Source organism: Zingiber officinale, chromosome 5A (genome assembly GCF_018446385.1).
Source record: "Zingiber officinale cultivar Zhangliang chromosome 5A, Zo_v1.1, whole genome shotgun sequence".
Lineage (NCBI taxonomy): Eukaryota > Viridiplantae > Streptophyta > Magnoliopsida > Zingiberales > Zingiberaceae > Zingiber > Zingiber officinale.
In genome coordinates this window covers 81,784,522-81,856,610 of record NC_055994.1, presented here as the reverse complement: position 1 = coordinate 81,856,610, position 72,089 = coordinate 81,784,522, and the positions used below count along the sequence as shown (strand labels likewise).

The 72,089-nt window shown below is 40.1% G+C and overlaps 2 protein-coding genes and 1 non-coding gene across 4 annotated transcripts in view; all 3 read left to right on the top strand.

The window, feature by feature from the left end:
- The first annotated feature begins 34,348 nt into the window (after window positions 1–34,348).
- LOC121983454 lies at window positions 34,349–34,454 on the top strand. The gene has a single exon (XR_006112506.1). It is a non-coding gene; the product is annotated as a small nucleolar RNA R71 (small nucleolar RNA).
- A 17,030-nt stretch (window positions 34,455–51,484) lies between these two features.
- Window positions 51,485–51,967, top strand: LOC121979700. The gene has a single exon (XM_042531688.1). It carries the CDS (start codon window positions 51,485–51,487, stop codon window positions 51,965–51,967), a length of 483 nt encoding a protein of 160 aa, XP_042387622.1.
- Window positions 51,968–71,019: 19,052 nt separating this feature from the next.
- The window catches only part of LOC121980740 (basic transcription factor 3-like), a 3,922-nt gene continuing 2,852 nt past the window's right edge, over window positions 71,020–72,089 (top strand). Inside the window, exon 1 of one of the 2 annotated variants that reach the window (XM_042532929.1) lies at window positions 71,020–71,172. The gene's annotated coding sequence lies outside the window, so the exon portion shown is untranslated. Of the gene's footprint in view, window positions 71,173–71,272; window positions 71,292–72,089 lie in introns of those variants that run through there. The other variant, XM_042532930.1, reaches the window with a different exon arrangement.

The following is a 72,089-nucleotide window of genomic DNA, read 5'->3' as shown; positions in this document are numbered from 1 at the left end:
GAAGAGAGGGAAAGGATACAAGAGATACAAGCTTACAAGCTTACAATGAGTATAAACCCTAACCCTAGCTTCTCTTCTTGGCTTTGATCCGCCTCTTGACTTGGAAAACTTCCAAGATCCTTCAAGAACTGGCGATCTGAGCTTTGTGAGTGCTGTGGAGGAGCTGGCGAGAAATCTGGAGTGAATCGGAGAAGAGATACCGCAGCCATCGCACGCCTGCAGCTATAAACGACGCCAACGGTCGGATCCCGATCGATTCGAATATTCCCAATCGATCGGGGAGGCTTTGGATCGATCCACGGATCGATCCAGAGCCTATCGCGCGGCCGATCGATCCACGGATCGATCCAACGCTTATCGCGCGAACAGCGTCCCAATCGACCGATCGATTGGGACCTCTGGATCGATCCACGGATCGATCCAGAGGCTCTCTGTTCGTTGGGACAGGTCCGGATCGATCCACCGATCGATCCAGAGCCTGGATCGATCCACTGATCGATCCAGCACTTGATTTTTGTCCAAAACCAAGTCCCAAACCTCCCAAACCAACATCCGGTCAACCTTGACCTGTTGGTATGTCATGCCTAGCATCTAGTCACTCCCTTGACCTGCTAGGACTCCCTTACCAAGTGTCCGGTCAATCCCTTTGACCCACTTGGACTTTTCTCTGTGCCAAGTATCCGGTCAATCCCTTTAACCTACTTGGACTTTTCTTTCATGCCAAGTATCCAGTCAATCCTTTGACCTACTTGGACTTCCCAACACCAGATGTCCAATCTTCCTTGATCCATCTGGATTTTCCCTTGCCTGGCTTCACTCACCAGGACTTTCACCTAGCTTCACTCACTAGGATTTTCCATCTGCCTAGCTTCACTCACTAGGACTTTCACCTGGCTTCACTCACCAGGATTTCCATCTGCCTAGCTTCACTCACTAGGACTTTCACCTGGCTTCACTCACCAGGATTTCCATCTGCCTAGCTTCACTCACTAGGACTTCCTTCTGCCTGGCTTCACTCACCAGGACTTTTCTTCTGCCTGGCTTCACTCACCAGGACTTTCATACTGCCTAGCTTTACTCACTAGGTCTTTCATTTTGCCTAACATCCCAGTTAGGACTTCCCAGTCAAGTATCCAGTCAACCTTGACCTACTTGACTCTTCTTCAATCAATATCTTATTGTCAAACATCTAAACCCAAACCAAGACTCAGCTTGGTTACCCAGGTCAACCTTGACCTGAGGGATATTGCACCAACAATCTCCCCCTTTTTGATGTTTGACAATACCACAATAACACTTACAATCTCATATGTAAGTTAGGCTAATCCCATAGCCTCCTTCTTCATGCCACTAGGTAATGAAAGCATAAATTAAGCTCTTCATTCTCCCCCTAAGAGGGCAAACTCCCTCTAGGTAATGAAAGCCTAACTTACTCCCTTTCATGAGTCCTTTCATTCTCCCCCTATGACCTTCCCATAGGTAATGAAGGCCTAAGCTTAACCATACATTCTCCCCCTATTGGCACACATCAACCCATCGTTGGACACACATCAACCTATGCTCCAATTCTGGGCACACTTCAACAAATCCATTTGTTGAAGACTCTCCCCCTGAAGAGTTGCTCATCGTGATCACAACTTCACTCATTGTGATCACCCGATAATGAGATCCCATACCCGTCATTATCACCTTAACTTCTCCCTCAATGTTGACAAATACCCAACCTTGAGCATTTTCAACCACTTGAGTGTCCACTTGAAATAATGAGGATATCCACTCCCCATTTCTCCCAATTTCAAGTTTAAATGCTCAACCTTAAGCAAGTCCACAACAGAAGGTTAACCACCTTCCAAGGTTCATGAAAAATAATTTTCATGTCTTTAAAGAGTCCCTCCCCCTAAAGACATGGTGGTAACTTCTGTCATTGCACCAACAATGACTTGGAATCCCTAAAACATTAGGAAACCCAAATTTAGAAGTTTTGAGGTTCAAATATTCAAAATTTGAAACAACCTCAACCTAAACTTCTACTTAGTCTTCGTTAACCAATCCATCCTTGTTTTCAACATGAAAACACCCTTTGTATGTATACAAATGTATTTAAGGGGTTTGGAATGGTTACCTATGTTAGAGTGTATACTAAAAGCCTAGCTTTTGGTATAAATATTTATCTAGAAATAAGAATCACATTGGTCAAAAGTCTACATTTATGATAAATGTAGTTGCTCAATTAATTTATATTGTAGATAACATGGTGTGTGGTGTCACACACAGAAGATCATGTTATTGGTTCCTTATAAATTATAAACAGTAGCTCACGACCAAGATGGAAAGGAACAAACCATTGGAAGGTCGTAGTGTAATTAGGTATTAGTATATCTTAACTATATAATTACACTAGTACACTTAGAGTGTATTGAGTAGGACCATTTGAGGTTGTTCCTTTTATACTGACTTTATAAAGGAACAAAGATCTAAGTTATTATGGAAGTGTGTGCTCTTAATCCTAATATAATAACAAGCACATATATTTGATATTTATTTCTTTAATTTATCAATGGGTGAGATTTAGTTCGATGAATCAATAAGCCCGATAAATTGGGAAATGATATCACTTATAGTGTGTGTTGTTGATTATAGAAGGAAACTGTGTCCTAGTAATCTAGGTTGAGAATGTCCCCAAGAGGAGCTCATAAGGATTGTCATGTTAAACCCTGCAGGTGGACTTAGTCCGACATGACGATGAAGTTGAGTGGTACTACTCTTGGAGCTAGATATTAATTAAGTGAGTTGTCAGTAACTTACTTAATTAGTGGACATTTGTTATCTTAAACACAGGGAGACTAACACACTCATAATAAGAAGGAGCCCAAAATGTAATTTGGGATTGGTGCGGTAGTTCAATAATAGTTCTCTAGTGGAATGAATTATTATTGATAAAATTAAGTTGTGTGTTCAGGGCGAACACGGGATGCTTAATTTTATCGGGAGACCAAAACCAATTCCTCCTCTCGGTCCCTATCGTAGCCTCTAGTATATAGAGATTTATACCCACCGCATACCCACCTTCTTACCCATCCAATGGGGCCGGCCAAGCTAGCTTGGAACCCAAGCTAGGGCCGGCCAAGACCAAGTGGATGAGTCAAGTTGGTGGCGGCCAAAGCTTGGGTCCCAAGCTTAGGTGGCCGACCACTAGAATATTAAAAAGGATTTGTATTAAAATTATTTCTTATGTGGATATCATGGTTTTAAAAGAGAGTTTAAAAATTAAAAATTTCCTTTTATAGCTTTCTACAAAAGATTAAGAGAAGAGATTAATCTCTTTCCTTATTTGTAGTTTAAAAGGATGGTTTTAATTTTGGTAAAACTTTCCTTATTTGTAAATCATCTATATGTTTAAAAGAGAGTTTAAAATTTGAAATCTTTCCTTATTTGTTGATTAAAGGAGGATTTTAATTTTAAGAAAACTTTCCTTTTAAACATGTTCATGATTTAAAAGAAAGTTTAAAAATTAAATATTCTCTTTTATAAGTTTCTACAAGAGATTAAGAAAAGATTTGATATCTTTCCTTATTTGTAGATTAAAAGAGATTTTAATTTTTAGAGATAACTTTCTTTCCACATGTTTAAAAGAAAGATTTTAATTTATTAAATTTCCTTTTTATAAACCAATCATGAAGGGATAAAAATTATTGAGAAATTTTTATAAAATTCCGGAAGCAAATAAGGAAGTTTTAATTGGTGTTTAAAATTTTATTTGCTTGGAGTTTTTTCTTGTGGCCGGCCATTATAAAATTGAGAAAGGAAATTATTTTTAATTAAATAAATTTTCCTTTTCAATGGCAAAAGAATTAAGGAAGTTTTTATTAAAATTTCCTTATTTGCCAAGATCAAGGATTATAAAAGAGGGGGTAGAGGAGGCTTCATGGCTAACGAATCTATTCTATTTTCTCTCCCTCTTTTCTTCTTTTTGTGGCCGGCCCTAGCCTTTCTCCTTTCTTCTCTTTTGGTGGCTGAACCATACATCTCTTGGAGCTCTTGTTGGTGGCCGGACCTAGGAAGGAGAAGAAGAAGAGGAGGAAGCCTCATCTTGAAGATCCCTTGGAGTATTGGTGGTGATCAAGTTCTTCTTCCTTGGAGGTGGTTCTTCTTGTGGCCGAACCTTGCTTGGAGAAGAAGAAGGTGCGTGGTGGTTCTCGTCTCGGAAGATCGTCGCCCACACGACGTCCGGGATAAGAAGAGGAATACGGTAGAAGATCAAGAGGTTTTTCTAAAGGTATAACTAGTAATTTTCTTTCCGCATCATACTAGTTATTTTTGGAAATAATACTAAATACAAGAGGCTTACGTTCTAGTGTTTCGAATATGGTTTTTGAAGTTGTGTTCTTTTGTTTCTTTCTTTTCCTTGTGATTTGATTGTTCTCTTTGGTTAACCTAAAGTTATTTTAGGAAATTAAATATTAGCTTTCTATTAAAGGTTTTGTCTAGTCGGTGGTGGTTGCTCCCATATCCAAGAAGGCCATGTGCCTCGCCACGTCAGTACTGGGAACCTTTTATGGAAATTAATATTTAATGGAATTAATAACTTAAGGAGACTTGGGTCAAACGTGTTAAGTTCCGCAGGAGATCCAAGTCAAAACCTAAAAGAACAAATAGATTAAGTTTTGGATCAAACGTGTAAAGTTCCGCAGGCGATCCAAAATTTAATTTAAAAGAACACATGGTAGCTAGGAAAAGGTTCAGATCTTTGTACAAAAATTTTGTACAGTGGAACCTATAGGTTTTCCGAGTAGCAACCAACAACCTAGACTCAAAGAGGTTCAAAGATGCTGAAATCAAGCCTTCCCAGCCAAAATCAGCAACTTGGATCGATTGGAGTTGGGTTCCAATCGATTGAACCTTTTTGAATCGATCCACTGATCGATTCAGACTACCTGGATCGATCGGCTGATCGATCCAGCGAGCTTCTGCTCGCGGGAGACTTGCCTTCTGAATCGATCCACGGATCGATTCAGGAACTCCAATCGATCCATGGATCGATCGGAGCTCTGATAGTTGCTGAAATTCCATTTCAGTCAACTTCAGAAACCCCTAGAAAATTCTACAAAAATCCAAAAATTATGAAATTTCGTGTAGACATTATTTAGGGCGTTTACTATCACGGAAAAATAGTTTTCTATGAAAATACTTCATATTTTCAAAGATTGACACAAACTTGAAAACTTGCAAAAATTTTAGTGTTTCTCTTCAAGTTTGTGTCTAACTATTCAATGGTGATTACTATCAAAAGATAGCCTTCACCAAGGTTTTCCAAAAACATTTTAAAAACATTTTCAAAACCAATATCCCATCACATTCCTTGGGCTTAATGCACATGACTTGTACATTAGCTTTCCCAATGATGGGAAAACACATAACTATGTGTTTTGATGAACCTAAAACTCAAAAGAATGCACTAAATCAACATCTTGAGTTTTGTTCATCTTCCTAACATCTCACTTGTATCTATTGTGGACAAAACACATACAAGTCATCTTAGAGGTCTTTGTGAGATGTAAAATTTGGTTTTGCCCTATTCTAGGGATCATGCATATCTATCTAGGCATTTTAGAGATATTAGACATCCACCCAGGATATCACTTGTCAATAAGTGTCGTTAAATGTCATTCGTCCTTAATTACAAGGAATTAAACTTAATGCATGATTATGTTATGGCATACATCAAAAGAAAATAATTTTCAAAAGAAAATATCCTATTACTACATGATGTATGAATGTCATGACATGGTATTTTTGGATTTTTCATAATAAAACATGAATGCAAAACTAGACATGATGTCATGGCATATTATGGGCAAACAATCATGGCAAGATTTAGCATAAATAAAATATACCTAGATTAACTATCTAAGTATCCTTAAAGTCTTAGCTAAACTTACAACTTAAACCTAGATTGCCCTAAAGTGCTACAAGAGAATGCCAAAGCCTAAATTTGGCATTTCTAATTTCCTTGATTTAATGTATGCCAATTGAAAATAAACATGTCTTCAAATGTTGGCATATTCCATTTTTCCTCAAGAGTAGCACTTTTAAATTTAAGGCCCGGATTGCCTTAAATTGCCTAAGAACATACCAAAATCCCAACTTGATAGTTCTTATGAATTTCCCAATATGTGCCATTTAAGATTAAAATCAATTCTTCCACCATTAGGCACATTTTACTCTTTCAAGGAGTAATCAATAGGTCCATTTCATTTTCAAAGGTTAACTAAAACCTTGAAAATGCTCCTTGAGTGTCAATTTCCTCAAAGTTGGGTTAACTACCCTTCTAATCGGAGTTGACACTCTCTAACCCATCTATGGGGTAGAGAAGATGCTCCTAGGAACCCAACACCTATTGTTGCTCCTTGGATGCTCTAGGTACTCACTAGGGATAACTTCCCTAGATACCTTCCTAGTGACCTTGTTGGGCTTCTTAGAAGCCTTGGTCACATTTTCTAGGTCAACTCTAGGGATAGCTTCCCTTGTAACCTTCTTTGTGACTTTCTTAGACTTCTTAGAAGTCTTAGTCACATTTATTGCAAAGATACTCTTAGGGATGACTTCCCTAGTATTCTTGGCTTGACCACTAGACCTAGGGTTTGTTCCATAACTATATGGAACTCTATGGTAAGAGGGCACATCCTTCTTAGCCTTTGGTTTGTATCCCAAACCTCTATGGCCATTAGATGACCTTTGTGCTCCTAGACCTAGGCTATGCTCATTTTGCCCTTTTAGGATATTTTCCATCCTTTTTAGGGTCCTTTCCATTTTATCAAGCCTTGACCTCAAGACTTGATTTTCTATCACTAAGTCCTTAGTTTTAGATTTTTCATTTGATTCATGAGCATATTTGTTCTTGGGCTTGTATCTAAAATCTTTAGAGTTATTGCCCAAGTGTCTATCTACCTTCCTAACCTTAGGTTGGGTAGTTTTGGCATGTAGGGCCACATGTTTTTCCTTAAAGCCCTCATGCTTTCTATTCTTATGGTAAATTGCATTAAAATGATAAAAGTTAGAACTATCATGCTTTTTACCATAATGTAAAGGGGTAGGCTCAATAAATGTTACCTTCTTCTTTACCTTGGAGGCTCCCCCTTGCCTAGTGCCTCCTTGAGCCTTGACCACCTTCTTCCCCTTGGGGCATTGACTTCGGTAATGCCCCTTTTGATTGCAAGAGAAGCATATAATATGCTCCTTGCTCTTCTTTGTGTTGGGGATGATCTCCTTGGGCTTCGCCTTGCCCTTTTGTGCCACTTGGCCCTTCTTCTTGGCCAATTTAGGGCACTTGCTCTTGTAGTGCCCATGTTCCCTACACTCAAAGCATATAATATGATTTTTATTTTTAATTGAAATATTTATACCTTTGCTTGTAGGGGTGGCATCTTTCCCTTTGGATCCGGAGGTAGAAGCTTCCTCTTGATCCGATCTTGATTCTCCTCCATTTGATTTTTCTTGACTCGTGGAGGTAGAAGCTTCTTCCATCTCTTCATCTCTTGACCCGGATGTAGAAGCTTCTCCTTCTTCTTGATCCAGTGTCACCAAGGATTGCTCCCCCTCAATCCTAGAGGTGGAGGCTTCATCATCTTGAATATGAAACAAGGAGTATGCTCCCTCCTTGTTCCCTTCGTTGCATTCCCTTGAAGATGAAGCTTCTTCTTGAACTTCTTCTTCGGAGGTTGAGCATCTCTCAACCTCGGAGTCCTCCTCTTGGTCTTGATCCAATGAGTCACCCTCTTTGGATTCTCCTTGATCTGGTACAGTGGAGGGGATCTCTTCATGAAGCTTGGCCAATTTGCTCCAAAGCTCCTTGGCATCTTCGAATTCTCCAACTCGAGCCAAGATGTGGCTAGGCAATAAGTTGACCAGAAGCTTGGTCACTTTGTCATTTGCCTCGCCCCTTTGAATTTGCTCTGAGCTCCATCTGCTTTTCTTTAGAAGCTTGCCCTTGGAGTTCGTTGGAGCTTTGAAGCCTTCCATTAGAGCAAACCATTGCTCTATCTCCATCATAAGAAAGTTTTCGATTCTTGATCTCCAAGAATCGAAGCTTGCCGATGTGTATGGTGGAGCCACCCTTGTGTCAAATCCAAGTCCATCTTGGAATTGCATCTTGAAGTTGAGCTTGATAAAGTCTTGAACTTGAAGAATTTGCTTCAACTTCTTCACCCTCTAGCTTTTCTTGTTATGCTTGACCCTTCCGGCGATGATTCCGGTGAAGAGCGGCCTTGCTCTGATACCACTTGTTAGGACCAAAAGTAGCTAGAGGGGGGGGTGAATAGCTCGTCGCGTTCGCTCGTTGCTCGGCGTTGCTTGTTCCTTCAAAGATGTGCAGCGGAAAATACAGAAACAAACACACAACGCTAACACGGTTGGTTTTACTTGGTATCCACCTCACAAGAGGTGACTAATCCAAGGATCCACACCAACACACACACCCTCCACTAAATAAAACTCTCCTTTATGGTAACTACCAAGGGCGGAGAAGCCCTACAAGACTCAATACAAGAAGAGAGGGAAAGGATACAAGAGATACAAGCTTACAAGCTTACAATGAGTATAAACCCTAACCCTAGCTTCTCTTCTTGGCTTTGATCCGCCTCTTGACTTGGAAAACTTCCAAGATCCTTCAAGAACTGGCGATCTGAGCTTTGTGAGTGCTGTGGAGGAGCTGGCGAGAAATCTGGAGTGAATCGGAGAAGAGATTGCCGCAGCCATCACACGCCTGCAGCTATAAACGACGCCAACGGTCGGATCCCGATCGATTCGAATATTTCCAATCGATCGGGGAGGCTTTGGATCTATCCACGGATCGATCCAGAGCGCCTCTGTGCTCTGGAAAAGCGCCTGGATCGATCCACGGATCGATCCAGCGCTTATCGCGCGAAGCAGCCGCGTCCCAATCGATCCACTGATCGATTGGGACCTCTGGATCGATCCACGGATCGATCCAGAGGCTCTCTGTTCGCTGGGACAGGTCTGGATCGATCCACTGATCGATCCAGAGCCTGGATCGATCCACTGATCGATCCAGCACTTGATTTTTGTCCAAAACCAAGTCCCAAACCTCCCAAACCAACATCCGGTCAACCTTGACCTGTTGGTATGTCATGCCTAGCATCTAGTCACTCCCTTGACCTGCTAGGACTCCCTTACCAAGTGTCCGGTCAATCCCTTTGACCCACTTGGACTTTTCTCTGTGCCAAGTATCCGGTCAATCCCTTTGACCTACTTGGACTTTTCTTTCATGCCAAGTATCCAGTCAATTCTTTGACCTACTTGGACTTCCCAACACCAGATGTCCAATCTTCCTTGATCCATCTGGATTTTCCCTTGCCTGGCTTCACTCACCAGGACTTTCACCTAGCTTCACTCACTAGGGTTTTCCATCTGCCTAGCTTCACTCACTAGGACTTTCACCTGGCTTCACTCACCAGGATTTCCATCTGCCTAGCTTCACTCACTAGGACTTTCACCTGGCTTCACTCACCAGGATTTCCATCTGCCTAGCTTCACTCACTAGGACTTCCTTCTGCCTGGCTTCACTCACCAGGACTTTTCTTCTGCCTGGCTTCACTCACCAGGACTTTCATACCGCCTAGCTTCACTCACTAGGTCTTTCATTTTGCCTAACATCCCAGTTAGGACTTCCCAGTCAAGTATCCAGTCAACCTTGACCTACTTGACTCTTCTTCAATCAATATCTTATTGTCAAACATCTAAACCCAAACCAAGACTCAGCTTGGTTACCCAGGTCAACCTTGACCTGAGGGATATTGCACCAACACTCTTTAGTGGTATGAGTTATTATTGATGAACTCGAGTTGGGTGTTTGGGGTGAACACGGGAAGCTCAAGTTCATCGGGAGACCAAAATCAATTCCTCCTCTCGGTCCCTGTCGTAGCCTCTTATTTATAAAGTCTTATACCTACCCATACCCACTTTCTTATCCACCTTAAGGTGGTCGGCCAAGCCTAGCTTGGAACCCAAGCTAGGGCCGGCCAAACCAAGGTGAGTTGCTGGCCGGCCCTAGCTTAAACCCAAGCTTAGGTGGCCGACCACAATAAAATAAAAAGGATTTTATTTTTTAAAATCTTTTCTTATGTGGAAGCCATGATTTTAAAAGAGAGTTTAAAATTTAAATATTTCCTTTTATAGCTTTCTGCAAAAGATTAAGAGAAAGATTTGATATCTTTCCTTATTTGTAGTTAAAAGGAAGATTTTAATTTTAGAGAAAATTTTCCTTTTTGTAAATCATCTACATGTTTTAATAGAGAGATTTTAATTTATAAAAGTTTCCTTTTATAACCAACCATGAAGGGAATTTTTAAAAGAAAAATTTTTATTTTAAAATTTCCGGAAACAAATTAAGAAGTTTTAATTTTGTGTTTAAAACTTTCTTTGCTTGGAAGAGTTGTAGGGGCCGACCACATTAATAAATAAAAGAAATTTTTAATTAAATTTTCCTTTTCAATGGCAAGGAAATTAAGGAAGTTTTAATTAAAACTTTCCTTATTTGCCAAGACCAAGGAATATAAAAGAGAGGGTAGAGGTGCCTCACCTCATAACAATCTATCTTCTATTCCTCTCTTCCTTGTGGTGGTCGGCCCTCTCTTCTTCCTCTTCCCCTATTCTTCTTCTTAAGTGGCCGATGACATCATCTTCTTGGAGAGATCTTGGTGGCCGGATTTTGCTTGGAGAAGAAGAAGAGATAGGAGGCATTGTTTCCTTGCATCCCTTGGAGCTTGGTTGGTGGTCGAAGTTCTTCATCTCAAGGAATTTGTTGATTGGCCGAAACTTGCTTGAAGAAGAAGGAAGCTTGGGTGGATTCTCATCTCGGTAGATCGTCGCCCACACGACGTCTGAGATAAGAAGAGGAATACGACAGAAGATCGTGAGGTCTATAAGCTATAAAAGGTATAACTAGTTATTAGTTTCGGTATCATAACTAGTTCATCCTTTTGTTTAGATCTTGAAATACCAAACACAAGAGGCTAGTGATTCTAGGTTTTTGGATTTATAATTCGATTTGTGTTTCTTTTGTTTTTAAATCTTGTGATTCGATTTTTCTTATTGGTTAAACCTAGGGTTACTATAAGGAGATTAAATATTGAATTTCGTTGAAAGGTTTTGTCTAGGAAGTGGTGGATGATCCCATACCCAAGAAGCCCTAGTGCCTCACCGTGTTTAACCTGGAAGCCGATCTCTGAAATAAATATTTAATCAAATTTGTAACATAGGTGGATTTGGATCAATAATGTTAAGCATCGTTTGCGATCCAAGTCTAAACCTCTAAGAACAAATAAGTTGAATTTGGAATCAATAATGTTAAGTTCTGTTCGCGATTCCAAATTTAATTGATAAAGAACCCAATAGGTTGTTAGGAATGGTTCAGGACTTGCACAAAATTTTTATATAGGGGAACCGGTATGATATTCCCAGTAGCAACCAACAGTTGAGCCCTCTCCAGCTAGGCCTTTAGACGGGCGACCGACGGTCCTTAGGAGGAGGAGGCTTCTCCGAAAATTTTGAGCCTCTTTAGCTCATCCTCCACTTGGGCTAGCCACTGGCACATGACGATATTCTCCACGCAGAACTGCAAGCAGAGATTAGTGCCGAGCAGAGGTAACTTATGAACTTATATTTGCGAATACTAACCCCAGTGGACATTTCCAGATGGTTGTCAGCCAACACGCCCGAAGGTTTCATGGCCGTTCGCGCCCTCGTCTCCTCCCAGATGCGGGTGAGCCAACCCCGGATGTAGACTTGATGCTGAGGAGAGCTGGGCTGGTCGCCTGGTGCAAGAAGATCCTCGGTCGCAGGCGAAGGGTGGCAGTGATGGATCGTTTCCCACCTGACATTGATTGAGTGGAGGCAGACGGGTTGGAGGCTTGAGTAGGGCGGACTGGAAGAATGAATGATCGGGTTATCCTCCGCCTAGCCGGAGGAAGGGAGGTGATTGGCTGAACGGGGAGCGGCTCCTGTAGCTCAACCACGGACGGAGTCCGATCGGAGGAGGTAGCCTCCACCGTTGCTGGAGCTGGGGATGGGACGCCTCCCCCCGCAGAGGCTTGGATGGCCGAAGTGGCGGATCGGGAAGGCGCCTCCGTTCGGCGCCTCTTGCGGGAGAGTGGTACTTCGTCGCCCGAGGACCCTGAACCCTCAGCAGGGATAACGGGCGGCGCCTCTCGGACCGTTCCTAGGTCGGTTGCCCCTCCCACGCTGGGCGTCCGTTCGGCGGTCTCGTCGCCCGCAGTTGTATTTTCCCTAGTTGTGCCCTCTTGCGAGCCGACCGGGGTCAATCCGAGCAGCTCCATCTCCTTGGCAGCAGCTGCTTCGATCTTGGCCTGCTTAGTGATAACCATGATTTTGGCTATATTATCTTGATTCATAATGCATATTTTTAATGGTCTTTTTATAGCTTAATCTCACATTTACATCATATTTCATAATTACATTTGAATTTGGACTTAATTGCAAATTGGCTTATAATTATGGTATTTGATGCTAATATTTGATTCTTATTTTGTAGGCATCAAAAGGGTCATGGACCCAATCAAATCAGACCACATTTGGGCTCAAATCAAGGGCTAAACGAGGCAATCAAACCTTAGAGCATTATGGACCGTTCGTTGAAGATCATAGAGATCTGAGCCATCCGTTGAGAATCTGGTCCATCCGAGCTATGAGGAAGCACATCACAGCCATAGATGAAGATCCAAGCGTTTTGATCCAGATCTGAGTTGATCCAGTCGTTGATCAAGTCCAAATTAGTCTCAGTCGTCCGATCAGATTGAAGATGATTTAAAATGCAGAAGCTACAGTGTTTTCCAGTGGGCTCGACTTCGCGACATTTCCACTGTTCCTGCGTCTTCTTCCTCAGCGACGCCGAGTTCCCATTCCAGATTTCCATATCCGAGAGCAGGTTTTCTTCTCCGACGGCGATTCTGAGCTGCCGGCGTTCATCTTCCGGCGATCAGAGAAGTGTTAGAGGGAGGTTTCTCGGCACGCCTTGACTCTGCTTCACCGTGCGTTCTTGATCTGGGGAGGTTTCTAATCAGTGAACTTCGTATCCAACTGAGCTCAGAGGGAGGTTTCTTTGAGTCTCAGATCCTTTTCCGCATCCCATTCCGCAGCTACATTGGATCGATGCGGCCGTTCGATCTAGTTGGGCAATTCATAGATTCAAGCTCTGTTTTCTCGGCTGATAGGATTATCAGTTAGATGGGAGCTTGAGGGTAGGTTTCCAAGAGCCATGAGCATCATCTAGTGATAGTTGGAAGCTTGGTAGTTTGTTGGATGTTTGAGGGGAGGTTTCCGAGAACAAATCTGTTTAACAACAGATTGACGAAGTTTGGTTTCGGTTTTGGAGTTGTGGAATGCTTTAGGTTTAGGTTTACTTTGAATTGTTCATCACTTGGCTCAGATCTATTGATCTGATTACCTTTCTTTGCAATTTCTGCTTTGTTTCAGTTTTCTTATGCGATTTCAATTCTGAATTACCTCTGCAATTTCTATTCTGTTTAAGTTCTATAATCCAGATTGTGTTGCATTTACTTGCAGTTCTGATTTGGTTTGTTTCCATTTCTGTTGTCTCATTTGCAGTTCGGATTTGGATGAATTTCTGCAATCCAATCCATGTTACAGCTACCTAACTAGTTTGCAATAACTTGGGCTTTGATTGTTATCTTTGTTCAAGTTAATTTGTTTGGTGTTTGAATTTGATTGTTGAAACAGATTCAGATCATGAATGGGATGCTAGTTTGATCTCTATAAGTGTGTTCAAACTTTAGGAGTTACTTGGTATTGAGTTTGAGAATTGAAGATGAGCTAATTGGATTATTTGTTTTAATGGATGTAATGAAATCTAAATATGATTGAAGTTAGTTTGATAAAATGAAGTGGAAGATGTTTGGATGAGAATCACATTTCTTTGAGCCAATTTTAATCTGTTTTAGTGCATATCTAAGAATTGGATAAATTTAATGTGCAATGTGAACCAAATGGAAAAGTTTCATTGATCTTGTTAAGGTAAGAATTTAATTTGAATCAATTCTAGAGTTTTAACACATTAACTAGTTAGCCTTGGAAAAATATGACTTGGGACTCCTTACTACGACACTTGTCTTAATTTTAATGAGTTTCAATTTTAATTAATTTAGAGAGCCTCGTGACATGAAAAAAAGGCCGACACCAAATTTTGGCGCCGTTGTCGAGGAACAACTAGCAATGTGTGTTTATTTTTAGATTGATCATTGAGTGATTTTATTTTGTTGGCATCTTGATTGATTTGATTGCTTATTTTTTTTTGTATTTTCATGTTGGATTGTTCTTGAATTTTTAAGTGCTTTTACTATTCATATTTCCATGTGTTTGAAACTTTATGCTCTTGAATCTTCTAATCTTGATTTCTAGTGTTGTAGTGAAGAACAGGAGATTTCTTTAGCATGGATCCATATTTTCAAAATTTTGGAGGTGGAATAGAGAGTTATCAGTGTTTTCAGCCTGAGTATCAGTTTTACCCAAACATGGATCAATAATATAGGTATGAATCATTTTCAAATGGTTTTAATGCTAATTGGGTGGATAATTCATGTTTCAGGTATGAAAGTGTACAAGGATAATTTATTGAGCCATATCCAGCTTACTAGAGTTCATATGGATTTCAAGAGATTTCAACAAATTTTATGCCACAACCTTTTCAACAAAACGACCCTCAGATGGATGAGTCAGCATGGAAACTCAGAGAGATTATGCAACAAATGAGTGAGTATCAAGAGCAACAATTTTCAAGGATACAAAACATACAGAGTCAGATAGATCAAATTGCATCATCCATCAATCAGCTGAAAGCACAAAACTCCAGTGAAGAGATAGGAAGTAGTGATTCTGTCTGGCCTGACCCTACTCCTATTACTTCACATGATTTTTCTAATATCTTTTGTGATGATTATGTAATTATGCAAATTTCTGATCCTACTGATATTGTTGATGAAGATGTTGTTAGTGATTCAGGTTATGAACATGTTTTTGAAGATGATTTAAGTGTAGGGGAATGCTTACTGGAAGCATTACCTCAAGAATCACCAAGAGTTGAAGATGTAAGTGTAGGGACTGTGCTATGGAGCCAAGCACCCAAGAATCACTACATGAGGATGAACATTCACAAGAACAAGAGTTTGAGCCATATTATGATGAAAAGAAGGTAACAATCACCACTCCAGGTACCTTTCAACATAAAAAGGTGAGTTGGAGTACACATACGACCGTTGAATTTGAACCGCCAAATGTCACATCAGCAGCTGTCACCTCGGACGTGTGGTGGCTACGCCGACGACACATGGCATCCTCCCACAGAGCAGCATTTAATGGGCGCGTGCTCGGCCTTAATAAAGGTGATTTGTGCGTATCACGAGGAGATTCTGACGGCGTCAACATTGATTGCCCGACTCGCGCCCCTTCGAAAGTGGTGAGGAAAAATATCCAAGTACAAAGGCACAAGGCATCGACCGGGAGAGAAAGATCAGTCCTACAGAGACCGAGCGGGATCCAACTCATCTATTAGCCGACCGACCAACCGTTCACCAGGCTACTTGTCCAGTCAGTCGGACTTGCAACCTCCTTCAACTAGACTTGAGGGGGAGGCACATGATCTGGTGGTAAAATGGGGCCCGCCCGGTAGGAAGTCAAAGTGGTCAACATTCAGGGTATGCGTCTGATTGGGCGAGCTACCTTCCCGATCAATAGGAAGAGTAGCCAGCCTGACACCTCGACAGCTCGGCTTGATACCGAGCTTCCGACACTCATGAGGCAAAGTAGGAAGATACGAAGGCCGAGCGACCATCCCACTCGGCTAACCAAGGACACGGCATCGACCCGGCAGTTAAGGCTCCCTTGCCCGATAGGGTGGAATCGGACATCAAATCACCGACCGAGTGGATATCCAGATCGGCCCGACCTTGGTGTCATCCGGAAGGTGCTAGCCGAGCGGTTCCTTCGCTCGATGCGATAGGGGACAAAAGAAGCAGCTGACGATATCTTCTTAGGGACCAGTGTCGCTGACAAGAGGCATAGTCAGACAGAGAATTGTAGGGTGGAAACTTCCACTGTCACGTCAGGGATATGCTCGCGTCGTTAAAGCAAAGTGTCAAACACGCTTTTCTGACACGTCCATTCCGGGTATGCTTTGAGGAGTGTGCATGCCTTGGGGAGCGTGCACGCGCCTCTAGGGAGCCCTATATAAGGACCCCCGGATTTCGATGGAGATACGCTCACTACTTCACTGTAGCTACAGTTCTCGTTTCCTCTTTGCCCTACTTTTTTTCGCCGGAGATCTTACTTGAGCGTCGGAGGTCCATCGCCAGGGAACCCCTCCCCGGCTCGGCATTGTGCTTGTAGGTCCACGTCGGCGGGAGATCCACGCCTGCAGAGTCTTCAACCAGTCAACAAGAGCGCCACATCCCCAGCGTCCATCGACTCAGATTTCGGACAAGAATAGGCACCATGGAGGGGGCGAGGGTTCGCCTGTGGCAATCGCGACTTCGTTAGCCATCGTCCGACTTCCTCTTGCCTCACTAGCCACTGCGTGGCTTCCCCCTGCTTCACCGGTTGGATTATCGAAATGTTCGACCGATAGTAAACCATGACTTTCCAGCTCGATGACACCTTTAGCCTTGATTTCTGCGTCAGTGAGTCTGCTTTTGCTGCTCAAACTTGCCCTCAACATGATTTGGACTGCAAAAAATGAAGAGAAATCAGTTAGATTCAAAGACGATGAGAAGAAAAAAGATATACCTAGGAGAATGGGCAGCTGCGTTCGGATCAAGCTCAGTCCAAACACATATAAGACACTCTCCAATAGTAGCTGGTGTATGTGATACTTCTAACCGGCCAAACTGGAGGCTGCTTGGAGGTAGTATGATCAACTTCGATATCTTCTGAATGAAGGTGGCTTCATCAATTCTATCTGCCATCCGATTGGAAAGTTGGGCCGGACAGGAAAGTGAACAAAAAAATAATGCTCCCTCCAGTGCTTATTGAAGGACGACATTTTATCAAAATAGACAACGACCACTCGAGTTTGAAACAAAAAGGTACCCGACTCGGATAACTTGGGGTAATAAAAATAGTGGAACACACGAGGTACTAAGAGAATTTCATACAAAAAGAATAGCACGACCACCTCACACAGTGACCTAAAGGAGTTGAGCACTAGTTGGTTTAGAGAGATGTGAAAATATCTACAGAAGAAGGGATGAACGAAAAATCGAAGGCCAACGTAAAACTGGTCCTTAAAGAAGGTGAGAAAATCATAATGTGGTAGATGGGGACAGTCGTAAGTAGAAGAGATGGCAAGTTGGTAATCAGTGGGGAAATGATAGGTAAGCTTCATTTAGTCGATTTCATCGTCGTTGAATTTGGAGGCCATGGAGGTATACCAGAGCCCGGGGACGGATAGGGGAGGACGAGGAGACTCAGCTATGAAGAACAGAGGGGGAAGAAGATCAAAAGATTTGAAGAAAGAAAGGGAGAGAAGCTTATTGGAAAAGAAATCGCCGGTGGAGAAGGAGGAGATGACGGTGAGCGTGAGGAAGACAATGAAGGGAATAGAAAAAATTAGGGGCTTAAGAACATGGAGAGCGGTCATTCTTAACCGTTTGATCAAAGGCTTTGGAAAAGAGGAGTTTATCACGACTGTTGATTTCAAAAATGTAGCAGTCACATCATTTCCAAACCGTCGTCAATCACATCACGTCTGTGGCGGTATGCGGACACGCCACATGACATTCTTCTATAAGAAGCATTAATGATAAAGCTGGGAGCATGATTGTGGGGCATGGCTGAGCATGCTTAGCATTAATAAAAGAATATTTGAGCAGTTTTTGAGAAGTTAAGATGACATCAACGACAATTAAAAACCACTACTATTGGGAGTGGAGTTCAGCAAGGAATCAGAAAATTAGCTAAGGTGGCATTTGGTTTAAGGGTTTAGGAATGAAGGAATGAATTTATTCCCAAACTTTATGTTTGGTTGATGGAAATGAAATTAGAATTTTAGAATGAAACTAAAAAACTTGGGTATTAATGAAATTCACCTTCCCCTTGGGTTTTGATGGGAATGAGAATGAAGATTAAGTTTGGGACAAAATACCCTTAATATATTTGTTTAATTTTTTTTATATCACTTTCTCTCTCATCATACTTTCACTCTCCTTATTCTATTATTATACTTTCTCTCTCCTCACTTTTTCCCATCATACACTTTCTCTTCTCATATTTTCTCTCTCTTCATTCTCTCCCATCATATTTTCTCTCTCATTACACTTTCTCTCCTATTGTTAGGATGTATACTAAAAGTCTAGCTTTTGGTATAAACATTTATCTAGAAATAAGAATCACATTGGTCAAATGTCAACATTTATGATAAATGTAGTTGTTCAATTAATTTATATTGTAGATAACATGGTGTGTAGTGTCACACACAGAGGATCATGTTATCAATACCTTATAAATTATAAACAGTAGCTCACAACCAAAATGGAAATGAACAAACCATTGGAAGGTCGTAGTGTAATTAGAAATTAGTTTATCTTAACTATATAATTACACTAGTACACTTAGAGTGTATTGAGTAGGACCATTAGAGGTCGTTTCTTTTATACTAACTTTATAAAGGAATAAAAACCTCAGTTATTATGGAAGTGCGTGCTCTTAATCCTAATATAATAACAAGCACATATATTTGATATTTATTTCTTTAATTTATCAATGGGTGAGATTTAGTTCGATAAATCAATAAGCCCGATAAGTTAGGAAATGATATCACTTATAGTGTGTGTTGTCGATTATAGAAGGAAACTGTGCCCTAGTCATCTAGGTTGAGAATGTCCCTAAGAGGAGCTCATAAGGATTGTCATGTTAAACCTTGCAGGTGGACTTAGTCCGACATGACGATAAGGTTGAGTGGTACTACTCTTGGACTAAGATATTAATTAAATGAGTTGTTAGTAACTCACTTAATTAGTGGACATTCGACATCTTAAACACAGGGAGACTAACACACTCATAATAAGAAGGAGCCCAAAATGTAATTTGGGATTGGTGTAGTAGTTCAATAATAGTTCTCTAGTGGAATGAATTATTATTGATAAAATTAAGTTGTGTGTTCGGGGTGAACACGGGATGCTTAATTTTATCGGGAGACCAAAACCAATTCCTCCTCTCGGTCCCTATCGTAGCCTCTTAATTATAGAGTACTATACCCACCTATATCCACCTTCTTATCCATCCCATAGGGGCCGGCCAAGCTAGCTTGGAGACTAAGCTAAGGCAGGCCAAAGTTTGGTTCATGGGTGCTTCAAGGTGGCCGGCCCTAGCTTGGGTTCAAGCTTGGTGTGGCCGACCCAAATTAAAATAAAAGGATTTTTATTTTTAAAATTTTTTTATGTGGATAACATGATTTAAAAGAGAGTTTAAAAATTTAAATCTTTCCTTTTATAAGATTCTACAAAAAATTAAGAGAAGAGCTAAATCTCTTTCCTTATTTGTAGATTAAAAAGGTTGATTTTAATTTTGGTAAAAACTTTCCTTTTAACCATGTTCATGATTTAAAAGTTTAAAAAAATTAATAATTCTCTTTTATTAGTTTCTACAAAAGATTAAGAAAAGATTTGATATCTTTCCTTATTTGTAGATTGAAAGGAGATTTTAATTTTTAGAGATAACTTTCCGGAAATTATCCACATGTTTAAAGAAAGATTTAATTTATAAAATTTCCTTTTAACCAATCATGAAGGGATAAAAATTATTGGAGAAATTTTTTATAAAATTTCCGGAAGCAAATAAGGAAGTTTTAATTTGTGTTTAAAATTTTTATTTGCTTGGAGATTTGGTTTGGCCGGCCATTATAATAATGAGAAGAAAATTTATTTTTAATTAAATAAATTTTTCCTTTTCATGGCAAAAGAATTAAGGAAGTTTTTATTAAAATTTCCTTATTTGCCAAGACCAAGGATTATAAAAGAGGAGGTGGAGGAGCCTTCATGGGTGAACAACCTCTATTATTCTCTCCCTCTTTTCCTTGGTGTTGTGGCTGGCATCCTCTCTCCCTCTCTTCCTCTTTGTGGTGGCCGAAACTCTACCTTGCTTGGAGCTTTTGTGGTGGCCAGATACTACTTGGAGAAGAAGAAGAAGAAGGAGAGAAAGCTTGCATCCCTTGGAGCTAAGTTGGTGGAAAAAGTTCTTCATCCTTGGATTTTGGTGCTTGGCCGAAACTTGAAGGAAGAAGAAGCAGGTGCTAGGTGGTCCTCATCTTGGAAGATCATTGCCCACACAACGTCCGAGGTTAGAAGAGGAATATGGTAGAAGATCAAGAGGTCTTTCTAAAAGGTATAACTAGTATTTTTCCTTTCCGCATCATACTAGTTATTTTTGGAAATAATACCTAATACAAGAGGCATACGATTCTAGTATTTCGAATTTGTTTTCGATGTTGTGTTCTTTTATTTTTTCTTTTCCTTGTCATTTGATTGTTCTTTTCGGTTGACCTATAGTTATTTAAGAAAATTAAATATTAACTTTCCTTAAAAGGCTTTGTCTAGTCGGTGGTGGTTGTTCCCATATCCAAGAAGGTCATGTGCCTCGCTACGTTAGTACTGGGAGCCAATTTTGGAAACTAATATTTAATGAAATTAATAACCTAGGTGATTTGGATCGAACGTGTTAAGTTCCGCAGGAGATCCGAGTCTAAACCTAAAAGAACAAATAAATTAAACTTAGGATCAAACGTGTTAAGTTCCGTAGGCGATCCGAGTTTAATTTAAAAGAACACATGGTAGCTAGGAAAAGGTTCAGACCTTTGTACAAAATTTTTGTACAGTGGAACTATTAGGTTTTTCGAGTAGCAACCAACAATTGGTATCAGAGCTAGGGTTTTGCCTCTGTGTATTTGGTATTAGTTTAATTATGCACATGTCATACATAATTTAGGCAGGTTAATAGTAGGATGTGCTAACTTTGTGGATGTAGGATCCAACTATTATGGCTTATAGTTATTATGTGTGTGATTGGACCCTTGGACATGTCAAGGACATTTATTGTGTGTGCATGATTGTATTATAAAATACAGCAGGAGCTGTATTTAGTTTTATTAGGATTTTATTTTTGATCTAGTTACATGTACATTCCTTTTATGGAATATAGGATCGATGGATGTAAATTTTATTTTATGTTCGATCTAGTTTACATGTACATTCCTTCAAGGAATATAGGATCGAAAATGTAAAATTCTATTTATGTCGCGGATCGAATCTTGCAAGGCGTGGAACCTTTTGAGGACCAGAGGCGCAGTGAAACAAGGAGCAAGATGGATGCGACAACTAGACCCGGTGGCGGTGGCCAAAGATGGCAGCAGCTAGGGTTGGCGACACACGGAGGACAGCAATAGATAAAAGCCATAATAGTTGAAAATTAGTTTTTCTGTTTATTGCTTTTTATGCTGTGACTGTGTGTGCTTGTTAGTATGCATGTTAAGTAGACTAGCATAGTCAAAATTCCTCACTTTAAATAACTGAGTAGGAGAGGGATTTATTTTTAAATAAATTCCACGGTCTCCATTACTGGTTTATAAGTGATGCAACAAGCTTGCGCGTTGGCTCTGAGTGCCTTCCTCCATATCGGATGAGCTTATTTGCGGATCACTAGATTAAACTTCCATTTTGGATGACTATAGGAAGCTAATTAAGAGTGTGTGATCTTCCCCATCGGAAGGAGCACAATCTTATTAATGGAATTAGTGTCAAGTAATGATATACACTTAGGCACGTCTAATAGTATCCTCCCCATCAGAGTCACTGCTATTATTTGTGCGACTGAAGAAAATCAACTATTAATTTGTCAAATAAATAGGTTGACAAGATAATACAATTAAAAACCCCTCTTACAAATGTTTGATTTTGTATACGTCCACACTATCGTGGCATACAAAATTCACGGTGTTTGAAGTAATTTTATTTGTCATAAAGATTTATTGACAAGATAATTAATGGGTAAACCCCTCCTCTTACAAATGTTTAATTTTGTATACGTCCACACTATCGTGGCATGCAAAATTCACGGTGTTTGAGGTATTGGTGAATTTAAATAATATTGTTTGAGGAATCAATGTTATTTTAAATTCATAAGTTTGACCAAATATTTGATCAATGACAGATCAACTATTAATTTTATTCATCATAAAGTAAAGTTGACCAGATAATAAAATTAATGGATAAAATCTCTTCTTTGATTTTGTATACGTCCACACTATCGTGGCATACAAAATTCATGGGGATTTTAAGGAATTGATCTTGATCAAATATTTTTGTGATTCTTAGGATTTAAAATGTTTGTCAATTCCCTAGATGTTATACTATAGAAAAGACTTAGTAGTCCCAATTGTAATAAATGGAAATAGGACTTGGACATTAAGGTAGTCTGTCTTCTTAGAACTAAGAACAATATAGGTGTATTTAATTCATTAGTTGAAACATGTTTAGTGGTGTTATCTACCAGAACCTGGAGTGTAGATACAGATGCCATTAATCATGTCCGTAATTGATTGCAGGGATCCAGGAAACCCGACAACTAAATGAAAACAAAAACAGCATCCACATTGGCACTGCTATAAAAATGGCAGCTGTTGCAGTGGGAGATGTTTATCTTTTGATAAGAATAAAATATAGATTTTAAGTAATTGTCTTTACATACCAAGTTTAGAAAGAACTAGTTTTCAGTTTCTAAACTATTCAAAGAACTTAATATTCTACCTCTTTTAATAACAAAGTTGTTATTAAGAAAAAGAGGGAAGTTATCTATTCTGGTACGTTGGTTGGCAATTTATAAATCCAATAACTCCCACGATGCAACAAATGGAAATTAGTAACACATCTTCTAACTTTAAGAGAAAGCAACCTTCAGAAATGAACCAATTATATCTTTGACATCTAAGGCTAGGTTATATTAACTTGAGTAGGATTCATTGGTAGCTGATAAACTTTTGGGTTCATTTGTAGTGGAAATCTTTCCAACCTGCGAGTCTGACTTGGAAGGAAAAATAACCGAGAAGCTTTTAAGTACAAGGGGTATGGAGCCAAAGATACATTGGAATAGGTTCATTCTGATTTGTGTGATCCTATGACAAGAGTTAGTATCGAATATTTCATCTATTTTATAGACAACTATTCAAGATACAAATACATTTACTTGATGTGCCGCAAGACTAAGTACTTTGATTAGTTCAAAGAGTACAAGGCTGATGCGGAGAAATGTTAAAGTAAAAGTATTAAGTCACTATGGTAAGATCGTAGTGACAAGTACCTCTTGGGATAATTTAGGAGTCACTTATCAGAAGTCGGGACTCAATCCCAACTAGCTGCACCTAGTACACCCCAATAGAATGGTGTAATAGAAAGAAGGTATAGGACTCTTATGGAAATAAGTAGATTGATGATAAATTAATTACCAAATTCGTTTTAAGGATATACACTAGAAACAGAAATGAACATAATACCTTCTAAAGTCAGAACTCTCTACTCCCATAGAATTGCAGAATAGGCGTAAGCCTAGTCTGAAGCATATTCGGATTTGGGTGGTCTAGCACATGAGAGACACTGATAAGTTGGGCAGGAGTTCACTTGTTTGTGAGTAATCCTAAAGAAACGAAAGTAGGTTTATAGTCTTAAAAATCAGAAGGTCATTGTTAGCATCAATGATCGATTTTTAGAAAAGGACTATGTAATAAACCACGTGCCCATAAGTAAATTTGTTCTTACGGAAATAATAAAAGACATGTCTAATCTAGTACCAACTGTACAAGATGAGATACCACAAGGAAACTGCAACACGTATCACAAATGATACACAATTGCAGAAAGTGCCTCGTCGTAGTGGGAGGGTTGTTAGGAAACCTAAAAAGATTCATGTTTTGGGAGAGTTTTTGGACTCGATCACTGGAGGGCATAAACCTGATCTCCGGACATATGACGAAGCACTCCAAGATAAAGATGCAGCATCTTGACAAAGAGTAATGAATAACAGAATTAGAATATATGTATTCTAATAAAATCTGGAAGCTTGTAGAACTACCAAATGGTGTAAAGGCCTTTGGGTGTAAAAAGGTCTATAATAGGAAAAGAGGGATAGACAGGAAGGTAGAAACTTTCAAAGCAAGGCTTGATGAAAAAGGAAACTTTTTCACTGGTAGCCATGCTTAAGTCTATCCGGATTCTTTTATCTATTTGGCAAGTGGATGTCAAGACAGCATTCCTTAATGGATGTCTTGAAGAAAGCATCTATATAAAGCAACCAGAAGGGTTCATTGCAAAGGGCTAAGAGCATCTTGTGTGCAAGCTCAATCAGTCTATGGACTGAGGCAAAGCTTCAAGGTCTTGGAACATCCGGTTTATCAAAGTAATCCAGACCTATGGATTTATTTAGTAACCGGATAAGTCTTGTGTATACAAAAAGTGTGATGGAAACGTGGTGGTATTTCTTGTACTATACGTAGATAACATTTTTGGTAGTTAGAAACAATATCAAAATGTTGTCAGAAGTAAGGGTATGGATGTCCAAACAATTCGATATGAAGGACTTGGGAGAATGTATATATTCTTGGGATCAAAGTAATAAGGGATCGCAAGAAAAGAATATTTTACTTATCCCAAGCTTCATATATCGAAAAAAAATCCTTGCTCGTTTTAAGCATGCAAAACTCCAAGAAAGGTTTCTTACATTTTTAGCATGGAGTAACTTTATCTAAAGAAATGTCTCCGTAGACATCAAAGGAGATAGAGGAAATGAAGGCAGTTCTTTATGCTTCGGCTGTCAGAAGCCTAATGTATGCTATGCACGAGATCAGAAATCTGTTTTGCCAAGGGCATAGTTAGCAGATATCAAAGTAATCTTGGAAAAGGACATTGGACTGCAGTAAAGCATATATTGAAGTACTTTAGAGGCACTAGAGATTATATGCTAGCTTACAAGGCAGTTATTTTGGTTCTTGTGGGTTGCACGGATTTTGACTTCCAGTCGGATAGGGACAATAGTAAGTCAACCTCGGGGTTTTGTGTTTACTTTAAGAGGTAAAGTCATAACTATGGAAGAGTGATAAGCATAGGTGTTTTTCTGGACTCCACCATAGAAGCTGAGTATATGACAAACCTCTGAGGTAGTCATAAAAGCTGAATGACTCAATAACCTCAAGATAGACTTAGATATGATTTTCTGGTTTGTCCAAAGATTATTACAATTTATTGTAATAATAGTGGTGTAGTAGCAAACTCGAAGAAACCATGAGTCTATAAGGCAAGTAAACACAATAGAGCGCAAGTACCACCCATTACGAGAAATCGTATAAACGAGGAAAAGTTGTTGCTGCCTAGATTGCATCAGATGATGACCTATATATCTTTTCACTAAGGCCCTTAAGGCAAGAGCTTTTGATGGACATGTTGAAGGGTTGGGAATCAGATGTATGGCAGCAGATATAGCAGCTTAGTCTTTTAGTATAAGTGGGAGATTGTTAGGATGTATACTAAAAGTCTAGCTTTTGGTATAAACATTTATCTAGAAATAAGAATCACATTGGTCAAATATCTACATTTATGATAAATGTAGTTGTTCAATTAATTTATATTGTAGATAACATGGTGTGTGGTGTCACACACAGAGGATCATGTTATCAGTACCTTATAAATTATAAATAGTAGCTCACGACCAAAATAGAAAGGAGCAAACCATTGGAAGGTTGTAGTGTAATTAGGTATTAGTTTATCTTAACTATATAATTACACTAGTACACTTAGAGTGTATTGAGTAGGACTATTAGAAGTCGTTTCTTTTATACTGACTTTATAAAGGAATAAAGACCTCAGTTATTATGGAAGTGTGTGCTCTTAATCCTAATATAATAACAAGCACATATATTTGATATTTATTTCTTTAATTTATCAATGGGTGAGATTTAGTTCGATAAATCAATAAGCCCGATAAGTTAGGAAATGATATCACTTATAATGTGTGTTGTTGATTATAGAAGGAAACTGTGTCCTAGTAATCTAGGTTGAGAATGTCCCCAAGAGGAGCTCATAAGGATTGTCATGTTAAACCTTGCAAGTGGACTTAATCCGACATGACGATAAGGTTGAGTGGTACTACTCTTGGACTAAGATATTAATTAAATGAGTTGTTAGTAACTCACTTAATTAGTGGACATTCGACATCTTAAACACAGGGAGACTAACACACTCATAATAAGAAGGAGCCCAAAATATAATTTGGGATTGGTGCAGTAGTTCAATAATAGTTCTCTAGTGGAATGAATTATTATTGATAAAATTAAGTTGTGTGTTCGGGGCGAACACGGGATGCTTAATTTTATCGGGAGACCAAAACCAATTCCTCCTCTCGGTCCCTATCATAGCCTCTTAATTATAGAGTACTATACCCACCTATACCCACCTTCTTACCCATCCCATAGGGGCCGGCCAAGCTAGCTTGGAGACTAAGCTAGGGCTGGCCAAAGTTTGGTTCATGGGTGCTTCAAGGTGGCCGGCCCTAGCTTGGGTTCAAGCTTGGTGTGGCCGACCCAAATTAAAATAAAAGGATTTTTATTTTTATAATTTTTCTTATGTGGATAACATGATTTAAAAGAGAGTTTAAAAATTTAAATCTTTCCTTTTATAAGATTCTACAAAAAATTAAGATAATAGCTAAATCTCTTTCCTTATTTGTAGATTAAAAAGGTTGATTTTAATTTTGGTAAAAACTTTCCTTTTAACCATGTTCATGATTTAAAAGTTTAAAAAAATTAATAATTCTCTTTTATTAGTTTCTACAAAAGATTAAGAAAAGATTTGATATCTTTCCTTATTTATAGATTGAAAGGAGATTTTAATTTTTAGAGATAACTTTCCGGAAATTATTCACATGTTTAAAGAAAGATTTAATTTATAAAATTTCCTTTTAACCAATCATGAAGGGATAAAAATTATTGGAGAAATTTTTTATAAAATTTCCGGAAGCAAATAAGGAAGCTTTAATTTGTGTTTAAAATTTTTATTTGCTTGGAGATTTGGTTTGGCCGACCATTATAATAATGAGAAGAAAAATTATTTTTAATTAAATAAAATTTTCCTTTTCATGGTAAAAGAATTAAGGAAGTTTTTATTAAATTTCCTTATTTGCCAAGACCAAGGATTATAAAAGAGGAGGTGGAGGAGCCTTCATGGGTGAACAACCTCTATTATTCTCTCCCTCTTTTCCTTGGTGTTGTGGTCGGCCATCCTCTCTCCCTCTCTTCCTCTTTGTGGTGGCCGAAACTCTACCTTGCTTGGAGCTTTTGTGGTGGCCGAATACTACTTGGAGAAGAAGAAGAAGAAGGAGAGAAAGCTTGCATCCCTTGGAGCTTAGTTGGTGGAAAAAGTTCTTCATCCTTGGATTTTGGTGCTTGGCTGAAACTTGAAGGAAGAAGAAGAAGGTGCTAGGTGGTCCTCATCTTGGAAGATCGTTGCCCATACAACGTCCAAGGTTAGAAGAGGAATACGGTAGAAGATCAAGAGGTCTTTCTAAAAGGTATAACTAGTATTTTTCCTTTCCGCATCATACTAGTTATTTTTAGAAATAATACCTAATACAAGAGGCATACGATTCTAGTATTTCAAATTTGTTTTCGATGTTGTGTTCTTTTATTTTTTCTTTTCCTTGTGATTTGATTGTTCTTTTCGGTTGACCTAAAGTTATTTAAGAAAATTAAATATTAACTTTCCTTAAAAGGCTTTGTCTAGTCAGTGGTGGTTGTTCCCATATCCAAGAAGGTCATGTGCCTCGCCACGTCAGTACTAGGAGCCAATTTTGGAAACTAATATTTAATGAAATTAATAACCTAGGTGATTTGGATCGAACGTGTTAAGTTCCACAGGAAATCCGAGTCTAAACCTAAAAGAACAAATAAATTAAACTTAGGATCAAACGTGTTAAGTTCCGCAGGCGATCCGAGTTTAATTTAAAAGAACACATGGTAGCTAGGAAAAGGTTCAGACCTTTGTACAAAATATTTGTACAGTGGAATCATTAGGTTTTCCGAGTAGCAACCAACACCTATCACTCTCTTTCCTCATTTTTTATCATCATGCTTTCTCTCTCATTATATTTTCTCTTTCCTTAATCTCTCCCATCACACATTCTCTTATCATTTTCTCTCATCACACTTTCTCTCTCTTTATTCTCTCCCATAATACTTTCTCTCTCATCCTCTCTCACCATGCTTTCTCTCCCATCACACTCTCTTTTATCATTTTTTCTCATTACACTTTATCTCTTATCATACTTTCTCTCTTCTCAATCTCCCATCACACACACTCTTTCCTCATTTTCTTGCATCATACTTTTTCTCTCTTTTCATTTTCTCCCATCAAACTTGTTCTTTCATCATATTTTCTCTCTCCTCATCCTCTCTCATCATGCTCTCTCCCATCATTCATGGGACGGGTTAACGGGGGTGCTGGGGGCGAGCGTAGTCGCCTTTTGCCTCAATGCTCTCTCTCATCACACACTCTTTCCTCATTTTCTCTTATCACACTTTCTCTCTTTTCATTCTTTTCTATCATACTTTCTCTTTCATCACATTTTCTCTCTCATTAGTCACTCTCACCATATTTTTCTCACATTCAATTTTCTCTCACATCTATTTTTTTCTCTTATTTTCCTCTAAGAGTAAAAAAGAAAATTTTGATTTATTCAGATAGAAAATATTCAACTAACTAAAAATTATTTTTAAGAATGATATCCATGCTCATATCCATTCCGATTCCACAATACTAAGATTCTCATTCCCATTTCGATTCCTAGGAAAGATCCAAACACCACCTAAGTGTCTTCGCTTCATCAACCAAATGGTGGATATAAAATTGAATGTCTTTGATATTAGCAGCCGAACGTCGGCTATAAAACCGAAGGTCTTCGTCACCAACAACTGAACGATGGCTTAATACCGAATGTCTTCGATTCAGCAGTTGAACGACGACTTTAAAACTGAATGTCTTCACTATCAGCAGCCGAACAACGGCTATAAAACCAAAGGACTTCGCCATCAACAACTCGATAGTGGCTTAATACTGAATGTCTTTGCTTCAGCAGTCGAACAATGACTATAAAACCAAAGGACTTTGCCATCAACAGTCTGATGAGGGCTTAATACCGAATGTCTTCACTTCAGTAGTCGAACGACGGCTTTAAAACTGAAAGTCTTTGCTATCAATAGTCGAACAACAACTATAAAACCGAAGGTCTTAGCCATCAATAGTCGGATGGTGGCTTAATACTGAATGTGTTTGCCATTAGCAACCAAACAACGACTAAAAAACCCTAGGAAGACATTCGCAAAGTCTATGGGCGGCCCCGAGTTTCAGGATGCTTGATTGGGTAGAGAGGCTCACGGGCATTCTAATGGTCCAGTCAGTTGGACTTGCAGTATCTTTCGACTAAATTTGAAGGGGAGGCTTGTGATCTGGTAATGATATGGGGTCCCACTAATGGTGGTCAAAGTAGGGAAGACTGGCTGACATGGAAGATAAAGGAAAGCAGGATATCCTAGTCCACTGAGCAGTCCATGTAGTGCTGAGCAGACCAGTTATGGCTGAATGGGCCGGTTATGACTGAGCAGACAGTGATAGCTACGTGGACAAGTAAACCGAGCTCTGCCCTGGCTGAGTAAAATGACCCTCCGATAATAAAGAGAAATAAGCAGTAGCTAGTCTCGTTGATCGGGCTTTGCGTATGGTCTGAGCAAGATAACCGCAGACAGTCAGGAAGCAAGGAGAATGACAAGTCGACAGGTCCTGAGGGCATAGCTGAGAGGAGGCAACTTGTTAACGTTTCGTAAGTGTATGGATATGTCGTCAGTAATAAAGAAAGATATCGTATCCACAGGGACTGGTTATAACCACAAAAGATATCTCAACACGAATTAGCTAAACAACTAATCAATTGATTTATAAAAACTAAGTGCAACTATGGAAAGTAAAGTAAAAGCATAGAAACAGGAATAAGGGTTATGATAAAAGGATGTTCTAGGAGTTTTGGTTTCTTTGTAATGTTACTCAATATAAATAATCTACCAAATCTTATTTCTCAATTGTCCATCATTTGTTGAAGGTTGTCGATTCTCTCTTGCAATAGACAACCAGCTTAGGACCAAAATCTATATCTAAATGTGATCAATTAGGAATGATTCCTATGATGTCCTTACACGGGCTTGCCTGTCACGTGCGCCCCTCGGATAATCAACATAGAAAATTCATTACTTCTCAACCTATATCAAGATATAAAAGATTTAAGCATACAATCTATTCTATCCCCTTGAATGACCTTATTTCACCTTCAAGTTTATCCCTCAATCGTCCTTACACGGGTTTGTCTGTCACGTACGCCCCTCAGATAATCGAATGAGGAATTACCTCTATAAGATCCACAAGATACTCAAACATTCAATCAAGTATGGTAATTAAGTCCAATCGCAACAATCCACACAAGATCAAATAGATACAAACAAGATAAAATCATAGAAGTAGGAAATTGACAAATTTACAAGAGTTTACATCAAATTATATTACAAATACTCCCTCCATCCTAGAACAAGGAGATTTAATCTATAGAACAAGAAAAGAGATCCAAAGACAAGAAGATCATAAACATCTTGATCCCAAAATCCAAGAAGAGACAGGGAAGAAAAGCTTATCTATAATGAAGAAAGGTCTTCGGATCCAATCCTCGATCTCGGAGTCGATTCGTTGAAGATATGCCCTTAGATCGTCGAAAAATCCCTCCAAGAAGATGAGGAATCGTCCAAATCTTGTTTTCTCCCAAAAGGGAGAACTCCCCTTCAAATGATGAAAGAAACCCTTATATAGAGCAGAGATTTTGGGCACCACATGGTCCCGAGACCCGGCCGTGTGTGAGACAAGGCCTAGGTCATTCTCTTCACTGCCCATCTCACACGATCGTGTGATGTACACGACCGTGACATGTTCTGCCACTGCCATTCTTATATGGTCGTGTAGATCTACACGACCTGTGCTACCTCCAGTTATGGAACTCATGCACAGCCGTGTCTGGGACATGACCATGGCTCTCTTTGCTTCAAAATTAGCACGGCCGTGTGATGCACACACGACCATGACCTTCTCCTTTTCTGCAAAAACTACATGGGTGAACATCACCACACGGTCTAGACATTGACTTGCTCTGCCAATGCTGCATGGGTGAGCATCACCACACGACCCAAGTCACTCTCCCAGACATGGTCGTGTGACACTCCAAAGATGGTGTCTCCTCCCTTTCGTTAGCTTGTAGATTTGGCCTTGATCATAAATTCTTCTCCAAATATGAGTCCTCCGTACAGAAAATGCACAAAAGCATATCTCCAAACAAAAAGAGTAAATATGCTAAAAGCAAAGCTGGAAGTACAAAAATGCATAGATAAAGCATACGCAAAATATGTGAATGTGTGCCAAAACATGCTAAACAAGTGTATACAATCTAAGCACATCACACCCCCAGACTTAAACTTTTGCTTGTCCTCAAGCAAAAATGCTGCAATCTTAATTCATATGCTCTACAATGCATTCATAATCCTTAATGTACTTTCCTAACTCTATCAAAAAGTTTCATTAACAAGCATGATCATGGAAACAAGTCAAGTATGGCTCAAGCATAAGTCTCTTGTGCACAATGCAAAAAGTGACCCAAACTTTTCAAGTTTCAATCTATGTCCTAGTCAAGTCGTCATCCAGATGAGTTCCTAATATTTCCGGTGATAGGCACATATCTGCCACACACTTGGTTCATATTTCTCAATTAACCCAGGGTCTCAAAGGCGTGCTCAATCTCAAGAGAAGCTAAGCAGTCATTTCCCCAATAACCTAACTCGGCCTCAAAGGGGTGACTTGCCAAATTCCACTCACGACAACTATTTTTTATATCCCTTATTCACTTTTTTTTATATAAGAATTTTCATTATGAAAAACTTATTTACAAATGTACTTTTAGCACAAATGTTGGGATATTTTAATTTTTCCAAATGAGCTTACATGATTTGAGCATCATCCAGTAACCAAAATGAAGTTTGTGAAATCATCATGGAAACCCAGTACTAAACAAACAAGATGAATCATGACTATTTCAATGATATCAACTATCCAAGCTCAAGTATATTGAAGGTAAGATCCTTAAGGTCAAGCCAAATTTCAAACTTATCTCCATATGATATTTATCTTATTTCATGCAACTCAAGATAGAGAAAAAAAATACACTAAGCATACTATTAGCATCATTTAAAACATCATGAATCAAGATAATAAACGTGCTAATATTTTTACTAAAAGACAAGAAAGCATATAAGTGAAACTTGATGTTTCATTTTAAGATGTATGCCATAAAAAATCAAAACAAAATGCAAGACATAAGCAAAAACAAAAACAAACAAAGCAAATCAAATGCATCTAACGCATCCCCTCCCAGACTTAAACTTTTCATTGCCCAAATGAAAACTAAAAATAATGCAGAGGAGATTAAAAGTAAGAGTAGTTACCAAATGACGCATGTCAAATGCCCATGTTAATAACTTCTCCATCATGTAGTTGCACTCCTCCTTACCTTAGAATCCTATAAAAGAAGATAGACAACAAAAATTCAGTAGAGGATACAAGTTTATTATAACGAAAGAAATAAAACTAGAAAGAATTAAAAACATGAATGAAAACAAAGAAAATAAACTTGGGTTGCCTCCCAAGAAGCGCTTGTTTAAGGTCATTAGCTCGACCACCTCATAAGATTCATCCAAATCTCGGTCTTGGAGGGGTAAGATATTTCAACACCCTCCTACCGAAGGCTCTTATTATGGAGAGAGCTTCCAATATAGGAATTACAAAATGAAGTATTGCTCTCTCCATCTTCGTCTTCTTTAAAGTTCTCTCAGGTGGTCGAAGACGGTTCAGTGTGAGCTTCCAATTATTAGCCCAAGTGAAATCTGCAAATGCAAAGAAAATACAAATCTCCCACAAACATATTAGATAAGATAGAGTCATAATCATATTAAGATAAGCAGAATAAGAAATAAAAACTGAATCACATCCAACAAAGTCAATGATAGGTACATCTATAAAATTTTCCAAATGATCACAAGAAATACTAACCTTACTTTGCTGAGAGATACCTGAAATTTCTAAACATATAGATGTGACTTCCTATGAATCAAATGATGGTTCTAAATCTGGCTCAGGTGTTGATGATATCAATGATGATGATTCTTGAGACTCTGCTAGCTCTACAAAAGTCCCTACATATTGTTCCACAACATGATCAATTCTTACAACCTCTAAGGGTTTTGTGGACAAAGGTGGTGATCCTTGAGATGCTGCTTCTACAACACAGCTCCCTACATATTCTTCCATATCATCATCATCAACACATACATCAAAAAATAAACCAACATCTATATCCTCAATAGGAGAATCAATAACAAGAGGATCAATAACTTGCAATTTTAAATTGATCTACCACATCACATTCATCATCTGAAAATCTAATGTCACTATAACACCCTATAAAATTTGAAGGCAGATCTGAAAACTTATTCACCACTGCATTATCAATAAAATCCTCATCTGAAGAGTCCTCATCTTCATATACATTCAAAAATCTGCACTCAACCATATTAGTGTCACAGGATTTGCCGAAATCTTTATTTTCATTGACCCCCACTAACCTTTATGGAAAAGGAACCCTTAGTGAAGGTCCTGGGAAATATTGAACTTCCTTTTTCCAAAATTCCCTTTGAGCTTTTGGAGGAGGTCCAACTTGCTTATCTAGTGTTGGTGTGATCAATAACCCAACATCGTCACACTTTTCACTAGATCTTGTCTACGAAAGAGGGAGATCTCCTTTAAACCATTTTGAAATAATACTTTCAATCTTTACCCCCAAATGTTTGAACTCCTCATTGTGTGACTTGTGATTCTCAAGACTCATAGATGGTTGAGTTACAATTTGTTTGACATGCTCTATAGCATTTATGGCTTGCACTTCATGAATGTTTAAGGGAAATTTCATCCAACTTATGTTCGACCATTCATGGAGGTTCAATGTCACTTGATCAATTAACATATATGCTTCATCTACACTTTTGTCCATAAAAGATCCTCTAGCTGATGAATCCAATAAACTCTTGTCTGAGAAAGAAATTCTCCCATAGAATATATGCAGAATCAACCATTTTTTAAAACCATGATGAGGGCACTGTCTTTGAAGACTCTTGAATCTATTTCATGCTTCAAATAATGATTCTCCATATGTTTGAGCAAAATTTGTTATGTAATTCCTCATTTACACTGTTCTTCTTGGAGGGAAAAAATGATTCAGAAATTGCTTCTCCAATTGCTCCCAACTTGTGATACTTTAAGGATAGAGAGAATATAACCAAGTCCTTGCTTTATCCTTGATACTGAAAGGAAATGTCATCAATTGAACTGCATATGCTGACACTCCTTCACATTTCACCATATCACAAATCTCTAAGAATGTTTCAAGATGCAGATAAGGACTTTCTGATACTTCTTCTCCAAATTTGTGACCTTGTATCATGAAAATTAACTCTGGGTCTAGTTGGAAACTTTCTGCTTCAATTTGAGGTTGCACAATGGGAGATAAAAATCTTGTAGAAAAGGGTGTAGAAAAATTTCTCATGGGTCTGCTTGACATGTTAGTGCTCATGAATATACAAGAAAAAATTATTAGATTTGAAGAATCAAAGACAAGAAACAAAATGCAATATGAAAAGCAAGAAAGAAAATGCAGAATTTAAATTGCAAGAAAGAAAATACATAATGAAAACAAGAAAGAAAAGACAAAAGGAAAAAGAAAAATGTCTAGAATAATTCATATGCTAATCAACTAATGTGTTTATAAGTTCTTGTTATTCTTGATGCCTTTACGAAGTTTGATCTTCTCATATACAAGAACAATATTGAAAGATATGTTTACAAAAGAAAAGTAGAGAAAAAATTTAAATCAAAAGAAAAATAGAGAAAAGCTAGACTAGAATACTAGAAATCAAGATTGCAGAATTACAATTAGAATTCGAATTGCGACAAAATAGATTGTCAAGAAGTAAAAAGATATGCAAGAAAAAGAATTTTAAAGATTAGTTACAATTATGCTAATGAAAAAAAAAGTTATGTTTAGTCTAACTCAATCGATAACCTCTAATGTTATATACACAGTCCTCGACAACGACGCCAAAAACTTATTAACGTTCCGCAAGTGGACAAATACGTTGTCAGTAATAAAGAAAGATATCATATCCACAGGGACTGGTTATAACCACTAAAGATATCTCAACACAAATAAGCTAAACAACTAATCAATTGATTTATAAAAACTAAGTGCAACTATGGAAAGTAAGCATAGAAGTAAAAGCATAGAAACAGGAATAAGGGTTATGATAAAAGGATGTTCTAGGAGTTTTGGTTTCTTTGTAATGTTACTCAATATAAATGATCTACCAAATCTTATTCCTCAATTGTCCATCATTTGTAGAAGGTTGTCGATTCTCTCTTGCAATAGACAACCAGCTTAGGACCAAAATCTATATCTAAATGTGATCAATTAGGAATGATTCTTATGATGTCCTTACACAGGCTTGCCTGTCACGTGCGTCCCTCGGATAATCAACATAGAAAATTCATTACTTCTCAACCCATATCAAGATATAAAAGATTTAAGCATACAATCTATCCTACCCCCTTGAATGACCTTATTTCACCTTCAAGTTTATCCCTCAATAGTCCTTACACAGGCTTGTCTGTCACGTACGCCCCTCAGATAATCGAATGAGGAATTACCTCTACAAGATCCACAAGATACTTAAACATTCAATCAAGTATGGTAATTAAGTCCAATCGCAACAATCCACACAAGATCAAATAGATACAAACAAGACAAAATCATAGAAGTAGGAAATTGGCAAATCCACAAGAGTTTACATCAAATCATATTACAAATACTCCCTCCATCTTGGAACAAGGAGATCTAATCCATAGAACAAGAAAAGAGATCCAAAGATAAGAAGATCATAAGCATCTTGATCCCAAAATCCAAGAAGAGACAGGGAAGAAAAGCTTATCTATGATGAAGAAAGGTCTTCGGATCCAATCCTCGATCTCGGAGTCGATTCGTTGAAGATATGCCCTTAGATCACCGGAAAATCCCTCTAAGAAGGTGAGGAATCGCCCAAATCTTGTTTTCTCCCAAAAGGGAGAACTCCCCCTTCAAATGATGAAAGAAACCCTTATATAGAGCAGAGATTTTGGGCGCCACACGGCCCCGAGACCTGGCCGTGTGTGAGACACGACCTAGGTCATTTTCTTCACTGCCCATCTCACACGACCGTGTGATGCACACGGCCGTGACATGTTCTACCACTGTCATCCTTGCACGACCGTGTAGATCTACACGACCTGTGCTGCCTCCAGTTATGGAACTCATGCACGACCATGTCTGGGACACAACCATGGCTCTCTTTGCTTCAAAATTAGCACGACCGTGTGATGCATACACGGTCGTGACCTTCTCCTTTTCTGCAGAAATTACACGGGTGAGCATCACCACATGACCTGGACATTGCCCTACTCTGCCAATGCTGCATGGGCGAGCATGACCACATGACCCAGGTCACTCTCCCAGACATGGCCGTGTGGCACTCCAAGATGGTGTCTCCCTCCTTTTGTTAGCTTGTAGATTTGGCCTCGATCATAAATTCTTTTCCAAATACAACTTCTGCGTACAGAAATACACAAAAGAAGATCTCCGAACAAAAAGAGTAAATATGCTAAAAGTAAAGATGGAAGTACGAAAATGCATAGATAAAGCATACGCAAAATATGTGAATGTGCGTCAAAACATGTTAAATAAGTGTATACAATCTACGCACATCATAACCCAGCCGAATGGATCCCAATTGGCTGTGCATTAACCCATCAAGTATCTTGTCATATCCTCTTGGGAGTTTGTGCCGCTGACAGCAGGACATGTCCAGTAGACATTCGTACATTAGAAGCATCTAGGTTGTCACATCAGAGGATTGCATGACTGATGAAGGTATATGTCAGGGATATTTTTTGACCTATCTCTTCCTAGGACACCTAGAAAGATGTGTCTATGCCTTGAGACGCATTCACGAGCACCAGGTTGACACTATAAAAGTGTAACACCCCTAGAAAGCCTAGATAAGAAAGTAAGGATAATGAGAGTTTGAAGGTAGTGAAAAGAATGTGTAAATATTCTAAGTTGAATATTAAGATGGGAAGGATTTAGATGATTAAAACTTTATGAAAGAAAATAAAGTTGAGAATATAAATCATCTATATTTATAATACATGGAATTAATGTAAACAAAAGGAAGGAATATGAGATAATATATATGTGTATGAAATATTTATGCATAATGCATAATATGGTGATATATGAATTATTATGTACAAAAGAATATCAATAATATGTTAGAAGAGAAATAGGATTGAACCTTGGACCTCTTGTAAGGAACATGTATAGGATATCAAAGGGGATAGGAGAATTATTGATAAGGAGAGAAAGGACTAAGTAGTTAAGAATAAGAAAGGATTCTTTTACTTAAAAGGAAAAGGAAGTAAAAAAAAGTAAAAATATACATAACCAAGTTTTGATCCTTGGTTCTCTTGTGGATGCATGCATATGTTAACCAAGTGTGATAGGAGAGGATATTGTAAGAGGAGAGATAGGAATTTTAATTAAAGGAAAGAAAAGAGAGAAATTAAAGGAAAGAAAAGAGAGAACTCAAGAAGCATTTCTCTAGAATATTCTTATCATTAAAGAGGAGAAATAAATAAGGAGGATGAATCAAGTCAAGTTTTCCTCCCCTCATTTTAGTATAAATAGGCATGGAGGGGTGGCTTCATCCTCAACTCACTCTCCTCCTCTTCTCCTAGAGGTGCCGAGACACTCCCTCTTTTCTTTCTTTCTTTTTGTTGCCGAGCAACACAAGAGGAAGAAGCCTCCTCTCCACCAAAAGACCTAGCCACTTCTTCCTCCATTGGTGCCGAGCAAAGCAAGCAAGGAAGAAAGGTCCACAAGCAAGTTCTCAACTCTAGGAAACTTAAGCAAAGAAGGTAAGCTTCCCCTCACCTGTGGTACAAGGCTTTTATGTGATTTTTAGATTTATAAGGATTAGAAAACCTAGGAAAGAATTTAAGAAAATTCAGCTAAAGAAAAGGTTTTCAAATCTAAGATGATTTAAACAAGACCTCATTTCATGATAAGATTTTCTATGCTATGTAGAAGGATTCTTCTCCATGATTTTATACTGATATGATGTATGATCAGAGGAGTATCTAAACCTAGGATTTAACCAAAAATATTTTAAAGAGGCTAGGAAGATTATTGTCTAACCAAACTAGTGCAAGGTTCCTTCTATGAAATGCTAAGGACCTTTCTATGATTTTCTTGCTTGGAAATTAATTGGAACCAAAAGAAAACTCACTTGTATGCTTCGGACCAGAAAGGTTAAGGGTTAGAAAGACTAAACATGCTCCTATGATAGGATATAAAGTTTCTTAAAGGGTGTTCACATTGCTAGAAACTCATGAACTCTTTTTAGGGTTTTTCGGCCATGATAAAAGGGATAGCTTAGATTAGCCTAAACAAAAATATTAATATGCTCAAGATCTCTGTGATATTATGATATGAAAGTTGATTAATGCTCTCATGTTTAATTGGAATGTAGAAAATTAGTTACATGATATAAGACATGTAAGATCACAAGAGTCCTAGCTTGTTTATGATCCAATTTTGTGTATGATGTTCTTAGTAACTTTTGCCATGATATTTACTTAGGCTTTCCATGCTTTAGGCCACTTAAGAAACCTAGCTTAAGGACTGGTAGGTTTCGGCCATGAAGGAAAATAAAAGAAAAAGGGAAAGAAACCTAGGAAATGCTATACATAATAAGAAGAAATGAAATTATGTTATGTAATATGCCATGATATGTTATAGCATAAGGAAATGCTATACATAATGAGAAGAAATGAAATTATGTTATGTAATATGCTATGATATGTTATAGCATAGGAAATGCTATACATAATGAGAAGAAATGAAATTATTTTATGTAATATGCCATGATATGTTATAGCATAGGAAATGCTATACATAATGAGAAGAAATGAAATTATGTTACGTAATATGCCATGATATGTTATAGCATAGGAAATGCTATACATAATGAAAAGAAATGAAATTATGTTACGTAATATGCCATGATATGTTATAGCATAGGAAATGCTATACATAATGAGAAGAAATGAAATTATGTTACGTAATGATATGTTATAGCATAGGAAATGCTATACATAATGAAAAGAAATGAAAAAGGAAATGCATGAAAGATTGTTAGGGACATGATATGATAGTTATGCATGATAAGTTATTTTTTTTTGTATGGTTTGTACCAAGGGTGGGCTCCGTAAACGCCCCGGGGTCGATGGAGTAAGACTCGGGCCTCGTCAGTAATGGGCCTCTGAATGCCCTAGGTCGATGGAGTAAGACTCGGGCCTAGTATGTATGCATGGTAGGGTTCAAGACTTGCTACCTTGGACCTACCTATGAAGCGCGCGCATTATGTATGTGGTACAAACCGGGATCCCCTCTAATGATGATATTAATTTCAAGTACTTATAAGTATAAGTTTTCAAATTCATGATGCATTGCCTACATATGTGCTTGAATTATCTGATGATTAGATATAATGTCATGTGATATTATATGAATATGAATATGATACCCTTGTATGTCGTATGCTTATGATACCTCGCATGATATTGATATGCAATGATATGAATTCGGTTTTAGTGAGTAGGAAAGGAACTTACTGAGCCATGAGTGCTCATAGCTTACTTTCCTTGTACCGCAGATATGGGGGACGGATATTCGGAACGATGGAGCAGCAGGAGGAGCAGATAGTGATGTGTGTGGTGGTGGCTCGGCAAGAACGATTCGGACAAATTAATATTTTTAGTTATATGATCAATATATGCACATTTGAACTAATCAGAATATGTGATATCATGCTTATTTAAATAAAAGGAATGATTTAAAATTTTCCGCTGTTATAGTATAACTAAAGCATGTACGTAAGTAGTATAAGATCGTAACGCCGCCCTTGGGTAAGAAGGGTGGGCGTTACAAAAAGGGGGTTCTTAGTTACATGAAAAGGTATGCGCAACTTCTTCTTCTATATCTACTTGCTATAGTTCTCATTTCTTGATATCACCGAACACTGACTTGAGCATCGGAGGACCAATGCCAGGAACCCCTTCCTGGCCTGGTATTGACATTTTTTTGTCTTGCAGAGCTACGTGGAGTCTTCGCCACGTCAATCGCACAACCACATCTCCAACTTGTCATCTTAGCTGGTTTCGGACAGGATCACTAAGATTTTGTATAATAAAGTAAATTGATCCACCAAATATTTATCATCTTTTGATTTTAAAATGGTAATCTATTAATTGTTAAATTCATAAATATTAATTTTTTAAATCATTATTGTGATTTATTTCCATGCGTGCAGCTTTTACTCACTAGGTGTTTGAGTGGATATCTAATGGCTAGCTGAAGTAATTTTTTAATAAAGGGGACTCCAAATTATGATAATCCGTTATTTTTTCATGTAAAAAAAATTATGATTCATTTTCTCGATAATCTAATATCTTTTTTTTTATTTTTGATTTAGGATTAAATGGAGAATCAGATCTCTTTACAAGTAAAATGTATTGCAATGGAAGATTCAAATATCGTGGAAAACACAATGAATATATCTGGGGGAGATTTGAATATTTTGATTCAGTTGATCTTGATAAGTTTGGAATGATTGAATTATAGGGATATATGGAGGATCTTGAATTCGAAGACAAAAAGTCTTTTAGATTTTGGTACAAAGTCGGAAGTGTAAGTATCCCGGGTAGTTTTGATGCGGTCAACGAAGTTCAGTTAGATCCTATTGTATTTGATCCTTGTGTCTAAGTGTGTAGGAGTTTAGGAAAACAAGAAGTCGAGCGAAAGATATAGCTAGTAGAAGGATGACACGAGAAGGGAGTCAACGGGCTCAGTGCATTCGAAGGATGAAATGCTGCAGAAGAGTACATCGGCGAACGAGAAGGATGTGCATGGCAGTCCTCAAGATGAGAAGCTGGGGAAGAAAGCTGCTAGAGGAGGAGGCCGGAGTTGGGTTCGGGTGAGCTCAATTCCGGACGGCCAGAGCATCACCCAAGCAAGCGAAGCGAAAAATAGTTAACAAGGGAAGTTAACCATTTTCGGATAAACAATACGAAGGCGCCTTCAAAGGCTTGGAAGGCACCTTCCATGAACAGTAAAAGCGCCTTCAAAGGCTTTGAAGGAATCTTCCATGAACAGTATAAACACGTCTTCAAAGTCTTGGAAGGCCCCTTCTATGAACGTACGAAGGCGCCTTCAGTGAACAGTACTAGCCTTAAGTAACCGTTTGTTTCCGTTGAGTTGTGGATAAAACTTTATCCACTTGAAGGCGCCTTGAATGCTTTTAAAGACGCCTTCCACCCATGGATAGGATTTTCCAGGAGCTATAAAAAGACCCCTGAAACTAAGAAATATTCAACAATTTCTGTATTAACTTTCCTAGTCATTCTTGAGCTGTCAACATGTGCAAAAGGCTTCTCCGCCTTCAACGAAGGAGATCTTCTAGAATTTTTCAACGCCTTGGATTAACAACCACCTAGGTTGTAACCAAGTAAAACTCTGGCCTTTTACCTACTCTTTTAAGTTGTTATTTATTTTATTATTGTTATTTTTTTTGCTACTAATGAAATCAAAAGAACGAGAAGGTGTTATTTTGTCCTTGTAGGCAATTCACTCTCCCTCTTGCCGGCTCCGCTGCACCAATAGGAAGTACTATTAATGAAGGCAGATACTTGGAAAATGATTTGGATGTGTTGAATCTTAGAAATTATATTATGATAAACTATGAGGTTGAAGTATATATTGAACACTTAGATGGTAAAAATTAATAATGCAGTCGAAGATGATAATGCTGATTTTGACAACAATGAGTACGATTTTGTAGAAAATGAAAGGTTAGTTGATGATATTGTTATCGATGATATAGAATCTATGAAATAAAAAATGATTGTCCATGAAGGAGAAAAAATAAATGATTTGCTGCATAAGATGCAGGAGGATGATAGTGAAGAAGATGTTTATGCTGACAGTGATGGTCTAAATAGTATTTAGGATTCTAATGAGGATGATGTAAAAAGTTATCCATTGTGTGATCAAAAGAAGGATTATACAAACTATAGTTGAAGTTTGGCTTAGTTTTCAGCTTGAAGAAAGAAGAAAAATTCACAATTGAAAGTTACTGCATTAGAGAAGGAAGGCCTATGAAATTTATAAAAAATGATAATATTTGGCTTTGGGCTAAGTGCAATAATGATGATAATTGTCATTGGAAGATCCATGTTGCGAAGATGACTAATGATAATTGTTGGTAAGTAAAAAATTTTGGCAGATATCACAGTCATTGTGTTCGGGATTTTAAAAATAAGTGTGTGAACTCAACTTGGTTGGGAAAGACTTTTGCCAAAAAATTCAGCACAAATCCTAAATTAGGAGACTTTGAGTTTATAGAAGAGATTTCCATTATGTTGCAGGCATATTTTTCGAGGAAGACTGCCTACATGGCTAAGAGAAAGACACTAAAATTAGTGCAAGGATATGTTGAGGAGCAATTCCGACAATTAAGGAATTATTGTGCTGAATTGAAAAGATTCGACGTTGGGGCTACTGTAGTTTTGAAGTTGATAGAGGATGGCGAAGGTCCAAGGTTTCAATGATTATATGTTATTTTTCAACGTGTAAGCAAAGATTTAAGAATGCTTGTCGGGGTATACTTGGTGTTGAAGGATGTTTCTTAAAGGTGGAACATGGTGGGCAATTGTTATCGACCGTGGGGCTAGATACGAATAATAATATATTTCCAATATGTTATGCAATGGTTGAGTGTGAAACAAAACATAGTTGGACATGATTTCTTCGGCTCCTAGATAAAGATATTGGTGTTGGCAATGATCTGAATACCTGGACATTTATATTAGATAAAAAAAAGGTTTGATCCCTACACTTGAATCTTTGTTTCCTAATGCTGAACATTGATTTTGTGTGAGGCATTTAGAAAACAACATAAATGTGATGGATTCAAGAGTGTAGCAGTTAAGATTACCTTGTGGGTTGCAGCAAAGGTGACAAGAATTGAAGAATTTCAAGTGTACATGGCTGAGTTGAGAGACATTGATGCAAAGGCGTAAGAATGGTTCATGAAAAAACCTGAAAACCAATGGTCTAAGGCATATTTCAGTATCACTCCTAAATCAGATATCCTGTTGAACAATATGTGTGAAAGTTTTAACAACGTCATATTAGATGCCAGGGAGAAGCCAATAATTAAGATGTTTGAAATTATATGAAATTTTTTGATGGACATATTTCAAAAAAGAAATAGAGAGAGGGTTGAGAAATGGAAAGGTTGACTTTGTTCAAAGATCAAAGAAGAGATGTGCTAGTAAAGGTCTATGTGGAGGCTATTAGGTATTTCCCTATGAAGTCAGATGAAATGCATTACCAAATAATGAAATCAGATGATAGACGTGATCAACATTCGGTTGACCTATCCAACAGGTCTTGCAGTTATAGGAAATATAATTTGACAGAGATTCCTTGCAAGCACGCCGTATGAGGCATTTGGTGCAAAAAAGATGATTCAGAGGCATATGTCCATCCTTATTACTTGGTACAGACATACAAAAGGTGTTATGCAACACGAATCATGCTTGTCAATGGACTAGACTTGTGGCCTCAATGTGATTTGGCCCCCTTGCCTCCAGTTTACAAAGAGAAAGTTGGAAGGCCGAGAAAATTACGAAGAAGGGAACCAGATGACCCCCCACTTTCTGAAAATAGGTTGAGAGTTGTAAAAAAATTCACCAAATACAAATTGTGCGATGGATCTGGGCATAACAAAAGGACTTGTAATTGGACTGGAAACATCCAACAAGAAGGAGCATTACAACAAGAACCCATGACACAACAAAGTAGTATTTCACCAAATGAATCAATAAATACTAATTTGGGTCCAATAGAAAAGAAAAACTATAGGTACTTATTTTATTAATTTTTACCCATTTATACTCTTGTTTGTCCATCGGGTGTGTGATATTATATTTGGGTTTATTATTTCTTGCTAATTCAGATTCAGGGTTATGTTCAAAGTGTCATTTATTTTGATCCTTGGTATTTCTTTTTGTATTTTTTTTTTGTTGGGTATGAGAATTTATGCTGGTTTTGAATTTATCTATTTCACAAAGTCACAAAAATTATGTCATGCTTTCTTTGATCCGATTCTACGATATTTTTGGGTGTCTAAACTTAAAACTTTTTAGGATAATCATAGGACAACCATTCACTCATATAGGACCACTTAGCTTGCAGACAATAGTGGATGATTATATTCGATGAATATAATTTTGAGCTTTAAATTCGTATATATGGATGTTTTTCCCCCTTCTTTTATTGAAGAGAGTTCATGCTTAATATATACACGTGAAAAGAGCATGACAAATCAGGGTTAATATCGAAGGGAGGTCAACATTCATACACCTGCTTTTCTGAAAGGAGGCATTAGCTTCACAACAGTCTCACGACTGCAAGATTCCATAGGTGTTCAAGGTAGAGTTGGGCAGTCATCATCTTCACCAGTAAATCCTATAGTTAAGTCTAACTCTTCTCAGGAATATTTTAAGAAGAAATAATTTTTTTTTGATGTGGTATTACATCATGAAGATGTGATTTTGTTTATGAATCCAGTTTCATTTTTCATATTGGCCTGTGTAAGTTTTTTTTTTAACTTCTGTTGTTTGTTAGATTCAAGATTGTGATGTAATCAATTTGCAGTTGTTACACAATGTAATTACACATAATGTCGTTGTTGTTGCATTCCTACCAATTAGCTTGGCTTTATCACCTTTTTCATTTTCTCAAAGCCTCGTGTTTGGAATATTAGTACCATGTGGAAGATGTGAAGAAGGATTAAAGTAGAAAAAAATCAAACATATTGAAATAACATTAAAATTTGAATTCAGAAAAAGGACCAAATTAAACTAAAGATTGCGAAGAAGCCAACAATTTAATTTATACAAACTTGGGAACATCTTTTTATTCTTTCCACCATCTCTATAAAACATTCGTAGCTACATTTATGATTTCTCACTACCAATTCTCGACACCTTGATCATCATCATAGGATCCATCTTCTATTACTTTTGGATTGTTGATACATCTAAATGAGAGACACATCTGATTCCACCAGATCCTCGGGATCTATCGATTATTGGATTCCTACCATTTCTGCAGCTCAACCTGCACAAGTAATTCATGCACTAGAACTAAAATTCACCACCATCACCACATAATTGATGAACTCAAATTATTGGAACTAAAAGCAAAAAGTAAAAATAAACCATGAAAGAAACCACAATTACTAAAAGCAAAAAGAAAAAGGTTTTCAGCAGAAGAATGGTGTATAAAACAGAGATATTCGAACATAATTACACAATCAGATTTATAATTTCATCCATAAATCATATCCTTACTTTCCAGCTATCAATTAAAATTACGATATCTAAGTTCTGCATATTCAATGGAAACATCAAATAATTATTTTGAAATTTTTAGACTACTACTACAATCCTTTGTAATTCAGTTAAGTTTAGTTTTTTTAGTCGAATTAAAAACAAGTGCTCATGGCTACCTTAACCGTGCGAAGGTGCGTGAAGGAACAATGGTGAATCGAGCGACTAGCCAGCTTCGAAGTTTTGGAATTCTCCAATTAGGGCTTTCTTACCAGAAGAGTTTATACTTATTCCGTTAGATTTGAACTCTAAATTGATGGAAAGACCAATGATGTAAAAAATAATGAAGATTTTAGGTTAAATCGGGTTACAAAATTGATTTGGGACCAAATCGGAAAACACTCATAAAAAATGGGACTAAACCGAGAATTTTCCCCTCACAAATTAAAAATTAAATTATTTTTTATAATACAAATCATTTTTGGATAATAAAGATTTAACGATAATTTACCCAACAATGTACCTAAATTTTTGAATTTATCAAAAGGCGCATGCTATTTTGGTATTTAGTGCATTTCCTATTTTATCCTCCTGACAATTTAAGGGTGCGTTTGGTACGCGCATTTTTCATTTTCATTTTCTGGAAAACGCGCATTTTCTAGAAAACAGAAAATGACTTTTTGTCATTCTCTGTTTTTCTAGAAAACGCTAGTTACTTTTTTAGAAAACAAGCACGAAAAACGCAAACCAAACACCATTTTTCAGAAAATGAAAATGGAAAACGCACGTACCAAACGCACCCTTAACTTTTTCTGTCGTTTTTCTTTTCTCTACCATTTCTCTCTCTCTCTTTTCTTTCCTCTCTCCTATGTAGGCAACTTCTCTTATCTTTCCTCTCCTCCCCGGGGTGTTATTGCCTGGGGTTAACGTCTCCGCCATGCACTTTCCACCTGTGTACCTGCATTTACCTCCCTCCATATCCGTGGGACCAGCTCTAGGGGGGCCGCTGATGTGGCGGTTCTACATTTTTTTCTTATCTTTCCTCTCCTCTCTCTGTTTCTCCTCTTTTTTACAAGCATGCATAACGTATAATTAATATTTTATAAGGTTTAGTTGATTTTTAATAACATTTTAATACATTTGGAGAAACCAAAATAAATAATGAATAGTATATTCGAACTCCTTGTAACCTTAAAAATCCATCAGAATTGAAATCAATGTAATCGGAGCTCTCTAGGTCCATCAATGAGTTTCGGTCAAAATCCACTGATGGACCTAGAGATCTCGGATTGCACCCATTTCAGTTCTTGTGGATTTTTTGGGGTTACAAGGAGTTCACATATGCTATCCATTGTTTATTTCGGCTTCTCGGAAATGTTAAAATGTAATAAGAAAGATCGACAAAAATCTTCACATTGGGCCTGATATGGAATGATATCAGGCCTAACGTGGGCCTGATATGAAATCATATCAGGCCCTTTCATATCAGACCCAACGTGGGCCTAATATGGAATGATATCTGGCCCACGTTGGGCTTGATATGATTCCATATCAGGCCCAATGTGGAGATTTTTGATGATTATTCCTTGTTACATGCAAACACTTTTGAGAAGTCGAAATAAACAATGGATAACATATTTGAACTCCTTGTAACCCTAGAAATCCACAGAAACTAAAATGAGTGTAATCTGAGATCTCTAAATCCATCAGTGGATTTTGACCAAAACTCATTAATGGACCTAGAGAGCTCTGATTACATCGATTTTAGTTCTGGTGGATTTCTAAGGTTGCAAAGAGTTCAAATATGCTATCCATTGTTTATTTTGACTTTTCAAAGGTTTTAAAATGTAATAAACAAGAATCGTTGAAAACATCCATGTTGGGTCTGATATGATTCTATATCAGATCCAACTTGTTTTCTTTTTGGTGATGATATTTCCTTCTCAATATTGATTTTACTAACTACCTTTTCACTTCTACGACTCTGATATGTAACTATTGTTGTTGCATCTTGAGCTTGCTCATAATTGTCCAAATTTATTTCTCTCACCACACCCAAAATGTCAAACTCACTGTCAATATTTTCAAGATCATCAAATATGTCCTTTTTCACTTGTTTCTTCTTTTTCTTCTTCTTGGCTCCTTGATTTATGAGAATTTCCATCATCTCGCCAAGAGGAACCTCATTATCATCTCCATTCTTTTCTATAATCATTGCATCATCTGCAACAGCTGAGTCACCCTAAAATATAGCACGAACAAAAATTGAGTAGTCAAAATATGATGAACCAGATGGTTACAGATGTATCAAATTTATAATTCTGAAAATTTTCTTAGATCCTATATGTAGATACCGGTTTTTTATTCTCAAGTCTAAGAGTTTCAAAATAGGCCAAGGCACTATCACTACTTAAGCACATCTATTTTTTGTCATCCTAAGAAGGGGATAAAACAAAGTCCAATAAAAAAGCAACACAAATATAATTTCAGAAAGAAATTAATAAAAATATAAAGCAAATAAGAATTAGGAAATACAATTGGCTAACATTGGGCCTAATATATCCTGGGAAATACAATTGGCTAAAGTTGGGCCTAATATGAAATGATATCATGCCCATATTGGGCTTGATATGATTCCATATCAGTTCCAACATGGAAGTTTTTAGCGATTCTTTTTAATTACATTTTAAAATCTATGAAAAGTTGAAATAAACAATAGATAGCATATTTGAACTCTTTAAAACCTCAGAAATCCATAGAACTAAAATAGATGCAATCAGAGCTTTCTAAGTCTATCAGTGAGTTTCGGTCAAAATCTACTGATGGCTAGATATCTCAGATTGCACTAATTTTAGTTCCTATGGATTTCTGAGTTTACAAGTAGTTCAAATATGCTATCTATTATTTATTTTAGCTTCTCAGAGGTGTTAACATATAACAAAGAAGAATCATCAAAAATCTCCACGTTGGGCCTGATATGATTTATTGGAGGTCGTAAAAGATTGATATTGTGATGGAGTAGGAGATTGATATTGTGATGGAGTAGGAGTGAATACTTGAGTTTAAGTTTTGTAAGTTGATCCTAGATAAAGTATTATGGATATCCTGTAGAGAATTTTCAAGAACAAAAGCTAGAGAATTCTGAAAAATAGGATTGGAATTGTGCATAAACCTTGCTACTATAGTAGGGTTTGTAGTTTCTATCTCAAAAGCTGGTGAAAGCAAGTAAGTTGGTTCATAATTCTCTGGGATTGAATCACCAAATTGTCTAAAATATAAGCAACAACCATCTCAACATATTGTTTCAGCTCATAGTGTATAACAGCAGCACAACGTCTTTGTATCGAGTTTAAACTGTTTTGTGCCAAGTCTTTGTAAAAACAGTCCTATACAATAGATGATCCAAATTGAGCCCATGTCTTGCAATATTATTTGTTATTCCATCATTCCAATGAACTCACTCTTTATTGTCTTAAAGGCATTCAGATTCATCTAAAAAATTCTGTTGGGCTTTATTTCTGATATATCATCACCAAAAAGAAAATAAGTTGGATCTGATATAGAATCATATCAGACCCAATGTGGGTCTGATATGGAATGATATCAGGCTCACGTTGCACCTGATATGATTCCATATCAGGTCCAACATGGATGTTTTTAATGATTCTTGTTTATTACATTTTAAAACCTTTGAAAAGTCAAAAAATACAATGGATAGTATATTTGAACTCCTTACAATATTATAAATCTATCAGAACTGAAATCGATATAATCGAAGCTCTCTAGGTCCATCAGTGGGGTTTGGTCAAAATCCACTAATGAATCTAGAAATCTCAGATTGCACCCATTTCAATTTCTGTAGATTTCTGGGGTTACAAGGAGTTCAAATATATTATCCATTATTTATTTTGGCTTCTCAGAGGTATTTACATATAACAAGGAATAATCGTCAAAACTCTCAATGTTGGGTCTGATATGGAATCATATCAGACCCATGTTGGCCCTGATATCATTCCATATCAGGCCCAACGTGAAGATTTTTGTCGATCTTTCTTATTACATTTTAACACTTCCAAGAAGCTGAAATAAACAATGGATAGTGATATGATGCATAATGGTAGAGTCTGGTCAAGGGGGCGTGGCAGTCAGAAGTCAAGGGGCGTGGCAGTCAAAGGTTAAGTAGACGTGGCAGTCAAAAGTCAAGGGGATGTGGCGGTCAGAAGTCAAGGGTACGTGGCAGTCAGAAGTCAAGGGGTATGGCAGTCAGAAGTCCAGGGGGTGTGGCAGTTAGAGGTCGAAGGGGCATATCACTCACAAAAGGGTTATACCTGTTAGAAGCTGATAACCAGTTAATGCTCGATCGGGAGGACCAGATCGGGAATTCAGATCAATTGCTCGATTGAGAGGACCAGACCTGGAATTCAGATCGATTGCTCAGTCGAGATGACTAGATCGGGAACTCAGACTGATGACATAAGGAACAGGGAAGGAAGAGCGGGAACTATCTCTACCAGTCTGGTTTTCTCAAGAAGACCCACATATAAGAACCTGTCACACCCAGCCAGGATACAGCGGACTACTCAGATATATCCAGGTCAGGCTCGCCGACTGCTGGTTGTCAAGAGGTCTTTTGCCCATGCCCGATCAGTAAAAATGACAACTGAGTCAGGGAATCGTAACCACCTGTCAAAGAATAACTGTTGCATATCAGGGAATATTCTAACGATCTGTAACTCGCTGCTAATAGAACCTTCCTTCAACCTATAAGAGGGGGCCACACGTCACTCACCGCTAGACAATCTGACATCTGACATTCCCTGACACTTGTCAGATGCCAGAAGTACGCACTGCCATATAAAAAAGGGGGTTCTTTACCTTACGCAGGTACACTCACTATATTTTTCGCATCTGTCTTCTGCTTTGTGCATTTTTTATTGTGTTTCTGGGGAAAAAAAGTACCTGACTTGAGCCTCGAAGGGTCTGCTCCAGGGATTTTTTCCATGATTCTTGGTCCCTAACATGCAGGGTGCTTGTCTGAGTGTGTGCAGGACTCGTGTACCATTCTCTTCATCATCACCCCTCGTCAGCCATCCTCAATAGTACTTTCGGAGAAGCTCGGTCACCCCTCGTCAATATCACTGAAAGCTCGCCCGACCTCTGTCTGACTCAGATTCCGGACGGAATCAATTTGACGTCGTCTGTGGGAACTCACTTACCTGTTCCAGAACGTGAAGATGAAGGAGACCGGTAGAATCAACGTCACTATGGCTGCAAGAGAATATGAACTCTTCAAGGAAGCCAAGAAGCGGGTGGCTTCAGCAAAATAAACTACTGTTTCCCGACCGCACAAACTGCCCGAAGTTTCCAAAGAGCCAATGAATATTTCTGATCGAGGATCTAAAAGAAAGAAGCACGAGGAATTTCCTCCGGCCTTCTACAGGGAGCCCGGTCTGGGGGTTATCAATGAGATCCTGGGTGCTACAATCCCAAGAAAGAACAACCGCAGGCTTCTATAGCGGAGAGTTCCCCGCCCAGGGACTCTAAGAGAGGAAAAGTTATCGTCCTTAGGGAAGAGTCCCGAGTGGAACTGGAAGAGCAAGTGCCCTTCTCCATGAGAGTATTAGAAGAGAAGCTGCCTAAAGGGTAGAAGCCCCCTGCCATTGGGGAATATGATGGTAGCAAGGACCCTGAAGATCATTTCTGTAAATTTAGGAATGCGACGCTATTACATCAATATAGTCAAGTGTTGGGTATTCCTGAATACTTTGTCAGGCTCAGCGCAAAAATGGTTTGATGGACTGCCACATAGGTCCATCACTTGTTTCCAAGACATCAAAACCGCTTTCCTGCGTCATTTCTCTAGTAGCAAGAAATATCAAAAAATGGACCATTACCTCTTTGCCCTCAAGCAGGGGTCTGCTGAACCTTTGAGGAGTTACATTAAGCGCTTTAATCAAGTGGCTCAGGATGTCCCATCTGCCACTTCGGAGATATTAATGACCGTCTTCTCACATGGATTAGTGGAAGGAGAGTTCTTCAGAGACCTCATCCGTAATCCCGTGAAGAATTTTGATGAGATGTTGAAAAGGGCGGCCAGCTATATTCACGTGGAGGAGGTGCAGGCTGCACGTAGAAAAGGAGACAATGCTCCCTAGCCTATCAAGAAGCCAGAGAAAAGGATACCTCAACCACCAGCCCAACCTTTTCCTCGTGCACGGGAAGCCCGACCTCCCTTTCCGCCTAGTCCGGATTCCCGGTCAGCTCCACGGGTAGCCACAGTCCACCTTCCCCGACCTGGTCTGTGGGGTCCACTCTACTGTACCTACCATCGATCCCATACATATGCTACCAACGACTGTTTCCAATTCGCTCGTGACTCTCGACACATTGCCGAGTTAGGTCTGCCACCACCAGAGCCGACCCCTCAAGTACAGAAGTTGTTGGATGATCAACATGTCGAGGCTTCCCAAGCAGGAAGATCCCGACCAGAGTAAGTTGGTCTGAATATGCAGCATCATGTTCGCAGTCAGGAGCAAGGGGAAACTCGGGAGGAAGAGAATAGGAGCAATACGACGATCCGAGAGATAGGAATGATCTCTGGAGGACCTACAGATGGAGATTCCGGTAGGGCACAAAAATCTCATGAACGTCGTTTAGAAGTTCATGCTGTCGGATGTAGCCAGGAACAGGCTGTTGGCCCCCTCATTAGCTTCGGGCCATAAGATCTGGAGGGATTGGAACTTCCTCATGATGACGCCCAAATCATCAAGGCTATCATCGCCAACAGTCACATGACCAAGGTTTTCGTGGATACTGGAAGCTCTGTCAATGTCCTGTTCAAGACTGCTTTTGAAGGCATGTAAATTGACGCTAACGAATTACAGCTGGTGGCCACCTCCTTTTACGACTTCACTGGCAACGAAGTGAGACCCATGGGCCAGATTATGCTGGCTATATCCCTGAGTAATGAGCCACTGGTGCGAACAAGGAGAAGTACTTTCATAGTGGTAGACTCGCCCTTATCATACAACGTCATCCTGGGCAGATCGACATTATACGAGTTTCAGGCAGTGGTCTCCACTTTTCATCAGAAAATCAAATTCCCTGTAGGAGATGTCAGAGGAGAACAATGGGTCTCTCGCAAATGCTATATAGATATGGTAAGGGTGGAGGCCCGTAAAGCGCAAAGAACCCTGGATGGGGGTGTTCATGCCATCCAGGAAGAACCTCTTTCTGTAGTAGAAGAGCTCATTCCTTAGGAGGAAGTTTAGCTTCACCTTGAATGACCAGAGAGCCTTACCCGCATAGCAAGTGATCTGCCCGCGGAGCTCAAAGCGGACCTAATCTAGTGTTTAACATGTAACAAGGATGTCTTTTCTTGGTCCCCTGAGGAACTGCCAGGGATCCGACCCGAGGTGCCCGAGCATAAATTGCATCTCCTGCCTGATTCCAGACCAGTTAAGCAAAAGAAGAGGAACTTTTTGGCCGAACAAAATAAGATCATCCGAGCCGAGGTGGACCAGCTCAGGAAAGTCGGTCACATCAAAGAAGTACAATTCTTGTCCTGGCTTTCTAACGTAGTCCTGGTAGCCAAGCCCAACAATAAATAAAGAGTTTGCATTGACTTCCGTGACCTTAATTGTGTCAACCCCAAAGACTGTTATCCACTGTTCAGGATCGACCAGATGGTAGACTCAACGGCTGGCTGCGAAAGGATCTGTATGCTGGATGTCTATCAAGGGTATCATCAAATTCCCTTGGCATCAGAAGACTAGGAAAAAGTCAGCTTCATCACGGCGGATGGTACTTTCTATTATACTGTCATGCCTTTTAGATTGAGAAATGCAGGAGATACCTATCAAAAGATGATGGATAAAATCTTCCGGGATCAGATCGGTAGAAATGTGGAGGTATATGTGGACGATATTCTCATCAAGTCTCACTTGGCCATAAATTTGATTACTGACGTGGAAGAAATGTGCCTCACCCTTAGACAATATGGATTGAAGTTAAATCCATTGAAATACTTGTTCAGAGCTCGAGGAGGGAAATTCCTGGGGTACCTTGTGACCGAGAGAGGAATTGAGGCTAATCCTGAGAAGGTTTAGGCACTCCGAGACATGAAGGCTCCTCTGAATCTAAAGGAGGCTAAAAAATTAGTAGGCAGAATAACATCTTTGTCCAGGTTTATTTCTCGATTTATGGATCAAGCGACACCTTTCTTTAAAGTGCTCAGGAAAGTCGCCAAGTTTCAATGGGACAAGGAGTGCACTCAAGCCTTTGAAGAATTAAAGAAGTATATGGAGACCTTTCCTTCCTTGTTCAAACCCGTGATAGGGGAGCCACTCTAGATATACCTTTCAGCCACCCCTGAGGTCGTGGGGGCAGTGTTGGTAAAGGAGCAAGATAATGTACAACGGCCGGTGCACTTTTTCAGTCACTTACTGAAGGGGGCTGAGTCTAGGTACACAACCCTGGAAAAATTAGTTTACGGATTGGTGCTCATGGCTCGCCGCTTGAGGCCTTATTTTTTGGCGCACCCCATTATCTTCTTAACTAACAGCACCATGGGAAAATCCCTTACTAAGGTGGAAGTTGCGGGTCGCCTCATCAAATGGGCGATCGAATTGGGAGAATACGACATACAATACCAGCCTCACACTGCTATTAAAGTGCAAGCCCTAAAAATTTTCTTGATAGAAGTTCATCAAGCTGACTCTGAGGAAACTTGGAAGATTTATGTGGATGGGTCGGCTACTAAGCAAGACAGTGGCGTAGGAATCCTTCTGATATCCCCTCAAGAAGATATATTGCAACTAGCCATCCGGTTGAATTTCAGAGTCACCAATAATGAAGTAGAATATGAGACTTTGTTGGCAGGGTTGTAGGCAGCTCGACATATGGGAGCCGCCCGAGTACTTGTTTACTCAGACTCTCAATTGGTAGCTTAGCAAGTAGCAGGCAATTTCGAGGTTAATAATGATAAGTTGCAAGTGTACTAAGAAGTATATGAGAAAATGAAGGAGGAGTTCAAAGAGGTCATGGTAACTAAGATTCCCAGAGCTGAAAATAGTCGAGTTGATGAATTAGCTAAGATGGCTAGCTCTCTAACCACTTGGGTGTTGGATAGGTCAATAGCGCAGACTTTCCTTATAGCTCAAATAGATTTACAAAATAATATTGAAGAGCTAATTAATTGGAGGGTGTCAATGATTAATTATCTCCAGTGAGACATTTTACCATCAGATCCTGAAGAAGCACGATTGATCAGAAGGTGAGCTCACACTTATACCTTGATCGGAGACCAATTGTACAAGCGAGCATTTTCTAGGCCGTTGCTCAGGTGCTTAGGAATGGAGGAAGCAGATCATGCTTTACGAGAAATACATGTGGGATGTTGTGGCAACCATGCTGGAGGTTGGACGTTGGCCCGGAAGGTATTACTGGCCGGGTATTTCTAGCCCACCTTGCAGAAAGATGCTCAGCGGTTGGTAAATACTTGCCTGTCTTGCCAGAAGCATCAAAATCTGACACATAGACCAACAACAGTGTTGAAAACATCCGTAGTTTCTTGTCCTTTTGACCCATGGGGTATGGACAAAATTGGACCATTCCACATGGCACCTGGTCAAAAGCGATTCTTACTCGTAGCTGTGGATTACTTTTCTAAGTGGGTGGAGGCAGAAGCCCTGGCCAGAATCACAGAAAGAGCTGTCATTCAGTTTTTGTGGAAGAATATTCTTTGCAGATTTGGCATACCGCACAAACTAGTATATGACAATGGGAGGTATTTTTAGGGTCGTAGGATCCAGGCCTGGTGTCAAGGGTTTGGCATAAGGAAAGCCTTTACATCTGTGGCATATCCTCAAAGTAATGGACAGACGGAAGTTATCAATCGAGAGATAGTGCGGGGGTTGAAGGTTAAGCTGGATCATGTGAGAGACAACTGGTCGGAAGAATTGCATAGCATCCTTTGGGTGTATTGCACGACTCCTAGAGAGAGTACGGGGCTTACTCCTTTTCATTTGGTCTACGACAATGAAGCAGTGGTACCCATAGAGATTGGGTGCCTTCTGTCAAAAGGATGCTATATGATGAAGTAAACACCAAGCGACGACTTTTAGAGCTGGATCTTATTAGTGAAGCTCCTGAACGAACAGTGGATAGGCTGGTGGGTTACCAGCAACGGATACGTCAGAATTATGATAGAAGAGTAGTTCATCAATTCTTTGAAGAGGGGGACTTGGTATGGAAGCAAACGAAGCCTGTAGGAGAAGTAGTTAAGCTGGCACCCCTGCGGGACAGGCCTTATAAAATCATTAAGAAGTTAGCGTCCGGTGTTTATTACTTGCAGGATGCTTGGGGTAGGAAGTTAGACCGGCCCTGGAGCGCAAACTACCTGCAGCCTTATCATACTTAATTAAATCCCTCCTTTTGTAAAGAGTGAAGAGTGAAAAACAAGATTAGGTGGGTTTAACATGCTTAGTCGGGGGTATGGGGTCTCCACTACTCATACACCGTAAGATTCGATCAGATTGTAAGAGCAGTGCATGTAAGTTTTGTTAATCTCCAAGTTGGGATTATAACCATAATGCTAACTAATGGAATATAGATAGAAACAGACAGAAATTGTTCAGATACATAGAGTTGAACTACTTGAACTCTTTAAAAACCTCATCAGGTATCTCTTGTAGAATCCGGCGGTGGTCTAAGAAATCCTCAGGGGGAGCAGCCGATAGATACCCTTGTTCGTATAGTTGCCTGAGTGCCCTACTGCCCCGTAGGCTATTGATACCACAAATTGATCTCCTACTTGGGCACCAAAACCTGGGGAGCGTAAATATTCCTCTCGGCTCACTCTTAGACGCTTTTGCTCGCCCACCTTATAAGTTTCTATAGCGCCAATATTAGCAGACAGAGCAGACTGAGCTTTAGATAATTTGGCCTGCGTATTCTGAAGCTCCGTGGCTTGGGACTCTAAGTCCTTGTTCTGGTCCATAAGGAGCAAGTCCTTAGACTATAATTCTTGAGTATGTTAGTCCATCTCTTGCTTATAGAAAGCATCTAACTTGCTCTTTTCATCATGAAGGCGGCTGATCTCAAGTTGAGCTTCCTTCAAGGCTTGATCTTGGGTCGCGTTCGCTCTCTTCAAATTCTATATTTCTTCCCTTAACTGATACCCGACCGAGGCAGGGTCAGATTGTTGAGACTCCAACTCCTCTACTCGGTCCTTTAGTTCTTTATTGTGTTGGTATAAGAAAATGTCGTTTGATTCAATACCGTAGACTCAACAAAAGTCTAGGCCAGAGAGCAAGTATTTAAGGAAAGTAATAGGAAGGTTGTAAAAGATGATTAGAACTCATCTTAACATATACCTCAGAAAACCTATCTGTTTGAGCAGGCACAGGAAGATCTTGCATTTGCTGGATACTTTCTTCCCATCATGTCGACAACTAACCTCTCATAGTAAAAAGGCTAGTAGGAGCACTGGGTTGGTCCCTTAAGCCTAGCTCTGAGGGTTTTGTTGTTCGAAAATGGTGGTAGGTGGGAGGATGAGACTGCGAAGGACCAGCAGCTATTGCACTGGGGTTAGGGGGTTGCGAATGAAATTGCTCCGCCTGGGTGTCGTTGGTAGAAGGATGAGTCGCTGGATCTGCGGAGAGGTTAGGGGGATCTGGGAGAGAGGAAGTAGACGGCCATGATAGGGAAGGTTGGGACGGAGTTGCAAAAGTGTGGGGGGGGCACAGGTGTTGCAGAAGGATCCACAGGAGTCGAGAAGGTCTATGAGGACTTATTCTTTAATAACCGGAGCTTTTCCTTGTGAAATTCCTGCTTGAACATCAGGTCGGTGCATGGGAGCACCCGAGAATTGTAAACTTGAAGCGGCAGTGGAGGGTGGCCTGGAGGCCTGGGCTGTGGATGGACTTCTGGAGACCTGAGCGGGTCTAGTAGGTCTGCGTCTAGGTCGCCGAGATAATGGTTGGTTATCTGACTCCGAATCCTCTGAGAGGGTTCGGGGCCGGCGAGTGGGGAGCGAAGAGGCGCTCTGGCCAATAGGATCAGTAGCAAAACGTACGCGTGGGGCTGATCAAGGAACTGATCGAGGGGTCAATCGAGGAACTGTTGCAGCTGTTGACCCCTAGCGAGGAGGAGTAGAGTGGGGAAGGCTCCTTCTGGCCAGTATGATGCGACCTCTACGGTTTATTTCTTGATTGCTTAAAGGGAGGGGTTGGATCTTGGACATGCGATTCAGGTGTTGGCTGAGTAAGGAGGACACTAGTTAGAGTGGTATGGTAAAACTAGGATAAACGGAGTTGAGATAATATGGAACTTACCCAGAGAGTGAGACGGTTTAGAAGGGATACGACTCATCTTGAATAAGAACAACACGTCCTCCGCCAATAGTCTAAGCAGATCCAGTCGCCAGCCCACTAGCTGCACAGAAGCCTCCATAAAGAGGGGATTTGTTTGAAAATCTCCCAAATGGGGTGCTAAAGGAAGGGTTGATTGCCACTGAGTGGGCCATTCCACAGCGGATGGAAATTTTAGGAACCAATACTTATCTTTCCACTCAGCATCAGAGGAAGGGAGGAAAGAAAAGAAAGTGGTGCGGAGACGGGCTTGAAGACAAAATAGGCCCTCGCTGTGGTGGCGGCGGCGGCGACGCGGGGGGGGGGGGGGGGGGGGGGGGTTGAAAAAGTAGTGAAACACACGGGGGGACAAAGATATATCACATATTTCACAAAGTGCCACAAACCCACACAAGATCCTTAAGGAGTTGGGAGTTAGTTGACCCAGAGGGATTCAAAAGTAACGACTCACTACAGAAAACAGGAAAGCGAAGGCCGACGACAAATTGCTCTTTGAAGAAAGTAATATAACCTGCTGGAGGGGAGGATACGCGGTGAATCTCAGAAGGTATAATGATGTGTACGTCTCTCGAAAACTCATATGAGTAACGGAGGTCATCCAAATCCACTCCAGCGAAAGTGGAAACTCCGGGAGCATAGACAGGGGCTGGGGAATTCATGGGGAAGATGGGAATAGGGGCCAAGGAGGCAAATGCAACAAAGAGTGGAAACAAGAAGAGGATGAGAGTTAGGGGTGATAAAAAGTTTAGGGGAATGAAGAAGGAGATATATTTATAGCCACCACACCAAGGGCTATTATTGTCAGCGGTCATTCAATGGTCTATGGAAAAGTAGCTCGCATCATTAAAGTAAGAGAGGTGTTGGATCGTCATAAAAAGCGGAGCCAAGAGAATGTGTCAGAAAAAAGTAACGGCGGGGAATACGAGGAGAAAAAAGAGTAATGGTGACCTCGGGAACAGATGCTGTTACAGGGATTGCTCTCTCAGACATTCGAAAAGCAAGGTAAAAGGACAGGCCATGGAAAGTGAGAAATTAGAAACCCCGGTTGATAATCTCGATCAGGACCTTAGTGAAGTCAAAACTAGGGCCTGGTCGATAAGTAAGTCGACCTTGCTTTGGAAGGGCACATACTTGATAAAGCTTTTGAGTGTACCCAGATAGAAACAAACACAACTACCAAGGATTCAATAACAGACATATATTCAAAAGGTAAAGTACTTACACCCCCGGGTCTAATGCATTGAAAAACTATGAAAAAAATTATAGATTACTTATAATCGTCAAAAGAAGGGAAGACTTCTTCGGGTAGCTCTTCCAGGAGGCGGGTCCTATTCAGGAAGTCCTCTGACACAGTTGATCGGAGGAGACCTTGCTCGTATAGCTGACGTATTGCACCCACCCCGCCATAACAGATCATCTCATCAATCAGATTACCTATCTTCTTCCCAAAGGAGGGAGATTTGACATAGGCGACTCTGTACACTTTCAAGCGATCAGGTTCGCCCGTCCGGTATTCTGATAACTCGCCCTTGGCCTTATCCACATCGACCCGAGCCAGCGACATCTCTTGTTTACGGGTGGAAGCTTCCTCCATGGCCTGGAGTAGGTCCGATTGCAGGGACTTGATGGTAGCTTGCCCGGCCTCTCACTGGCTTTTAAGGGTCACCTCTCGATCGTTGTTGGCGGATAAGTTCCTCTTGGTGGTCACCAGGTCTTTCTCCAGGGCGGCGTAGAACTCTTGCAGAGTCTTTAGTTGTTCAGAAAGAGTAGACACATTTGATTCTTTCGCATTCAGGTCGGTCAGGATCTGGATACGACATTGTCCCTCCGATTTCAACTGGGATTTACTAGTTTTTAGGGCACTTTCCAGAGTCTTTATTTTCTCTGACGCTGCATGAGTCGAGCTCTGGGTCGATTGAGTAGATTCCCCGACAGCATGGAGGTAGGATTGCATAGGGTCATCTGGGGCCATTGGATCAAGCACATGTCGCGGGGGTTACAGGTAACTCTAGTTCCCGTATGCGAGCCTTCAGTGACTCATTCTCTCGTTGCATACTAGCCACTACGTGGGCCAGGCTCAAGCCCACAGAATAGGCCTGTACAAAATAAGGATGAGTTAGAATTAATTCCAAACCTTCTAGTAAGAAAAGAGGAACTCACCGATAATATGCGATGGGAAAACAGATCTGCTCCCTCCAATAATGAGCCCCCCCCCCCCCCCCAAAACTGCTCATTGGTCGTTTTGCCAAGAGGTAGCCAATGCACCATGCAGTTGAACTTGGCCATGGAGCGAAGGGGTGCTGCCTAAAGGCATGGAGTCTAGCCCAACTATGGAGGGTAGGTGAAAGGAGGAGGAAAAGGCATATTTACTCTTGGAGCGCTCCTTAGCGCGATAGGGAGCAGAGGTGGTGGTAGCAAGGATCGGGATAATATGGGTTGAAGAACTCCCGGGCTGGTCTCCAGTCGGAGAACTAGTCTGCTCAGGGGAGGCAACGGAGATGGTGGCAGAAGCTGCGACTTCTTTGGCAAGAGGAGGAGATGTTCGGATGAGAGTTTTGGTCCGTGCCTTTGAAGATGTTTGTCTAGTAGTAGGCAAAGAGGGGGATGCTTGTACTGAGGGAGTAACACGCTTTCTCTTGCGCTAAAGGCGTAGATGCTTTTTCGGGGGAGGAGAGGGGGCTGGCTTATCTTCGGTCGGCTCCACAGACAAAGAACCAACTTCAGAGGTCACAGGTTTGGCGGAGGAAAGAGTCAAAGTCCCTACTGGTTCAAGGATAGGAGCCACTGAAGAAGCCGCTAACCCCTTCATAATCTCTTCTCCTACATTCTTCAAAACGCTGCTGGCCAGCTTGGAGGAGTCAACAGAATATGCACGAAACATGGCAGCTTGTACAAAAATAGGAAGAAGATACCTCAATTAGTGAAGACAAGGAAAAGAAGATGGGAAATCTTACCGAAATGGGCGCCAATGGAGGCTGGGATAGGACTAAGCCTAAAAGTATGTAAAAAGCCCTCCCGCATTATCACAGAGAGCTAGAGACACACTCCATCCAGTTTTTCTGAAGCAACAAGACAATCCGGCTGATGATGGTGTTTAGCTCAGGGGTAGTAGGTAGTGAATGCCGCCACTGAGTAACCAAGATACGGGTTCGAGCAACTTGGCAAAAAAGAAACGGGGCTTCCATCCTTTATTGAAAGAGGGCATATCATCGAAAAACTTATACCCGACCCGAGAGTGTACCAAAAACACACCAAGCTCGGCTTGTTTAAAGGAATAAAAGTGAAGAAAGAGTTGCGGGGTCAGAGAGATTTGATATGAACGACAAAGGATTACCATCCCGCACATAGTGCGGAAAACGTTGAGAGCAAATTGTAAAAGAGAAATACCAAGATACTGGCTTAGGGAGGAAAAGAAAGGGTGAATAGGGAATCGGAGACCGCCAAGGAGCTGATCCTTAAAGAAAGTCACGAATCCAGCTGGGGGAGAAGACGGATGTTCATTGGGTTTCGGAGGTAGAAGCTTATAATCAGAGGGCAGGTGCAAGCTATGATGGATGGCTTTAAGGTCATTTTTTATCCAAGTCAGAGATGAAGAATGAATACCAGGGCCTCTCCATCTCTTCGGCCATAAACGAAATAGAAAGGAAGAGGGAGAATCGGGAAGTACTTACAGAGGGCAGACACAAGAGGGAAGGAGCACCGGCGAGAGCAAAAAGACAGTAAAGGGTTGAGGGCAGGTAAGGCGGTAAGAAAGCAATGACGGATTGCCTTTAGGGTTTATAATGTAAACCCCTTAGGAAACATCGAAAGGGGGTAGGATAACTCAGTGGGAGAATGCATGGTCGCCATCGGATCAAAAGATGAAAAGTTATCTGGAGTCATGTGCAAAAAGTGCTTATCAAGCGTGATAAGGGAAAATGTTCATGGGGCACGTGTTACTCCCCGATGAAAGGTATTAATAAAATGAAATCATGAAGAGAGATTTGTGTACGGCAGAACTTCGCCGCAGGAAGACAATACGTCGGGTGTCAGGACGGCCATGCGGTTACCTTGGGAAATGGAAAAGAAGACGAAGAGAAGCGACAATTCGAATTTGGCGCCCTCGCCTTGTTTTTCTACCTCGAAAGCAGAGTAAGATTTAAATATTTCTTATTTAATTAAAGGGTTACATATGCCATTTTGAGATTGCAGAGGACCTCATGATTAAGCACAGTAATTTCAAGCTCCGACGCACCACCAAAGCAAAAGTTTCCGGACTAATTCCTGGGCAAGCCTCCATATCAAGCACTGATCAAACCGCTAGATCAATTCCCAGGGGTGGTTTCCAAACGACCTTTCTATCGGATTCCAGACTCTCACCCCAATGCGAGTTATAAATGAGCATGCTCTTACGCCCAACGACCTCTCGGTCGGGATTCCAGACTCTCACCCAAGTGCGAGTTATAAGTGAGCATGCTCTCACGCCCAACGACCTTTCGGTCGAGATTCTAGACTTTCGCCCCAGTGCGAGTTATAAGTGAGTCTGCTCTCACGCCTAATGACCTTTAGGTCGGATTCCAAACTTTCACCCAAGTGAGAGTTATAAGTGAGCCTGCTCTCACGCCCAACGACCTTTCGGTCGGGTTCCAGACTCTTGCCCCAGTGCGAGTTATAAGTGAGTCTGCTCTCATGCCCAACGATCTCTCGGTCAGGATTCCAGACTCTCTCCCCAGTGCGAGTTATAAGTGAGTCTGCTCTCACACCCAATGACCTTTCGGTCGGGTTCCAGACTCTCGCCCCAGTGCGAGTTATAAGTGAGCATGCTCTCACGCCCAACAATCTCTCAGTCGAGCCTCCAAACTCTCACCTCGGTACGAGTTATAAGTGAGCATGCTCTCACGCCTTCACACTTTCGCTCTAGTGCGAGTTATAAGCGAGCTTGCTCTCACGCCTAATGACCTCTCGGTAGGAATTCCAGACTCTCACCTCAGCATGAGTTATAAGTGAGCATGCTCTCAAGCCCAACGACCTCTCAGTCAGGATTCTAGACTCTCTCCCTAGTGCGAGTTATAAGTGAGTCTGCTCTCACGCCCAACGACCTCTCGGTCGGGATTCTAAACTCTTGCCCCAGTACGAGTTATAAGGGAGCCTGCTCTCACGCCCAATGACCTCTCGGTCGGGATTCCAAACTCTCGCCCCAGTACGAGTTATAAGTGAGCTTGCTCTCACAATCACCGACTTCTCTGTCTGGATTCTAGACCCTCGCCTCGGCACAAGTTTTAACGATCCAAGAGGTCACAAAAAATAAGAAGTAACAGGAAAGGGAGGAAAACACAAGAGAAAAAACACGAACAGAGGCCTACAGCATAGCCTGACTTGCATTTATTTGATAAAGTTCAGAAGATATTCTTTAAAATAGACACTATCATACTAATAGGTCAAGTCATGCCAACTTCCCTTTCAGTTGGTCGGGTCAAGTGGGCACTGATAGCTGGAGTGATTTGCCTGACCTGCCTGCTCCAACTGAGCTCATGCCTGAACCTGTTCCGTCTTGATAAGCTGAATGGAGCGATGTTGTTGTGCAATAATTGAGTCGATTTTCTTCTTAAAGAAGGGTCAGAGAATCCTCATGTTTTAGCTTCATATATGTGATAAAGTGAGTCTGGCTCTCCAGATCCGCATAAGCCTTATGCTTTAAGGTCATCTCAGCCTGGGTCCGGGACTTAGCAGTCAACCAGAGTTCTTCCATATCTCGAAGAAGGGAAGACTGAAGGTCCCTACTCTGGGTCATCTCCAATAAGGCCTCATCCTTCTGTGCGAGTAATTGTGTCAAATGAGTAAGTTGGTGGCGTAAAGATGATACTTCGTCAGGCCCCACTATAGGTTCCATGGCATGAAGGAACACAAGGAAGGCATAAGGATAGGAAAAGGGTCAGCTCTTCTTAAAGAGAAGGAAGTAAAGAGTTTTCCTTGAGGCTTGCAGTGGCCTACAGGAAAGGATGTCACATTCAAGGACACGATACGTATTCCCAGACCTAGGGATTGATACAGCAGCCCAAACATCCGGGAAATGTGTTGGTGCAGCGGAGCCGGCAAGAGGGGAGGGGTGAATTGCCTGAAAAAAATACCCTCCCCAAAACTTTCAACTCTAAAATAATAGCAACAATAAAATAAGACAGAATAATAGAAAAGAAAGAAGACTCAGCGTTTTGACTTGATTACAACCAAGAAGGTTGTTAATCCAAGACGGTTGAAAAAGCACACTAAAAAAGTCTCCTTCTCTGAAGGCGGAGAAGCCTTTTACATACTAGAAGCTCAAATAGTTGCTAGGAAGTTGATACAGAATTGAATAAATAATTTCCTAGCTCCAGGGACATTTATATAGCTCATAGAAACTTTATCTCGAGTCTTGAGGGAGCCTCCAAAGGGGTTGAGGGCGCCTCCAAGGGGTTTGACCGGATAAAACTCTATCCGATTACAAACGACCACTTTGGCCAGGTCGAAGGCACCTCCAATGGCCTTGAGGGTGCCCTGGACAAGGTTGAGGGTGCCTTCAAGGAAATGAAGGCGCCTCCAAGCCTGCAGTCAGCGCAGGCGCCTTCAGCACTTTGTTGAAGGCACCTCCAGCTAGCTTTTCCAGCTCCTTTTGACTTGTTTTCTTCTTTCGAGGCTCCGAATGCATGGGTGATTGCGACCAACCGAAATAGGGCTCACCCGAACCCAATTTCTAACCTTTTCCTTGAGCAGGCTTCCGACTCGGCTTCTCATCCCTCGAACGCCGCACACGTTCTTCTCGTCCACCGGTGTACTCTTCCGCAGTTTTCTCGTCCTTTGGATGCACCGAGCCCGTCGGCTCCCTTCCCGTGCCGTCCTTGTCACTAGCTGCGTATTCCGCTCGACTTCCTGCGCTCCTAAGCTCCTACACACTTAGACACAGGAATAAAATAACAAGCAGGACCTAACCCAACTTGGTTGATCACATCAAAACAACCACAGGGTTCAACAATCTCCCCCTTTTTGATGTGCATCAACCCAAGTTCAAGTTAGAGAAAACAAATAGACAAACAGTAATTTGAAGAAATTACTAAACTAACAGTTTAAGTATAAAGATTGCAATAATAGAATTTGCAATACTAAAAAATGTTAAAAAAATATTAACTCCCTAAAACTCCCCCTAAATTTGTCATTTCTCTCCCCCTTTGATCACATAAAAAAATGAGGTAATTATTAAATAAAAAATTTTCAAAATAATTTTAAAAAAAATTCTTAGTTTAGAGAATTTTGCAAAAAAAAAAAAATGGGGTTTATCTTTGAGAATTTCTTTTGATTAAAAAAAAATTCTAAGTCAAACAAAAAATAATCTTTAAGAATTTTCTGAGTAACTTCAAAGAAAATTTTTACCTTTGGCAAAAATATTTTTGAGGTTTTTTATAAATGAAAAAAAAATTATGAAAAGAATTCTAAGTATGAAAATATTTTTGAAACATTTAAAAAATGTTTTTAAAGTATTATTTAATTTTAATGCTTTTGCCAGAAAGTTAATTAAACATTTTATTTCAATATTTTGGCTTTCAGGTCGTGGCGAGGCACTAGGCCTTCTTGGTTATTGGAGCAACAACCACTTCCTTAAACAAAACCTCAAAAGAAATTAACTGTTTAATTTTTCTCGCTAAAAGCGCTAATTTTTTTAAAAAGAATTAATCTAAAAAGAATTTTGGAACCCAGTATAGGTTTCTTCCTACTATATTAATTAACAACTTAGGGGGTATATAACTTTTGGGAACTTCTCTAAGTTGTCCTTGATGTTTTCTAATATACCAATTTAATTTTCCATAAACTTTAAGTTTTGATTTTAGAAATTTATTTAAGCATGCATGATCATTTTTCAATTTTTAATTTTTCATTTTCTAACTTTAAATTATCGTACATTTCTAGAGGACATGCTTTTGCTAAATTTAACTTTAACTCACTATTTTCCTTTTCTAATTTAACTAAATCTTTAGTGAGTACTTTGATGAATTGAAAAGATTGCTTGAGAGTTAGTTTACGTACTTGACTTACCTCTATTTTTGAAGCTCCCCCTTTATCGCAGCTTTCTTCTTCTGATGATCCTCCCCCTTCATCTATGCTCATCTCTAAGCTGGTTTCTTTAAAGATTTGATGGTTAGCCATCAGTGATACTCCTGAGAATGCTTCGACTTCTGATTCCGAGGATGACGATTCATCCCATGTAGCCTTCAGACTCTTGCGCTTCAAGGACGTCGATCTTTTGTACTTTACCTTTTCGTTGTTCTTTTTCTTCACCTTTGGGCAATCATCCTTGATGTGTCCTTCCTCGTTGTAGTTGTAGCATCAAGCCGTCCTTTTGTTGCGTTGATGTTTCCTTGACTATGATCTAAATTTGTTAGTTTTAATAAATTTATTTAACTTCCTTACCAATAGTGTTGCTTCAGTTTCATTGATCGACGCTTCGGAGTCGGGATCGTCCATCTCGACTTGTAGGGAAACGTTGAGGTTTGTCTTCTCTATTTGTTTCGGCTCTGCAATTCGAGACTCGTGAAGTTCGAAAGTAGAAAATAAGTTTTCTAAAGTACTTTCCTCAAAGTCCTTAGAGATGTAATAAACATCTACTAAGGACGCCCACTCTGGAATTCTTAGGAAGGCGTTGAGCGCATACCGGATAGAATCTCGGTTCGTTATCGATTCTCCAAGATTGGTCAGTTGAGTTATCAGCTCCTTTATCCTTGCTTGGAGTTGCGCTACTTTTTCGTCGTTGTTCATCCGGAGATTTGTCAATTGAGTCTGGAGGATGTCGCGCCTTGCTAGTTTCGCTTCTGAGGTGCCTTCGTGGAGCTCCTGGAATTTTTCCCAGAGGTCTTTGGCGGAGTCGTAGCTTTCGATCCGACTTACCTCCTGGGGAGGCAGAACGTTGAGCAGGTGAAATTTCGCCTTTCCATTGGCCACAAAATCTGCTTGCTCCTTTTCATCCAGTTGTATTCTTCCTTGTCTTTTGGGGCTGAAAAACTATATTTCATGATTAGAAGTATATCAAATTCAGTCTTAAAGAATACCTTCATTCGACATTTCCATGTCACGAAGTCTCCTTCGAATTTCAGGGGATAAATGCTTGTTCCGACCATCATCTTGAACTTTGTGCTTCAGTCGGTGGTCAATCCTTCTGAGGCAACCTGACTGTGATACCACTTGTTGGTGCAACGGCGCCGGTAAGAGGGGAGGGGTGAATTGCCTGAAAAAAAATACCCTCCCCAAAACATTCAACTCTAAAATAATAGGAACAATAAAATAAGACAGAATAACAGAAAAGAAAGAAGACTCAGCGTTTTGACTTGGTTACAACCAAGAAGGTTGTTAATCCAAGGCGGAGAAGCCTTTTACACACTAGAACTCAAACAGTTGCTAGGAAGTTGATACAGAGTTGAATGAATAATTTCCTAGCTCCAGGGGCCTTTATATAGCTCCTGGAAACTCTATCTCGAGTCTTAAGGGCGCCTCCAAAGGGATTGAGGGCGCCTCCAAGGGGTTTGACCGGATAAAACTCTATCCGATTACAAACGACCACTTTGGCCAGGTCGAAGGTGCCTCTAATGGCCTTGAGGGCGCCCTGGACAAGGTTGAGGGCGCCTTCAAGGCAATGAAGGTGCCTCCAAGCCTGCAGTCAGTGTAAGCGCCTTCAGCACTTCGTTGAAGGCGCCTCCAGCTAGCTTTTCTAGCTCCTTTTGACTTGTTTTCTTCTTCCGAGGCTCCGAATGCATGGATGATTGCGGCCAACCGAAATAGGGCTCACCCGAACCTAATTTCCGGCCTTCTCCTCGAGCAGGCTTCTGACTTGGCTTCTTGTCCCTAGAACGCCGCGCACGTTCTTCTCGTCCACCGGTGTACTATTCCGCAGCTTTCTCGTCCTTCAGACATACCGAGCCCGTCGGCCCCTTTCTCGTGCTGTCCTTCTCGCTAGCTGCGTCTTTCGTTCGACTTCCTACGCTCCTAAGCTCCTGCACACTTAGACACAGGGATCAAATAACAAGCAGGACCTAACCCAACTTAGTTGATCACATCAAAATAAACCACGGGGTTCAACAAAATGGTGCAGCATCTGATAGCATGATAAATTCCCAAGGACTAGGGAAAAGGGAGAAGTAGTTAATGCCTCGGTAACAAGGTCAAGTGAAACCGGATTCTGGTTTAGTCAGTCGGTCCTGAGCCTCCTTCGACTAGACTTGAGGGGCAAACTTGTGATACGGTGCATAATGGTAGGGTTTCGTCAAGGGGACGTGGCAGTCAGAAGTCAAGAGGACGTGACAGTCAAATGTTAAGGGGGCGTGACAATCAAAAGTCAAGGGGATGTGACAGTCAGAAGTCAAGGATACGTGACAGTCAGAAGTCAAGGGGACGTCGTAGTTAGAAGTCCAAGGGGCATGGCAGTCAGAGGTCGAAGGGGCATATCACTCAACAAAAGGGTTATACCTGTTAGAAGCTAATAACCAGTTAATACTCAGTTTGGAGGACCAGATCGGGAATTCAGATCAATTGCTCGGTTGGGAGGACCAGACCTGGAATTTAGATCGATTGCTCAGTCGAGATGATTAGATCGGGAACTCAGACTGATGGCATAAGAAACAGGGAAGAAAGAGCGGAAACTATCTCTACCGGTCTGGTTTTCTCAAGAAGCCCCACATATAAGAACTTGTTGTTGGAACCCCGAGGTGTTTTGATGTGATCAAACAAGTTAAGTTAGGTCCTGCGTTGTTTAACCCTTGTGTCTAAGTGTGCAGGAACTTAGGAACACAGGAAGTCGAGCGGAAGACGCGGCTAGCGAGAAGGACGGCACGGGAGAGAGCCGACGGGCTCGGTGCGTCCGAGGGACGAGGTGTCCGCGGAAGAGTACACCGGTGGACGAGAAGAACGTGCGCGGCGTTCGAGGGACGAGAAACCGGGAAGGAAGGCTGCTCGAGGAGAAGGCCGGAACATGGGTTCGGGTGAGCCCTATTTCGGATGGCCGAGATCACCCAAGCTAGTGGAGCCGGAACAGAAGACCCGGACCGAGACGAGCTGAACCGAAGCGGAGCGACCAGACGGAAAAAGTCAACCAGAGTTGACTTTTGGGGTCCGGGGCGCCCGGAACCATCCGGGGCGCCCGGAATGAGATTTTTGACCAGATCGAGTCAAACTCGATCTGAACGTTGGGGGATAAAGTTTTATCCCCCCAGGGCGCCCGGAACCCTTCCAGGCGCCCCGACCAAGGCTATAAATATAGCCTTGGTCCAGAAGCAAATCAATTAATCAGAACGACGAACTTGTAATCAACTTCTGTGTGCTTTACTTTTCTTCTTGTACGTTCAACGCTGTAAGAGGCTACTCCGCCCAGAGGAGAATCAGATAGTGCGCTTACATTCCTTGGATTAGCAATCCCCTGATTGCAAACCAAGTAAAACTCTGGTGTCTGTTTTTCTTTACTTAGTCTCTTTTATTTATTTATTACAAGTGTTCATTATATAGTTGAAATCCGAGAAAGGTTCGTGTTTTAATTTGTAGGGCAATTCACCCCTCCCCTCTTGCCGGCCTCCAAAGGGACCTACACTTGTCACACCCGGCCATGATACGGTAGACTACTCAGATATATCCAGGTCAGGCTCGTCGACTGCTGGTTGTCAAGAGGTCTTTTGTCCATGCCCGATCAACAAAAACGACAACTGAGTCAGGGAATCATAACCACCTATTAAAGAATAACTGCTGTGTATCAGGGAATATTCTAGCAGTCTGTAACTCGTTGCTAATAGAACCTTCCTTCAACCTATAAGAGGGGGCCACGCGTCACTCACCGCCAGACAACGTCTGACATCCGACATTCCCTGACACTTGTCAGATGCCAGAAGTACGCACTACTATATAAAAAGGGGGGTCATTTCCCTTACGCAGGTGCGCTCACTAATCTTTTCGCATCTGTCTTCTGCTTTGTGCATTTTTTATTGTGTTTCTGGGGAAAAAAGTACCTGACTTGAGCGTCGGAGGGCCTGCTCTGGGGACTTTTTTTCCTGGTTCTTGGTCCCTAACGTGCAGGGTGCTTGTCTGAGTATGTGCAGGACTCGTGTACCATTCTCTTCGTCATCACCCCTCGTCAGTCATCCTCAATAGTACTTTTGGAGAAGCTCGGTCACCTCTCGTCAACATCATTGACAACTCGCCCGACCTCCGTCTGACTCAGATTCTGGACGAGATCAGATAGCATATTTGAATTCCTTGTAACCTCTGAAATCCACAAGAACTGAAATGAGTGCAATCTGAGATCTCTAGGTCCATCAGTGGATTTTCTGAAACCTACTGATGGACCTAGAGAACATCGATTATATCAATTTCAGTTCTGGTGGATTTCTAAAGTTGCAAGGAGTTCGAATATATTATCCATTGTTTTTTTTGGCTTCTCCAAATGTATTAAAATATTATTAAAAATCAATTAAACCTTATAAAATGTTATTTATATATTTGCATGCTTGTAAAAACAGAAAAGAAAGGAGAGGCAAAATAAGAGAAGTTGCATGTATAGAAGAGAGAAAAGAGAAGAAAGAAAGAAATGGTAGAGAAAAAAAATGACAGAAAAAGTCATATTGTCGAGGATAAAATATAAAGTGTATTTAAAAAGTTGCGTCCTTTGGTAAATATCAAATTAGCATGTGTGTTTTTGGTAAATTGAGAAATTTAGGTGTGCTGTTTGTTAAATTGCCAAAGATTTAATGATGGTTCGATTTAATTCACCCGCTCCTTCTCTTTCTTTAATACCAATTCCGCAATTGGTCATCTAGGATGGGTTTGAATGGGGCCTACTGTGTCTGACCAATTGTAGCTACGGTAGTAAAGTTTCTCTACGAATAATTGACGGTCTTCGTCGAAGGCCTAAGGCACCTTATCCGTGTACCCATCGCCTTCCCCAAATCCCAGCCCCTAAAGTCTTCTCGAGCTCCTCCTCCTCTTCCGGCGTCCGCCTCCCAGATCGTATCGTAAGCGCTTCTCTTTTCCTTTTCCCGATATAATCGCTTGCTGAGCTAGGCCGTCGGTTTTATAGTCTCCTGTTCCTTTTGTCGGGATCGATCGATGGAAATCGGGCTTTTGTTCTACAGTACGCTGCTGCTTAAATATTCCATGCCTTGGTTTGTGAGGCTTCAAGATTTGAACTTTGAAGCATTTTCTTTGGGGCTAGCATTCCGCCAGTGGTTCGATATTGTAAACTTGCAGAGTGGAGGACAGTTTTTGTTGGTATTGGTGTTGGATGAAACCAGTAAAGCCAGCCATTGAATTTACATAAGCTCATCGATTTGTTTAGAAGAGAAATAAGGTGTCTAGGATGCTTTGGGTTTAGTTTCAGTTTTTGGTGGGAGGCTTCTCTGAGATTCCAAGTGTTACTAGTTAAGGAAGTGGCTAGAAATAAAAATAATTAAAAAAAATCTATTGAACCATCCAATCTTATGATATTTACTTGTAATTAGGGATCTTAGTGTTACTAGTTAACGAAAGTGAACTTTGAGTGTGTTGGTAAGATGACTTGTTGGCCATTTTGTGTGAGACAACCTGATATGAACTTAAACTTGAGTGGAAATGAATGAAGTTACCACTCAAGGCATCAGGATGCTAAGCACGAAGAACTTGAAGATCATGCGGCCCATGTTTATTGTTTGTGGGTGTTGTAATGAGTAGAGCATGTATGAATGTACGATAGCTTTAGTTGAGAGCTGGTATCTCTAGAGGTTTTGGTTTTTTGTATGCCTTATAACTTAATTGTGTTATTGTTTAAGTCCTCATGTGGACTTATATTTAGAAGTATTGACAGCTACCAATGGTCATAGGGAATCGAAGATAGAGTTCGAAACTCGATCAAATACATGCTTAAGTGGTCTATTTGTCTAAAAGAGGTTTTCCT

Bases quoted from the DNA above. Each gene is read 5' to 3' on its own strand.
- LOC121979700 (XM_042531688.1), top strand. From the start codon at position 51,485: ATGGTAGCAAGGACCCTGAAGATCATTTCTGTAAATTTAGGAATGCGA.